Here is a 53,007-nt window from a genome sequence, read left to right on the forward strand (position 1 = left end):
ACCTATTTGGCTCTTTTCACTCTTCTAGGGCTTCCTTTGCTCGATTTAACAATGAATGCCGAGCTAATCAGCTCCCTCGGAAATGCGCTGCTGCTGGAGAAGCTAATCCCCCTCTCCTCCTCTTTCAATGGGCTGTCGTCTTCAAAAGGACTTTGGGAAAAGGCTTTGCATGGATTCACACTGTTCCCTGAATAGAAGTTAGTTCAAGTATTGTACCAAAACAAGTGGGTATTATAAACAAATACTTGCCAGCAACCAGCCCACCTGTAAAAAGTGCCAACCCTACAGTAGCACATGGCAACAAAAACGGAGGCCCTCCAAATGTGATGCAACCTCAAAGAGATTAAAGGCCCATTGAGTTTGGGCCAGTTCATTTCTCCACCACCTTTTTTATCAGAAAGTGTCAAGGAAGCCCCTCATTGACATCTTATTTAAAAAATAATGATCAAAATCAAAACCTCCCCTTGACACTACATCCGTGACCCTAGGTTGAGAGCCAGTCAAAACAGTACCACTGTTGTTCCAGGTTAAACAATGTTTCAATTAAACAGATACAAGATAGAGATATCTGCGTCTGAAAGTTGTTGCAGTTGTCAAAACTATTAACAATAAAGTCAAATGCCAAAAGATACAAATAATTTAATCAAAACACTAAACACACTATTGTGTGCATAATTTGTTGTCAAAATGATATATAAACATATTCATTCCACAGTATTATGCATATTTCACAGTATATTCAAATTCAGCTGTGGAGAAATCAAGTATTCAATTAACAAGCTTGCATTACATTTATATTTAATAAAGGTTAAGATCTCAACTGAAAGAATTCTGTGAGCTTTGGATTTTAACAAATGCTCTCTCAGGGACGTGTGGAAAATGACTCTGAACCTGTTCATGAGTAAAACTTTCACTGAAGAGACTTGCGACATGTGACCTTCGACCTTGTGGCTAAACTTCTGTGTCTTCTGCGTTCAGACTGAAGAAAGGTCATTAATAGAAGGTTGGCCTTGCCACTTGCAATTTGCACTCGGGCATGAGGCGGAGGTGACTGAACGAGGTGACACTAGATGAAGAGTATAGAAGATTAAGATGCATGTTCAAGAAGGCCTGTGTTGTCTGCTGTTTCGGTGTTCTAAAGTCTCAGAATATGTTGATAGCAGTCAAGACAAACTGATCTCTAAAGAATGACAAAAAATCATGTCCCAAAAAGAGTGAGCTTCACACTATACATCGCTTTGGGCTAACATTTCACTTCCCAGCCATCTTTACATCCTCTCAGAAATGGATGTTGGTTTGTATTAATTTGGTTTGTTTTTTGAAAGGCCCGAACCGGTACCCAGTTTCTGGCCCTTAACATTATGGAAAATATTTTAATCGAAAATGAAGCAGCCATTTTCTGAGAATATGTTTAAGGTTTATTCATAGATCCAATAATTTGTGTAGCTTTTATATTGTAGGCTATTTGTAGACACCAGTAGGCAATTGAGCAGAGGGCCAAATGTGAAAGCTTCACATTACTGAATATAGAAATCAACAGTTATGAACAGCAATAAAAATAATACAAATAATAATTTACGAGAATGTCAACATATTGGTTGTTAACATTTAGTGTGTGTGTGTGTGTGTGTGTGTGTGTGTGTGTGTGTGTGTGTGTGTGTGTGTGTGTGTGTGTGTGTTTGCAATGATGTGCCTCTCTTTTAGCCTCGCCAGATCACCATAGTAATTTATGCTGCAACTTTAATGTCAATGGCACCAAAAGTATACATGGGTAATCATCTGAGATGTCTCTCTAGCAGGGGCATCATGCAAGCCAGAATTGTGGAAGGGGACATGAGAAGCATGGGGTTGTGGGGTATGATGGATATTAAGTTTTGAATAAAGTTGGGGTTACGTCTGCTTATACAATTGTTAAGTTTGTTAAAACTGGCACCAAAATACATCACATGCTAAGAGAGATCAGACAGAGTGGCTATCTAGTCATGGAATATACATGCTTCTAGACAACAACTGTTGCGTCAGAGGCGGATATTTTCATCTGCATCTTGACCTAGATATTAAATAGAATTCAGTGTTCTGCTAAAAATGACCTTATCAGCTTAATATAATTAAATATATTATATATATTAAAGCTGCCATAATATTCAAACAGCTGTGGGTCACTGGCCAGCCAGTTTTTTTTTACTTTGAGGTATAATCTATTATGGGATAGTAGGAATACGCAGGGGTGTCGGACTGGGGGTAAAACCAGTACTGATTACTAGGGCCCCAAGGGGAGGGAGGTCTGGAATATATTTTGTTATATTTATTATGGGGGCCCATCAGGACTGCCTATGCTCAGGGCCCAGGATCTTGTGCTATGCCCCTGGGAATACATTCTTTAGGCATCTTATGATGATGTGTAGTATATACTACTGTATCAGTGCACTACAAGGGTATGTGTACAAATTACATAAATTGAGCCATAGCAAGTATATGGATGGGACTTCTGCCAGAACCCCACTAAACCCTGTCCATCCAACTGGAGACTGAGTCTGGGTTGACTGGGATGGTAGTGTAAAGTGACTTTCACCAAGGCGTTGAAACGTGCACAACTGGTGGGAGATTAAACAGCACGGGATCTCTATACACATGCATCACTTGTGCTTACTTGGGATGGCAAACCTGGAGAATCTCTCACCACCTTACAAAGTACCTCTTGCCTGCAGTTTATCCTAGTGGAACTGAAGGAAGTAACTCCAGGCTGGTAGCCCTGTGTCCAGTAAGCCAACCATCACCACTCCCCTTAATCTTACAGCACCCTTAAGGCACTGTCCTAAAGAATAGGACACTTACTGGGCTTTGCTTTGAAGGTTACCCCCTTCCAGCATGTGTGACTTCAAATAAGGGGGGTGCTAATTTACCATAACATTAGAGGTAATTGCTATGAGTTAGACAAAGAGGGTGGTTGGTTTGGACAACTTGTTTGTTCTTTCATTCTCACACTTTTGCAGCAGATACTGTAGTCAGATAATACTACTCTGGGAACTAGACCTAGGAGCACCAGTAACACTTCAATACTGGGTAAGCTTGGTTGTTTTACTGTAGCTGTCTCAGCAACATGACTTTGAATATCACACAACCTTGAAACTGGTTGATAAAACTTCAGTACCCTTGAATATAGCATCGCATGGGGGAACAAATTCCTATAGCCTATTGAGACCCAACCCATAGACTTGTGTCCTCTGTAGTGAACTTAGGTTGTAGATGCATACCCCTTTACTCCTTTGAGGTATTCTATCAATTCCCATGGTATTTTAAAGAGGACATCCTGGGCTTTCTAATGATATATCATGTGATTGGCTGGGTTTGGACCTCTCAGGTGATGAGTGAGTGAAACAGAGTTGAGGACTATGAACCTGTGCCTCAAGAAGATGGAGAAGAAGAGTAAGACTAAAAAAAGAATTATCACAGAAAGAAAAACATGAAAATGAAATGAACAATCCAGAAAAAATCAATAAAATAATCTATAAGAATAAATAGCCTTTCCCTTATATTTCGTTAAGTTTACCCTTAATTTAATACCACTACAAGCATAAATTGTTCATTTTTGGCTATTTTTGTGGTTACCTTTTCATACTAAAACGGTCCATTTGTCCACCGCAGTGGACATGCTATAAAATCAAAAAAAAAAAAAAAATGGTAAGATGTTTTTTAATCCTAAATAGATAGAAAATCACAACAAAAAAGAAATTGGAGGATTTTTTCCCTTGATTCTAGGATAGGCAAACTGCAGTAAATTGGTCTACATGCATGCTTCCACAGTCTGGCAATGCTGAATGTGTTGGGGAGTGTGCATATTCCTGAATATGATAACCTCGGATACATTGGGTCATTGGTCACTGGCTGCACTAATTCACAATGTTTTTAATAGGGAGCAACTATTTTAACAAAGGAAAAAGCATGGAACACAGAACTAAGTGACAGCAATATGGCATCTAATTTAAAGGTGCAGTCAGTGACTGCAAAGGAAGGCACGTTTGTGTTTATGTTTATATTTAAAATTATTGGCAGATGCTTTTGTCCAAAAAACAAGGACCAAACGAAACACATCAGAGAGGTAGCTCACCCCTCCCCTCAGTATTCCAAGAGAAACTCCACACAGGGTTTTGTTTTTGTTTGGGAGACCGATTTTTTTTTTTGACAGCGTACTCACGGAATGGGCAGCTAGCAGATCGTGAGGAGATGATTGCTGAATGTGACAAAAATGTTATGGGCTTGAAATCGCGTATGATCGCTGACTAGACCTTTAAGTCAAATGTTGTGAGTGCATAAAATCCAGAACCAGTAGGGGCAGCTTAGCCTGATTGGCACCAAAACAATTCACAATTGAGAACAGATCTCATTTCACTTTTGATTTCCAATGGAGGTACAGTTGGTATTAAAGGACTAAGAACAACATACTTTGGATGGTTATGAGTGTAAAGTTTCATTGGGGACCAACATTATGTTAATCTGAGTAGTTTTGGGCTAGCATACAGTTGCCTGAAAAGTTATGCATTCAATTCCTGGCTTCCATCATTGTGCCCTTGAGCAAGGCACTTAACTCCAAGTTGCTCCGGGGAAATGGCCCTTGTAAATTGGCATATGTAAGTTGCTTTGGATATACAGTAAACATCTGCTAAATTAATCAATTTAATGCAATGCTATATTGGAGTGAATCACTCTTTTAAGCCATTAACTAGGCTCAACAAATCATTACATATATGCTATGGAGAGGGTCTCTGCAGACTGGATGCAGAGCAAGCTACTGGCAGTGGACACAAAATAAGGACAGTTTGGTAACTGACCACACAGGCGCATTAAAGAAACGGCATCAGCACGGTCCCTCACTAAGTCACTAACCTTTTCGTTCACACCTAGCTCACCTGTGCGGCACCCAGAATTAGTAATAGGGTATCTGACGTGGGTGATTTGTAAAAACTAATTCTTACATTTTGTTCACATCTGCCTGCCCGTTTAGTGTCTGGAAAATATCAAGAGTATGCCAGTTCTAGAGTATTGCTACAAGGAATGTATTCATGACTATATGTGTGTTCTTATTGACCACTGGCCATCTAGAGCGAGTTTCCTGGGTGCCATTGGAGTGTAGCCTATCATTTCACTTCCAAGATAGCAAGCACACGTTGGCACAGCGTTGGCATGATGCCGAAAATCATTATAGAATTGACAATCATTCAACAACCCACAAAACCTCAGCCTAGGCCTACATATCGGGCGCATAGGCAGAGAGTTACCACCAGTAGATTATCTTTATCATTGAAATATGCCAATGTTATAACCAGTGTTGTGTGTAACGAGTTACAAACGTAACGTAATTCCTTTTTCATATCGGCGCAACGTTACTTTTCCCAGGGACAGATTTGACAGCGACGCTGCTTTCTCAGCTGCGCGCTTGCGCAATAGGCACGAGCTCCACACGGCAGCCTACGTGACAGAGGCTGGTAGCATGAAGTGCAATTATAGCTCCACACGGTACGTGACAGAGGCTGGTGGCAATGAAGAGCAATCATAGCAAGCGAGACGCAGCCAACGCTAACTTCTGAGGGATGGAGGTAGCCTAGTACTTCGAACTCATTGAAACTAAGGGGAGGAATGTGAGTGTTAGTTGTAGCCTAGCCTAGCCTAGAAATCTAGACGCACCCTAGCGGCAGCAAATGTGGGTCTGGCTCGTCAGGCTAAGCCTAGCCTACACTGTCCCCTGATTTTGTCTACTGCCGTTAACTCAATTGCCAGCCTATTGATACGATTTGCACTAGCTTTGCACCCAATTTCGGAGGAGCGCCTGTTTAATGAAAGAGTATAAGGCTATAAAATAAGCCCTCATATATTTTGTGTTCACCTAGGCTATATGCCCAAGATGTAGCGAGGCTATGTTATTTGATATTGTTTCATAGGACTTTAGTGGTGGTGTTGAAGCCTATAAGCCCAATGTTTTCTTGTCAAGTGCTCTGTTTGTGGCATTTTTTATAATAAAGAGCACAAAATAGATACCTGTTATGTCCTCCATAGTAGAACTTTATGTAGGCCTACACATTTAGGAACAGATATTGGGTTCTGCCCAAAGTCGAGCAACAAAAGTAACGTAAAAGTAACGAGTAACGTAATAAGTTACTTTCCATAGAGGATAACTAAGTAAAGTAACGGGTTACTTTTTTGAGAAGTATGTCAAAAACCATCCTTGCCCGGTAGCCCTTTTTAGTGGTCATGGTGACCCAATAGTTCATATTTTTTGTAGTGTGCTTTCATTTCTGTTAGAAATAATAATAGGCTAATAAAAAAAACGCAACTTATCTGATTTGTTGTTTATTTGTATTTTCAAAATTTCATTATCAAAAGGAGTTGAGAAATGTAGCCTCTTATTTCCTGTCATTCTTAGGCTCACTGAAAATGTAGCCTATATTTGATTCGGCTAGTGCTTGGATGTTCATCTAACCTTTTGCTATGGAAGTTTGATTTCAGTTCTAAAGCAACACCAAAGAGTTTTTGTACCTTAAAATAATGTTTCCAAAATCGTTTCAGTGGTTCATCAACTTGTAACAGGGTGAACGGCACTTCTGCATTCGCTTCGCAGCCCTCTATCGGCTATAACCGCACTATGTAAGTTTGCCAGATCAGGTAGCGGATCTGTAGTTTGATGGAATGAGACATAAGAAACTACAAATTTGACTTGCGTTTGATGTCGCAATACATCGTACTTCCATAATTCATGCAACATATTCTACCTTGTCTGTGGACATTGTTATTTGTAAAGCAGAGGGAAAGTTATTTGGTGTTGGTTTAACAGAATACTCATAGAGTTAATTTCTAATGGGTGAGTTACAGGTTTCTTTTTCTTGTGGTGTAGGGATAGCATTAGGCTACCTGTCAGCTGTTGGAATGGTCTGTGAGTAGGCTACATTCTGGCCGCTGTGCATGATAAATGAACATAGCTACATATGTCGCCTAGTGCTGACAACAACCCCTGAACAGGCTCGGAATCCCAGGATACACACCACACAGACAGATGTTTAAGAAAATGTACAAATCTTTATTACATACAGGTCAAAAGCATTCCACCCACACAGGTTTTGAGCAAGGGTTAATAGGTCAGCATTGGTCACACAGCACAGCTAGGATCTTGGAAACAAGTGAGTAGAACCACACCATAAGCTACCATAGGTTTCAGAACCCTAGTCACGACAAGAGATCAAGCAGAGTACCACAGCATATCTTGTTCACGGCACACAACCATTTGCACACGTGCACACTACGGATCCCCAGACCATTACCAGCAACTTCGCCTCCCACCCCCCCCCCCCCGAGCCAGAACCCATTCATGCAGGCAGAGACATAACACACAAACAACAAGTAAAAATGTCCGTTTGGTCAGGGCCCCTGCTGACCGAAACAAAAAGACAAAAAAAAACCCACAAAATCTCACCCAGCCACTGTGCACTAAATAGGCCGGGGAAAAATTAGTCCTTTATCCACTAGCAAGCCACCAGCACAGGACCTTTAGCTTGAAGCACAGCCAGAGGACTTTTATTTTGCCTTCACAGGGGATGGGGTTGGCGTGGGCACGCCGCCGCTTTCCTGGCGTGATGACTGTCACCGTCCTGAGAACCCGGAAGCACTGCGCCACTCGACTTGCTGCTGCTGACACTGTTAAGGAGTAAACAACCACGATGAGCGCTTTGTGGCAAACAATCACAATAACTTCATTCACACGGGCATTTACATGGGATCACCGTTCCTTTAGATCGGTTTGAGAGCGCAGAATAGTCTTAACGATCATACGATCTCCAGTCCTCTCTCGTAGCCTCTTCCCTCTGCTAGACGCGGCCGGCAAGCTTCATCGGTGACATGGATTGCAGGGTCGTGCAGGAACAGCGGCACCGTCTTAATGGCTGGATCAGTCATCCGTGCCTCGCTTGTCGCTCCCTCTCCCCCCAGACTGCTGAATCACATACTGGTGAGCCCTTTTATTTCCCAGTCCATTACGAGCTCCACCAATCTGCATTGCCGCCGTCCAATCTTCCGAGTGCCTACACCTGTATGTCATCCACCCCGTGGGCGGCAATCGTCCATACTGGCCACCGATCACATAAACAAAACAGCGGCAGACACAGACCAAAGACTGGCCATTACAGTACACCCCCCCTCCCTCTACAACACAATATGTCCAGTGTTCTTGTTTGCAGTCTGTATTGCCCCAATAAAACATTCATAATTATCACACGTGTCTGTCCCCCCTCTGTATAGTCCCCGATGGTCAGCAAACACACAGGTAAACAGATATGTAAACACATTCTATGCAACATTTGGGAGACACACAGGGCCCACACGACACATATTGCGATTGTGTGCATGTGTTTCTGCAACTAGGATCACTTTTGATGCCCTTAAATATGTGAAAATCAACCCCTATAAAATAATATTTTATCAGAATCAGAATCTGTAAAACATGTACACACAGAATTGCATAGGCTACTTGTTAAGATTTTTATGCGGAACATTTTCAATGTTTATCTTCAATGGGTTTCAACATTAGTTTCTACCAAATGGCATTACCACAACATGTCTTACCGCAACAATGCGTACATACGAATTTTATAATTTTATAAGGCTGCTGCGGTAAAGATGTGTTGCGGAAATGAAATCTTTGCTAATACTGCAGATAAATGGCACCTAACAAGGTTTGTTATGTTAGCTTTCAGTATCATCACATCATACACATGAATCCAACAGTAATATGAACTTATTTTTAAAAAGTATTTTAAAATACACAGTAACTAAGTATTACGGTAAGGACCCATATTAATACTTCAATAGAAGACATGATCTTTAACTGGCTGTTTCTGACATTGAGTATGGTTGGTAAGCACATCTTCACCATATGCTCACTTGCTAATTTCTGTTGCATACATTTGATATGGGATTTAGTTCATAATTGCGGTAAGGGCCCAGTATTTTGATTAAAAAAATAATATAAATGATGAGTAATGAAAACAATATTTGAATATGATCTTGAGTAATATGTCTGTGAAACACTTTCATTTGAAATAATGTCATTTTGCAATTGAATTAGATTGTTTTAGGTCTTTCAATTATGAGACCTCATGTACAAAATGCTTTAAAAATCTTATTAAATAACATTTTCTTTACATAATATTTTATGACAATATGTATAATAACACAGTGCATATATTTATCAAGCATCATATGACAAATTTGAAAAGAAATCCAAAACTTCAGTACAGGGACATAAAAGTGTCCATAATTGCAGAAACACCACAATAATCATGCAGCCAGTCGGTGGACTGACGTTGGCGTGAAGGTGTTTCATCAAGAATACAATTATAAAAAATAAAAAATAGCCTATCCTAGTCTTACAAACAAATGCAGGTGTAATGCATTGTTGCGTTATTGACAATCACCGCAGTCGGTGGACTAATGTTGGCGTGACAGTGTCGACGTAGTAAATCCGCTTGTTATAAGAGGCAACACAAAGTATCCCACATTGACCAACTATTCATTCAGACATTGCTTTAATATTTTGTTGCATATGTAGTGTAATAATTGTATTTTTGTTGATGTCTAAGTGACACGTTGGCCTTGTTGCAGAACATGACTATAAACCAACATACGATATACAATTGCTTGAGGGGCTGACGTTGGTGTAACATTGTTTCAACGTTGAAATTCCACCTCTGACACTGCCAACCAATACCAACGTGTGCTTGCTATCTAGGTTCTTTGTGCACAACTGTCAGTAGGAGACTGTAGCCTACCACTTTGATCCAAAAGAGAGATGCATTATAGGCCTACTTTCCACATGTTGATCGAAATGTTACTGGTTGAAGTGGCTGTTTTTTTTTTTTAAATGTGTCAACCAACCACTCCTTAGCTAAGTCTGTATCTTGGAGAATATTTGAAATCTAAAAAAAAAATCTCCTGACTACGCCTATACAAAAACTGTTTATCTAATACAATCTAAACTATTCTAAGTGTTATCAATCTTATATAGTAAAGGAGTCGACACTATGGGGAGACACGGACATAGCGAATAGGTTTAAAAGCTTAGCTCGCATGTCAGTTTAAAGGTACACATAAGTCGCACCAGTGAACGTCATCAGGACACGACACAGTAAACAGTACACAACAACTCAAGAGATAAAAGCACAGGCTGTGACTGCAACAATACCATTCAAGTGAACACGTAATGGCTGGCTTTGAATTATGTACAATGTGGTGGCCCTACACATGCCCCTACAGAATTCACAAAGACAGACAAGTTCATCCGGTGAGGTGGGCGCAGTGCTCGGCCAAACTTGCTCTGGCCATCAGGCACTGGGGCCGCAGGAACAGGAAGTTCAGGGTTTGTTGACTGTGGAAGCGTGGTAGATGGAGGACGGCTACGCCGTGGGGGCTGGGCAACCACCACCGGAGAGTCCAAGTCCAAGTGAGCGGGTTTAAGGCGGTCCACTGACACCCGGTCTCGTTTGCCCCCGATGTCGAGGTCAAAAAATGTGTCCCCCGTTTCCAGCACCCGGAACAGACCATCATAGGGTGGACGCAAGGGGCTGCGGTGAGCATCATGACGAATAAACACATATGCCGCATCCTGCAATCCTGGCAAAAGCTGTGAACGTGGCATGCCGTGCTGAGAGGTGGGCACTGTCGCAAAAACCTGGGCACCACGGAGGTGCGCCTGCCGCTGCTCACCAGCAGACCATGGGTGGGTAACATCAGGCAAGAAATCACCAGGCACCTGCAGAGGCTGCCCATAGAACAACTCGGCCGCAGATGAAGAGAGATCCTCTTTGGGAGCAGCACGCAGACCTAACATCACCCAAGGCAAACGATCCACCCAGCTGACGTCACGGAGGCTCGCTCGCAACGCAGCTTTCAGTGAGCGGTGAAAACGCTCACACAGTCCATTGGCTTGCGGGTGATAAGCTGTGGTGCGGTGCACTTGCGCTCCAAGGCTGTTGGCGGCGGCCATCCATAATTCTGATGTGAACTGCGAGCCGCGGTCCGATGTGATGTCAGAAGGGACACTAAAACGAGCGACCCACGTGCCCAGGAATGCCTGTGCGACATTTGCAGTGGAGATGGACTGAAGTGGAATGGCCTCAGGCCAACGAGTGGTGCGGTCAACCACAGTGAGCAGGTAAGTGAAACCGTGGGAGGGTGGCAAAGGTCCCACTAGGTCCACATGCATTTGGTCAAACGTTTCTCAGGGACGTAAAAAAGGTTCCAGAGGGGCTTTGGAGTGACGGTGCACCTTGGCCCGCTGACATTCAAGGCAGGCGGCGGCCCATCACGGACATCCTTTTTAAGGCCATGCCAAACAAATTTTGCTGTCTGTGACGCTTTCCTGCCGGGGTGAGAAAGGCCATGAACAGCATCAAATACCTGCTTGTGCCACCTGCTAGGGACCTGACCTGTGGAAACATCACAAAGCAGAGTGACAACCGCGCTGCTGAAAGGAGCATCCGCCAAACGCAGTCCACTAATGGCAGTCCTGTACGCCTGGACGTCAGCGTCATGGACCTGGTCCACCGCCATACGTGCATAATCCACTCCAAGATGTACCGCCCCCGCAAACAATAGAAAGACAGTCTGCCACATGATTGTCCTTTTCTGCCTCATATATCTGTTGTGAATATCCGTTGTGAACTCGGAAATAAAAGAAAGCTGACGCTGCTTTCGGGCAGACCATGGCTCCGAAACCTTGGCCATGGCAAAGGCTTGTGGTCCAGTGGAAGGCAGTAAATGATCGGCCTTCCAGGAGGAAACGGAAGTGTCGTAGGGCCAGGAAAAGACCTAGCAGCTCGCTGTCAAACGTGCTGTACTTCCTCTCCGTTGGGTGCAACGGCTGAAAAAGGCCAGCGGCTGCCAAGCACCATCAACCAGCTGCTCATGGACGGCCCCTACCGCATAGTCAGGAGGATGGGTGGGCTAGCATGGTGGCATTGGCCAAGGCCGTTTTGGTGTCCATGAACGCCTGAGTCCTTTCCCCTGTCCAGTCAATGGTGTGTTTAGCAGCCCTACCCTTAAGAGCCTCGTAGAGGGGACGCATGAGGTGAGCTGCACGTGGAACGAAGCGGTGATAGAAAGTCACCATGCCTAGTAATTCCTGTAGGGCCCTGACCGTGGCTGGTCGCAGGAACTGGCTAATGGCCTCCTCCTTAGCAGCTAGCGGAGCCGTCCCCTCGGTCGTGGCATGGTGGGCAAGGAAATCAATGGCAGACCGAAATGGCACTTCGCTGTGTTGATGATCAGTCCGTGATCGTCCAGATGCTGAAACAGAACCCAAAACCCAACCTTGGAAGTACTAGCCACAAGGATTTCATCCAAGTACACAAAAACGAACATCAAGTCACGCAGCCATGAGTCGCTGGAATGTCTGGGCGGCGTTCTTTAACCCAAATGGCATGCGGAGGAATTCAAACAAACCAAAGGGAGTGATGACAGCAGTCTTGGGAACATCATGCGGATGCAGCGGCACCTGGGGATAACTGCGGATGAGGTCCACCTTTGAAAAAATGACCTTACCAGCCAAGCGTGCAAAAAAGTCCTGAATATGGGGAACAGGGTAGCGGTTGGGTGTAGTGGCCTCATTCAAGCGACGGTAGTCACCGCATGGACGCCAGCCACCGCCAGGCTTCTGAACCATGTGCAGTGGTGAAGCCCAAGGGCTGTTAGAACCATGTGCAGTGGTGAAGCCCAAGGGCTGTTAGAACCATGTGCAGTGGTGAAGCCCAAGGGCTGTTAGAACCCTGTGCAGTGGTGAAGCCCAAGGGCTGTTAGAACCCTGTGCGATGGAGGTGCTCCAGCGTCTCGAACTCTGCCTTGGCAAGCTGTGCAGGATCCAAACGCCTAGCGCGTGCATAAACCAGAGGACCCACCATTGTGATGTGATGCTCCACACCATGTCTGACCACGCCGGATGAGAAAATAGGTTGGGTGAGGGCAGGGAATTCTGCCAAGAGGCGTGAAAACTCATTCGCTGCAAAGGTGCTGTACAGACGGGACGAACTGGAACTGCTGCACTCTCGCCACCACAAAGTTCCAGTTAAACTGCTGTCCACCGAAACACACCATGGCACTGCGCTCACCAAAGGTCTGGATGGAGCTACCGTTCGCGGCCTCCAAGATGGGACCTGTAGCAGGCAAAACGCTTACCTGCGCACCTTTGTCACAGAGGAAACGACGTCCGGAAACAGCATCGGTGACGAACAGCAAACCGCCTGTATGGCCGACGCTCATTGCTGTAAATGAGCGCCGGCCCTCCCGTTTCCCGATGCCTTGAAACGGCAGGTTGGGCGGCACTTCGTAGCCTTAGGTCCGAAACGAGCATGGTAGAAACACAGGCCTTGCTTCCCCTGCTGCGCTGCAGCGATGAGAGCTCCCTCTGGTGGCGATGATTCAGCAGTGCAGTGGTGCACCGCTGCCCTGCAGTGCTGCATGACAGAAAAAAACGTGTCTGCCTCTTTAGCCAGGTCGCAGGAGTCATATTGAAAACTCTCAGGATTACCGTCCAAAGAATCGTCGGGTCACCAGTGTAAAGGAGTCAAAAAGCCGTGAACACATAATGGCTGGCTGTGAATTATGTACAACGTAGAGCCCCTACAATATCAAGATATCAAGATAAAATATCAAGATAAAATCTAGTTAATATTGTTTTCAGTATAAAGAGACATACCTAGTGCTTTCACGTACAATCATTTGACTTAATTTAACAAGAGTTTGACTTCCTTTAAGACATTTCATCCTGAAAACAAGCAAATTTGTCTGCCAGTGTGTTAAGTAAATTTGTCTTGATAAGACTCCTTAAAATAAGTCAAAGTCTTCCTAAATTAAGTCAAAATGTTCTTTCGAGAGAGTGCTAGGTAAGTCTCCTCATAGGCTACTAAAAACAATCCCAAATAGATTGTTTGATCTTAAAGATTAATAACACTTGGTTAGATTTTATTTTTTACAGTGTACACCTGGCAACCAATTTTTTTTCAGAATTTTATGAGACCTAATATATAGCCTAGGGGAGACCGGGGACAGTTGCACCAGAGGATGGTTGCAACAAGTCATTTTTCTCCAATCAAGCTAGAGTGATAGTGCGTAGATAAGTTATTCAATTACGTGGAATGACTCACTCATGCATAGGAGAGTAGCCTGTGTGTGCCTATCCAAGTATGCTGTACACCCAACCACACGCAAGATGTCGCTGTTCAAGTTAAAGGTCTCGAGATGATGGCTGCTCTTTTAGGGGCTGAGCTCAGCTCCAGTTGTTTGGGTGCTGTAGCAGACTTGTCATTGCTGTGTTTACACTGGACAGTCAAGTGCAGTGCGAGCACTGTTCTCCTAAGCCCCAGTTGGCGAGACAGCCTATAACTGGCAGGCAAGTCGCCCGCAACTCGCTATCAGGACAGTTGGAGAAAACGAGAACAGGAAAACAGGTCCTCACCCTGTTCTGAATTTAGCTTCTTACTGTGTGTGCAGACATGGCAGCAGCAACTATAGTTGAAGCTGATCCGACGGCGACCGACGGGGGCACAACGTTTTCTGAGGTCCACAATTCGACCTGGACAGACAGTCAATTGCGAAAGTACCCTTTTCAAACGAGACCTATCCCCCGATTATCTCATACAGACCCACGCGCCGAGATCCTAATAGATAATGAGGTACTACGATCAATGGAGATTTGCTACTGATACTAAGGTTTGATGTATGACTGCTGTTAGCATGCTAATTCACCGGCTAGTATTACTGGCGTTACTTATGGCTTGTCCGCTAATTTAGCTAACGTTAGCCATCTGACATTAGCGAGAACCACAGTTGATGATGACTTGACTCGTGATAAACAACGTTTTATATTAAGAAAAGTATAAGGACTGTAATAAATGTGATGTCCATGCATAGATTAGCTAAAGTTGTGTTACTTGGTAACGTTAATAACAATAACGTTATATGGTCAGATCCGGAAGAATTTCAATGCTTGACATAAGGCTATAACTAGGTAGATAAAATAGCAAAGCTAGTTAGATAAATAGCAAACACCTTCACTGCTATAGTTCTACACATCTTTACTTGACTTAAGAGCGAAGGGTCTGTGGAATATATTTTTGGGATACCGGTATCCATAATGTTTCGATTGCATACTTTGATAGACGGTCAGACATTTCTGTTATTTGAACACTAACGTTAACCGTTGACGAGGCCAACGTTAACAAAGTTAACCTAACTTGGGATTGTTATTTACTTTTTGTCATTAGCTGCTACGTTATTTGAGTAACGTGAATACTGTCAGTTTGCAAGAATACGTTACAAGAGTAGCGTTAATTAACGGGATATTTTACTGAACATCCATCACTTTAACGTTACATTGCCTGCAAGCTAATGTTAAGGTCAGTTACCATGATGCATAATGGTCCTGCCAACTAAGTATGCTTCTCTGCATGTTTCATAGAATAGCCGGTTCGGTAAATGTATGGTATTTATCCAAATTAACCTTCATGAAAACAAATGCATGTGGGTACGGTGACACATCATTCATTAGGCTACCAGTTGTGTTGGTAGCAGCTACCCTTGGTGCTGTGTCATCGCATCATACGCTATTTAGTTTAGTATTGGATTACCAACCACATGCACATGCAAGACTCTAGCTGGCAAGCGTTTCGGCATTCGATTGCAGGAAGTACGGGCTGTTTGCCTCAGTAAAGAGCAACGGTGGTTACGTTTTGAACGGGCATACCCTTAGCTGTACTTTTGGCACAGTGCAGTAGGCACCATGTACTGATGCTCAGAAACACAGAACCATCTAGGACCGAACCTGTACCGAACGATGTTTTTCGTGTCAGCATAGCAAACAACAAGTGTTCACCTGCGTAATAATGTGTCACACCGACATATATCTGGGCAATGTCAGATTCTCTGGCAATGTTCTCGTAAAGCTGATTGGAGTAGTGTTTGTATGAGCCATGCTCGTTTGTAGCGCATCTCAGAAGTGGTGGCGTAGAGAAATGCAAGGCATCTTGCCGCTAGATCGCCCACGTGTTGGTGGAGTGTACGTTCCTTTAGTCACGTAGCACTCACTGGTTACTTTTCTGGCGACGTTTGACAGTAGGCCAGAGCAAGTAGGCTCATTCGACTTCAGGCAGTGCTGTGCAGATCTAGTTGAACGTGATGCATGCTGGACTTTTGCATAATGCAAGCATAAAGTATAAGTAGTTAACCCTCTATTGCATGGTGTTTGATTGATCTGTGTTTCTAATTGGCAGTAACACACACATATATACAGGTATATTTCACTATTCATATGTGAAATGGGGGATTTTAGTTTTGTGTATACAAAAATAATTGTTTGGTCACATGATGAGGATATATTGTTAGTACTTCCTTTTTCTACAGAGAGGTACCTCTGTGACCACCTCCACCTGTCCGCTACCTGTGGGTGGTCAAAATTCAGAATTTAGGCATAGTTTCTTTGAAAAAAAAAAAAACACTATCTAGACTATGTAAACATGAACAATTTATCATTAAAACAAGTTTATATATAATGAGATTTTTGTAAATTGGCTAAATATAATTGCCATATGGCAACTGCAAATGTGAACCTTTTTATGTCCATTCGAATGAATGGTATCATAGGATTACAATAGGATCGCATTGCACTAGGATACTCTGGGAATATATACATCTTTTGACAATATTTTGTGGTGGTAGGTTTGCAGAATGCAACAGTTTTTAACAAATTAACACAGCGTGGTTATGATGCAGATTTAAGCACAATTTAGCCAGTCGACTTTTAAGCCAACAATCGCAGGATTGTTAATGTTTTCTTTAAACATGCAGGTAGGTTTGTTGAGAGACAGAGAGACAAGGAGAGGCTGTGCAAAGGTGCACATAGCTCTACAATGAATGAATTCCATCCAATTTAAATAGTACAACATGGAAAATCATTGTGTGGTGGTCAGTGTTGATATTGTGGTGGGCCGCCACAAATAAGTCAATGTATGGGAAACACTGTATTGTAAATGTTTACCAATTTGTAAATTATCTGTGGAATGAGGTTTAGATAGTATAGTGACTGGAGCGGTAAAGATGTATTTTGTGCTATTGTTCACTACACAGTCAACTAGACTAATGGTGTATTCACCATTTTTGTTTCGGATTTTGGGAAAGATAAAAGCACATTGTTGGCTGTTCCACCAAAAAAGTGTCAGGATTAGCAATAATCCAGCAATGAGGAGAAAAACATTGATATGTGTAGCGGATAGAGGCTGCAGTCACCCGTCCTGTCTCTTTGGCTACAGCTTTAGCACCTCAGAGGCCCAAAGTTCAAGGGCAAAAGGGGTGATCTTTCTCTCCTCTCACTATAAATGGTGTAAGAAGTGGGCTGACTTGCTGTGGAGCCATCCAATGTATGCCCAGTGTATGCCTGTAGTATGAACCACATCGGAGACCCCTATGACCCTTGTGTGTGGGACCCCAGATATGGATGAGGCATGGCTTTACAGGGCAGAAAAAGTCTGTCAGGAGGATATGTCTCTCTGTGTATGGCATGGATTTGCATGCTTTCTGAATGGGAGGGCTCTGTGACTGTGGTCTCAGTGCAGGTGAATATGTCCTCAGACTGCAATAGAACCCTATGAATCTGGGATATGAAAGTCATCTAAATGAAATAGTCATCTAAACAATGACATTATTTAATATAAACGTTGGTTTTCATCAAAACAATTACTTTATGTCCCTACAGGAAGGCTATTTATTTTCCAAGGCGGACTACACTATGACAATATTACTATGATATTATCACTTTATTGCCCAAAATACAGTTGAATTGTTTGTATTATGTTAGGTTTATAACTAGATGTATCGGAGCATAACTAATGCAAGCTTAATTTAGTTAATTTCTAAAAGATTTGTAATTAAATAAAAATATGTTTTTAAAGAAAAATTGGATTTTACAGCATCTTCCACAATTGCGCATTGTTGCCATATGGCAACAATTTACCAACTACCCTCCTTTTAAAAAAAATCCTTTATTTAAACCATTTTAAGTAAGAAAAATACTTTAAAACATTTTTTAAAGTATAGGTGATAATTCATGCAATAGAAGGTTAAGAGCAATTAGATTGCACCCTGCAAACTGTCAATGCTTCATCGCCATAATACAATACCTTCGACCAACAATAGGCCTATGTCATACAGAGAAAACTCCCAGCAATGCCACTGATAACAGTTCAACCATGACTTCACTTTTGATACCTTTTGATGATCGGCAAACATATTTGTTAGCACATCTCAACTTGCCAAACCCATCATGTGAAATCGCAAAATGCATTGTTTTACATTATCAAGTTTGCCAAACCCAGCTTGCCATGACCTAGCTAACCTAGCTAAAAGGTTAAAACCATTGATAACAGTTCAATAATGACTTTGCTTTTGATACTTTTGTCATTAAACTGGAAAGAGCAAGAAATAGCAATGTTATGGTAGTCTAAATCCCATGTACGCAGTTAACACTTGCCCTAAACTTATCTATGTTTATTCATTTTTGCTCAGAGACTTAATATTTGCAACACCTCCCCTTTGCTCACCTTACGTTAGTGCAACACAGTTGGTTTATATACAATTGTATATTCCATAAAAGGGGAAGGGAAGGTGTTACAATTCAAAGTTCCTGGATATGCCAGTCGAACAAAGACTTGGTGATATGGTGAAAAATATTTACTTTGTCAGAAAAGAATGAAGCTTGGTACACGTGTACAGTTTGGGGCCTTGAATATTTTCAGAAATATTAACATGGTTGCCACGGCAACCACAGGGCTCATTGACCATCAAAACATAGGGGTTTATATCACAATTTACATTTTCTGTGTTATCTTTTGTGGTCAAAGAGATATGATGCAAAATACATAATTTTGGTCATGGCAGAAAGTAAAATGTTCGCCATAAACCACGAGGCATTTCTGCGATGGCTCCATCTCTGAAAATATTCAGGGCACAAGTTTCATACTTTTATGAAGAAGTGAACATTTCACCACTTGAAATTTGGCACATATCACCAGGATTAATAGAATAAGTAGAAATAACCCTGGTCGTTTTTGTCTGTTTCTAATAAAGCTTAACCTCCTGTTCCACTGTTTTAGGAGCCTGTTGTCCTTACTGATACCAACTTGGTATTCCCTGCGCTGAAGTGGGATGTAAACTTTCTGCAGGACAACATTGGGAATGGAGATTTCTCAGTCTATATCGCTGAAAACTATAAATTCCTATATTATGATGAAAAGAAAATGGCTAATTTTGAGAATTTTGTACCAAAGTCCCAACGAGTTGACATGAAATTTTCTGAATTTGTTGACAAAATGCAACAAACTCAACAACATGAAGGAGAGGAAAGGTATGAGAAGTTAATCTTTTCTTTTTATATCATGATCTTCAAATGTATTTTGTACTGTATTGTCTCTCTCAGAGCATGATGTAGCCTATTTGTTTAGGTTATATAACATAACAGTAGCAATAACATAATTGGGCAGTAGAGACAATAAAGTAAGTCTTATATCTGTAGCCTAAGATATAGAATACAGTTAGATTTTGCATTTGCATTTCTGTGATGCTTTATGGAATGTAAAAGTGTCATTGTTTTATCATCATTTTATGCCAAGTTCTGTAAAAAATTGACAATGCTGTATTCCTTTTTGAAGGTGCAGAATATACATTTCTATAAATTGACCATGTTTTGTCATTTTGTCTGTAGGGTGTACTTGCAGCAGACCTTAAATGACACTGTTGGAAGAAATATTGTTGTAGATTTCTTGGGTTTCAATTGGAACTGGATCAATAAGCAGCAGGCCAAGCGGAATTGGGGACAGTTAACTTCAAACCTTTTGCTCATAGGCATGGAAGGTATATTTCTTGGCATTATCAACAGGTTTTATATTTGTAGCCTAAATTGCCACCAACTGTCAGAAGGTTAAGCTACACACTGCACACAAGGGCTGTGTCGAAATGTATTGCATCCTGATCACTCTTCTATATCATAAGCATTTTTCATATTGCAATATTGACAATATAGTTGTGTGAAAATGTTTTTCCATACAGAAAATAGCGCCCAGTGCATTTTTTGCTGAGCTTTGAGTGTGATTTCTTTTGTAGTATTAAGACATATGGCAGTATGATGTGATAACTTTGTATAACTATATGGACATAATTTAATAAGATTTTAGCATATCGTGTATATATCACCATTTTTCTTCAGGATATGGAGATTGGCTTTTTCTAGCTATATCGCCCAACCCTACTGCACACTGCCAGCATCTGAAACTTTGATCACCTTGGGATAAAACTAGACCTTTTGTTTATTGTTTTTGCCAGTATTGGCTCCTGTTTTGCATCCACATTGCTAGTCATAGTTATCAGCGGCTAATATTGTGTGCGCTATGGTTATGTATTTGAGTTGAATTTTAGATGTAAGAGTAACTGTCCTATCCTGAAAATGATTGATGTTATAAAGACACACTGCAGCTTTCCCCTCTGATGTGACTGAATGTAGATGTGAACTGCAAATAATTTATTGTCAAGTGGAAGGCAATACGGCACAGGTGTCTTTTGTCTGTGGGAGTATATGACTTGTGTGTACGTGACTGAATGGCTGTTAGACAATTTGGCATGCCCAGAGTAAGGTCAGTTTAACTGCTTGGGTAGATTCCAAGAACTGTTAGCTATCTATTGAAATGTAGGAAACCAAGGATTGAACCATGATAAGTATTAGTAAAAAGAACAACATTGCAGTCTTGGTCAGCACCATTGAGAATTGATTGTTAAAGTTTGCATACTGACTAACATTAATAACTATTTATCACTGTTTGTTTCCTCTATAGGCAATGTGACGCCAGCACATTATGATGAACAACAGAACTTTTTTGCACAAATTAGAGGTCATAAGAGGTGTATCCTGTTTCCGCCTGACCAGTTTGAAAGTCTTTATCCCTTTCCTGTTCATCATCCCTGTGACCGACAGAGCCAGGTAAGTCATGTAACAGTGGAATGCCATACTAATGACTTGAGATGGCTATGTTGCTAAAGCTGAAAGTGGCAGTCTAATGTTCTTTTCAGTTCATGTAAATCCCTTTTAAGTATAAAGCTAGTCACTGCTTTTTTGGTGTTTTGTTAGCCTATGTGTTCTTTCAATATCTTGGCCACATCTTTTGACGCTTTCTGATAGTTTTGGGATCTTCAAAAAGTTAAAGCCCTAAAGACTCTATCATTCTGTTAAATGTTATTTAATCTATTACTAATATTGGTATTTTTTTTTAACCCCCTTCAAATATGAATGTATGAGCGACATGTTGCATACATATTCTTACATATGGGAACCTAATAACTTGCATACTTGCATAACTTGACTTGCATATTTCTTGTTGATGTTTACTATTGACCGCACTATCATGCCCATCAAACAAATGTCACACATGCTCAATCCTATGTGAATGGCAATAATTAATGCCAGAAACATGGATTCAGCCTCTTAAAGGAGAATGGGCCTTATGCACGGACAGCTCTTAAGCCAGCTCATTTATTTCTGGTGGAGCGTCAGCTGTGTTGTAAGGGCTTCTTCATGCTGATTCACTAGGTGCAACACCCAACCGGGTCCGTGTAGACACTAATTACATTAACAATAGTGGTGGCTAAAACACACCTGGCTCCACCGGAAACAAATGAGCTGGCTAACGAGCCATAAGGTCCAGCATAAGGTCCATTCCAGTGATTTTACACATAGATCTCTGTTTCTCAAGGTCACTGAGTATTGCGTGTATGTAAAAAAACAAAAACACTCTGTTTTACCCAGCGACTTAGCTGGAATAATTAAGTAAATAAGGTATAATTAAGGTATACATAACTAAGTTATATATTATCTTAAATGATAGGAACATGCCTATAAAAGTAATAAGGTTAAGTATACCTTCTCTGTAACACGCTAAGAGACAACATTATTCGGAAACCTGACCTTGAATAGCATAGCTATCTGTCAATCTCATTGGGAGTTACTGATCTTTAGGTCACCAGTATAGCGGATGCATCAATATGGCAATGTCTCATTGTGTATTTTAAAAAGCAAATACAAGAACATAATCATACATGGATATACAATTACAGCATGCACTGCTAACTGGAATACCATCTCATTTAATGGAATGTTCTTTCCATTGTAGGTTGACTTTGAAAACCCTGACTATGAAAAATTCCCAAATTTCAAAAATGTAATTGGATATGAAGCTGTTGTGGGCCCTGGGGATGTGTTGTACATCCCAATGTACTGGTAAGATTTTCTTTTTTTAATTAAAGCTTCATGACATAGTTATTTACTTACAGGGGCATTCTGGCATATTTCTTGATCCCTATTGTTCATTATCCCTATTGACCAAAAAGACAACATCCCGTTCAGGTATTGTAGTTAAGTAACTGGTTAAGTGCCTCAAAGCATTCATATGGGGGCATCTGCTAACACCAAACGCCCCTACAATTTACTTTATTTATTTATTTATTATCTTTACTGGGGTAAACAGGCACACGTGTATATCAGTATAAGTCTGTCCATGTTGGCTGACACTTGACTGACATGTTGAGCTTTGCAGTGACAAAAAAGTTTACTTTGATGATCTATTATGAATGTGTAGCTGGCAATGGCAGACTAGCTGGGTCAATACTGAAAGATATATAACAATATGGCCCCAGGTTGAAAAATGTCCCTCTAAAATAAAGGCTTCAAACTCATCATCATGCTTCACTGACTTACAGTATAGAGAATGGAGTCCCTGACATTGTGATGCACACCCAGAAAGCCTGGTATTGCACTATGTAGTGAAGTTGTTGTTGCGGGTAGGAGCGTGACCCACCATTGCATGGTACTTAACTGTAGTTTGTACAGTTTGTACTGTATTTATTGAACTGTTTTGCGTTTCTGAATGTTGTTTATTTTGTTTCAACATGTCTGATGTCTTTATGTGAGCCAGAGCATATATATTTCATTGTATTCTTAATTCATAAGACAGTAAACTTGAACTTGAACCTGACTCTTCTCGTTGGGTTTAGACCAATTCGGTTTGTCTGTAGAAACCCTCACCACACTACCACTGAAGTGTAATTATATTTTGAGCATTGTTAGTGGTCTAAAATAGCGACGTGGCACCTTGCCCGGTTAGCATCATTGTAAGCTCATTCAGTGATAATGCGTCTAGCTCCAAACGGCACCAATTAACATAATTTTGCTCTCAATCAAAAGTTTGAAGTTGTTAGCTACCGTAAATAGACCCTAGGTTGTTTTTACTCCGGAGTTACACTTTAATGGGTAACCTAGACATTGAAAATTGATGAATAAGGGAATTCCTAAATTGTGTTACTTTAAAAGATTGCCTCACAAATGTCTGAAATCTGCAGTAGCTGATGTACATGGGTTAATGTACAAGGAGGGTTAAAGGGAGGGTTAATGCGGCTGAGTATCCATGCAACATAAATCATTAGACAACATCTTCTCAAGTCTTGAAACATACAGAATATTAGTTGAATTGAAGACAGGTAACATTTTTTGCTAGAAATATGTTATACATCTACAAAGTAGGCATGTATATTTTCTCAGTTGGTAATTGGAATGATCCTTGGGGACCATCTTGGAGCATCTCCTAAGCATGTGTTTTGTTCAAGCATCAACACTTGTAGGTCAACATTTGGTGTGTATACCATGCTGGTGGGATGTAAGACCAAGGGATGTTTTTGTCACTGATTGCTGATTGATTGACATTTTCCTGATTTGTCCTTATGCCTCTTCTTATTTAGGTGGCACCACATTGAGTCCCTTTTAAATGGAGGAGTTACAATTACAGTTAACTTCTGGTACAAGGTACTAATTCTTACATTATTACAACGGTGAATTGAGTGATATAGAATTATTTCCTGCATGTAATTTAGTATTGTACAGTATATCACACCTAATTACTCAGCAGAATATATCAGTAGAGATAGATAGATAGATAGATAGATAGATAGATAGATACTTTATTGATCCCCAAGGGGAAATTCAAGGTCTCAGTAGCATACAGACATCACACACAACATGCACTTACTGCAGAAAAAGTAATATACTTATAAAAAAACTCCACTGTACAGTAGAAGATAAACATGATACTAAAATACTAAATACTAAATATACTATATAAACTAAATCAAATATCAACATAGTGTGCTTAAGGATGATCAAGCATGACAGGGCAGGGACTGAGCCTGTAATTCAGTGTGCAGCTGAGGATGATCGCTTCCTTGTTGTCCCTGTCAAGGGTGACATGGTCGTGGACTCCTAACACTGACCCCTGATCTTGTAAAATGATGAATAAACTTGTGTCTAGTGTCTAAAGGTGTGTGTAAACTCTTTGGATCTTTTACAGGGCGCTCCTACTCCACGGAGGATAGAGTACCCTCTTAAGGCTCACCAGAAAGTGGCCATCATGAGGAACATTGAGAAGATGCTGGGAGAAGCTTTGGGAGACCCTCATGAGGTATAGACAAATAAAACATAACCTTGCTATTTCTGTTTCAGTCAGTGGCAGTGATACTTATTAGGAAGGACTGTCCCAGGCAATTGGCCATATTGGCCACTTATATAATTACAATATTTCTGAACAACCTCACTTTAGTGCACAGATGAAGGCAGATGAAGTGTTCTAAACACTTCACTTAATTTGTGCAGGTTGAGCTGTCATTACAAACAACAAGCAACTACAACCTATCCTCAGCTACCAAAATGCTTGGCTCTTAAGCCTATGGTACGGTCCTGCGTCTGCGTCCCGCGCACGCGGCACTGGTGAGCGCGTGACGAGAATTGCGTCATTTTTACAGCATGCGTCGCGTCTTTGAGTCGACCGAAATTTAAGACCGCGCGTCAAAGTGACGCGTAGACTGCGCATGTGTGAAACGGAACTGCTGTAAACACTCCCCTCCAGTAGGTGGACCACATAGAAGAACAACACTTAAACGTAGAAACAAACCTAGACAGAAGAAGACTTGTTTGGTTACCATAACGACGATGGAACAGAGCGCCTGTCCTCAGCTTGCCTGGCTTTGAGTTACGTGAAACACCACGACATGGAGTCAACTTTGACCGATGTAAAGCCACAATCCACAGATACATTCTTTAACATTATATTTAACGGTCACTTTACCATCTATGGTGTAGAACCCAAAGTATTTCAAGACACCACATTTTAGATGAGTTGGGGACGTAATTATCTGTCTTCTGGCCGTTCTGTGCGTTACCTTTGATTGTCGAAACAGGGTGGCTGCATGGGCTCATTGTGGCTACTGGCTATTATATTGGCTTGATTTGGTCATGAGCCCTGGATCATATAGCACTGAATGAGATGGCAAACAATAAAATAAAACTAATCATAGACTGTAGAAATGCGCTACACAGCACTAAAAACCGAATAGTTTAATTATAGTTCGACTACGGATATTTCACGTCACGTCATGTTCGAATAAAAAGTGACAGCCCTACTCCCTGCATAGAGAGCTGTCATGACTTCGGATTAAATGCATCTTTTAAAAATGAGCTTTTGCTGAAATCAAATCGCGAAACCCAGAGCCAATTAAAGGTATCTATCTACAACGCTCAGGCGAAACCCAGTAACACTTGCTGATCGAGATGCATTCTCGCCTGTTCCGTATATAATGCGTTATCATAGTGATTATAATAATAAAGGGAATGTAGCCTACCTCTCCCAGGTGCAATCATTATCACCTAGCCTACTCCTGAACAATGCTGAACTCAAATCTCGAAACTCGCCTGTCAACACCGGATGCATTATCATAATAATAATTGAAGGAATAACCTAGGCTACCTCTCGCTCTAAAGACACCCATTATCACAGTGAGACATTATACATGAACACAAATAGTTACTTCAAAACTTTTATTGACACGTCATATTTACAGGTTTTTGGTTCATACTTTTTGGTATGAGGCAGGTGTGAAGACTCAATACAAATTTAATTGAGGACATCTGTACGCACAACTCTTTCTTACCATGCTGTGTTTAGAAAAATGTCTTTACTTTGTATCGCACCAGTATTGCTGCCCTTGCAGCACCGAGTCACTTAGCTATAGGCTAAGTAGCCTAATAAGCAAGTAGGCTAAGCTAGTCTCTCAGCTATACCAACAGGTGTGCTGTGTGTGTTCTGGTGAATGATAAATGGAGCAATGCGATGGGCCAGCTTATCAAACTTATGTGACGCACGACCATACCAGAGCCTTTAGTCTTCAGATCCATACCAATCTTACATCAGTTCTAATTTGTCACATCTGACTTACCCACCAAGCCTCTGTTCCATTGTACATTTCCCCATTGGTAGTGCCCTCTGATACAAGTTCTCTTGGTGTGACATGGTCACAAGCAATCTCCGCTATAGAACCACATCCAGCTACCAAACAACACATGCCTATTCTCAGTGCTTAAAGGAATTATCCGGAGTAAAATGCACTTTAGATCGATTTCCGGATGATTGGGGGTACATACGTTGAGTTGACATCAAAATTATGTCATTCGGATGTGTTTTGAGAAAGTTCGATTGTACCGTTTTCAGTCACAACTCGTAGCCTGGAAGTGAGCGGGGCATTTCAATTGTACCGCTACAAAACGCTATTTTTGTACCTCTTCTACAGTTCCAAACAACATAACACTTACGTGGTAGTGAGTAGAGGGTCCCTAAAGCCAAACTGAAGTATCCCGAGGTCTTTATGTGGTCGAATAGAGAGTCCAGAATGAATTTCATCAAGCCAGTACCTTTACAGAAATGTTGCCATCTTTGCCGCCACCTTGAGGGGAAAGTCCGTAGGAGTCTTATTGCTGAGTGTGTTGTAACACGCTCTGGAAATTCACAATTTCGTCGCCGTTTAAAAAAAAAAAAAAAAACATAGTCCAGTATTTTTTTCGAAATTGAAATGAAGTTGTATGGACTGGACTATGTTTTTTTTTTTTTAAAACGGCGACGAAATTGTGAATTTCCAGAGCGTGTTACACAGCAATAAGACTCCTGCGGACTTTCCCCTCAAGGTGGCGGCAAAGATGGCAACATTCCCGGAAAGGTACTGGCTTGATGAAATTCATTCTGGACTCTCTATTCGACCACATAAAGACCTCGGGATACTTCGGTTTGGCTTTAGGGACCCTCTACTCACTACCACGTAAGTGTTATGTTGTTTGGAACTGTAGAAGAGGTACAAAAATAGCGTTTTGTAGCGGCGCAATTGAAATGCCCCGCTCACTTCCAGGCTACGAGTTGTGACTGAAAACGGTACAATCGAACTTTCTCAAAACACATCCGAATGACATAATTTTGATGTCAACTCAACGTATGTACCCCCAATCATCCGGAAATCGATCTAAAGTGCATTTTACTCCGGATAATTCCTTTAATATCAAGCATTCCAATGTGTGAAACAGTGTAATCTTTTTTGTTCATCTGTCTTGGGGGGGAAAGATGATCTTAGTCTAAAAGATGCAGTCAGCGGTTATGCAGTAAGTCACGTTTGTTTATGTTTATATTTAAAATGATTAGCAAAAGCTTAGCTTTTGTCCAAAACAATGTACATTATATTTTAACCAAGGACCAAACAAAACACACCAAAGAGTGGCTGTTCTTTTTGTTTTTTTGACAGTGTACTCACGGAATGGGCAGCTAGCAGATCATGAGGAGATGATTGCTGAATGTGACAAAAATGTTATGGTCTTGAAATCCCGTATGATCGCTTACTGCACCTTTAATCTAGTTTTAATTGTGGTATTGTTGCATTATCATGTTTTTTGTATTTTCCCTCTCTCCACCAGGTTGGGCCATTACTGAATATGATGATCAAAGGGCGATATGATCAAGGTCTTAGTTAGTTTACTCTCCACTTAACTGGATGCTGCTGGATATCTTTGGTTGCGTGGTCTGACTGCAGAACTGCCAACTGCTTCAGTACTTCAAGCAACCAATACTTGCTTATGGCCTTTTATTCTTTCTGGCTTAAAACTGGGAAATTGTTGACTTTTAGGAGAGGTTTTTTAACACAGAGCAGTCAACCTAGTTTTGGTTGAAATGGAAAGAATTTAAAGTACCAAAAGCTTATAAACTAGTGGATTTCATTAGAGCCCTGGCCTCTTGCTTCAGTATAACCTGGCACAGTCATTGGGTTCATTTTGTTTCAGAGAGTTTGTTCTACTTCTGAAATTTACTTTGATGACATTCATTCTTTGATTATAAATGAGTTTACAAGCTTGGCGACCATGGATATATAGTATTAATAACATGGTTTATAAGAATGGCCAAATATTGTGTTTTACAAACACTGAAGGAGTATGAGATCATTTGTTAGAAGTTGGTTGATTAAAATGTAATTGCTGAACATTTCTTGTTTGAACAGATTTGATGGTATTTTTATATAATTATTTTGTGTACACACTTGCTAAATTTTTATGTTGTGTTTATTGTGATACGTTTTTTTCCCCTGAACGTGGTACATCAACAGTCAGTGCACTCAACTTTGTTTTAACTATGAAATAGTTCAAAATGAAGCGCAAGTGTCTTAAATGTTGAAAATGAAGCGCAAGTGTCTTAAATGGCACAGATAAACACAAGGAGCTTCTTATTAGTTACTTATTAGTACTGAATATTCAGTCAATATTTTAGTTTATGGTTTCCCTGTTTTGCCCATATTGATAATGTGGTGTAGCATTTCTATAAAATGCATTGAACAATACCCAATTATGTGTGGTCATAATAATGTTTGTTCAAAGCCAGAATCAAATTCAGTGTATAATCAACCATTTCAATTTTGTCATGATCATAAACAAATGTCTAAGTTGGCTTTGTTGACTAAGTTTCACTTTGTTTCTGTTTTGTTGTGTTGTATAAAAGGGATGTCTGTGTCAACATTCAGGAAACGGCTGCACCTACAGGACATTGTATTGGTTATTTTTTTTCACGATAATTGACCAGAACTCATTGTATGTTTTTGTTGGTCAAATCCCACATCCCACTGGTTGATGTCCTTAGACCTGTTTTATGTACATAAACACATAATATATTTAATATTGTCTATTAGAGGGCTGACAATTAAATATGGTTAAAGTTTAAACCATCCTCATAGTAAACTTTACTGTGTGCCAAATACTTTTTTCAAGCATTTTTTTTTTATTTCTGAGAATAATCTTGACTTTTTTTTTGTACAAACTGCAAATGGTTCCCAAAAACAATACCACTTGAGAGTAATGGAAAAGTCAAATGCATTTCTCTCTTCATACAAATGCACATTTGCTGGTTAGACAGTCATCTGGAAGACTTGTCCTCAGTTATATGGAGCATATAAGCACTTTTTGAAATATCTGAGGGCTTCTGTGTAGTTCTTGTCAAACAAATAAAAAATCGGTATTTTCTTGCCCGAATCATGTTTCTGTCTCCTTAAAAGACTACCTTTGTTGTGTTGTGCAGATTTTTCCTGAATACACACATTACAGGATGCATTCAACTTGTGAAAGTACTTCAATAATGGCATTCAATATATGTCAGATTATCGCCGAATAAACTCCTGTGATTAGAAAACACATTAATTTATTAGAGGCAAAAAAGACCCGCAGTTGTGATTATTATGGATAAGGTATAAGTATATATAAGGTGTCTATAACTAGATTTGTTGGACCATGCGATTTAGATAACATGGTCATGGGCAGGAATTCAGAGAATAGACAGTGATGATTCTGGGCCACAAGTTAGGTTTGAAAATGCCTTAGATACTACTGTTAACAATTACCGGTAAGTGGCTAATGCCAATAGGTAAAGACAAGCTTCATGGCAAACAGTTGAAGGTTTGACCTTCAGTATAGTGCAGTTAGTAGAATACCAAACTAACTGAATATTTTACTAAAAAGGTACTGGGGTAAATATAGTAAGTGCAACTATGCGCTGTTTACATAGTGGCTATTGATAGATAGATACTTTATTGATCCCCAAGGGGAAATTCAAGAATTTATTGTGTAATTCCAGAGAGATCTTTGGAAATATTTAGCATATCAGTGGGGGGAAAGTACAGCACACAATAGAAAATACAATGTGTAATCCTTTACTTCATGGTAAACAACATTTTGATTTTATTCAACATGTTAAGTATGCACTATATACCAATTTAGAACAGTTTTATGTTACAGAGGCTAGAGCCAGCTTCACTTGTGCATGAGTATCATACTCACACATATGTGAAATGACAAAACACTAGAAAAAGGAAACAAACTGCTCACCCATCAAATTAATAATCAGTTTCAAAACACCACCTTCAGTCCCTCAGTAAATCTTGCCGTATTTAAAACAACAAAATAAAAGCTTTACAATGTCACACATACACAAAATATAACCAAACTTGAAACAAAAAAAACATAAAACAGTGTTGTGAACTGAGACAATATGAAATACTATGCATAATGAACTTTGAAAAAGTGTTGCCAGCTGTTTAAAATACATAATTTTCCAACAGTTCTACCCTAGGCCCTTGTGCAAAAGATGGACTTTTAAAGAGTATCCTTGAGAGTAGTTCATTGCAAACTTTTCAAATCTATATATCTGTATATAAAAATAAAGAGCGAGTCATTTGAAACTTTGAGGAGATGATCTGCTATCAAAACACTAAAACGTTAAAATAATTCATGTAATTTTGCTATTCAGCAACATGGTCCAATAATGATATGACACATCATTCAGTAGTTAATCCAATTGATGGAGAACCAGACTGCATGCAAAACAAGCATTAAGTCAATCTCTACTTTCCCTAGGATTTGTAAAAGTAAATGGTATCACAAAAAAGAAATATATACAAATAACACAATATCACATCAGACCTGCTGAAAGTAAAACAGGAGTATGCATATATTAGTTCAAGTTTTGTTAAACAGCTACGGTATACAGCCTTATTCATGGATAGGTGGTCTGAGTTGAATCATCTTTCAACACTTCATAGAAAGAACATAATGTTTTGAAAACAAGACAATGCAGCCCAAACCACCATTAAACACTAACTGCTTTAAACAAGACAATGCAGCCCAAACCACCATTAAACACTAACTGCTTTAAGATGTGTTTCTGCTGGGATACAGTACATTATTATAATGATAATAAAAAAATAAGACAATTTCTATTAACTAGATGCTTCAAAAACAATTGTAATATTTGAATAAATAGGATTTTAATGGCTGAGGTTTGCAAAAAAAGACACTCATTGCAAAATGGTTAATGTTTACATATTAAACTGGCAAAAGACAACAGGCCTAAATAAAGCACACAAATGGAACTGGTCTTCATTCACAGTGTTCTTTAATGGAATCTGTATTTGCGTGCTGGCTTCAGACTTACATAGGTTCTCTTCATGTCATCTGTTTCCTCTTTCTTGACCTGGTGGTATCGTTCTCCTTTTGTTGTCACAACTTGATTATCGTGGTAACGGACCAGCTTCTTTGGAGCCTTCACACATCAAAGCAAGAAATACATACAATATTACTCTAATTACAATAAATGTATTTGATATTGTTATTGATAATGTTATTATTACTATTACGCGTAATGCACACTTACTAAACTTTATTTGAAACTATTGTAGTGTTCATATACTGTATGTCGCTTTGGACAAAAGCAACTGACAGATACTATAACCATAACCATAGAATCAATACAGAATCTCAATATTCACAATATTTCATGACATACTAATCACATTCTTAACTTTACAATCAGAAATTGTGTGTGCTGAATTGCATATACAGTAAATGCTCACATCTTTTGGAGTGACTGGCCTGTGGGTTTTCTTATCTTCTTCACTGTCTACCAACATGTATCTGAAAAGTGGCACAAAACACTGTTAGTTATTATTAACAGATCTGGCCTTGATTGTCAGAGGGTCATATTTGTACTCACTTCTCTAAAATGCTTTCTTTCAATTTCTGATCTGCTTTTGATGATTGGGTCTTCCCCTGATTAGCCTGAAAAACAAAAATATAGTAATTTGGCATTCTATGCTGACTAACATCTTGCAATGGTGGAACCGCCTGTGGGAAAACCTACATTAACAAGAGGTATGGGACTGAGTTGCACATCTCCTTCAATGATGAGTCTCACTGCCTCCTCCATGTCTCCTTTAGCGATGGATAGGGCACTTCTAGCCTCAGTTACACTACACTTGGGGAACATCTCAAGTAGCAACTTCTCCTGGCTGTCCCACTCACAACTGTCATCTTGTGCAATCTAAAACAACCAGAGATGTAACATTAGTGAACTTGTAAGCAAATACTTAAAATTAAAAGGGACTCAAATTGCTCATACCACTTGACACTGTCCTAAATATTTTCAAAATAATGATATGTAGCTTATGTACAGTGAGAAGAAAAGCGTCGCCTACAAGAATGGTGTTGCTAATAAACTACCTTAGCTGTTGCTCCATCTGTTGAGTAAAAGTGCATGTCTCTCACTGGCGTCTCAGAGTTAGAGGAACTATGCGTAAGACTCCAGTTGCTCTCCACACGCTTTGGTTCAGTGGTTTCTGCAGAACCACAAATTTAAAAACAGAATTAAAATACTATCAAAGAACAATGTGTGTTGCCAAAACTAAAAATGTGTTCAGTTACCCAAACACAAGATCATTTTGCAAAAATCTTTCACCTGTGTCCCGAGCTGAGGCTAGTTTTGCAGCCAAGCTGAACATCATTTCACAGACTTTGACGCTAAGACAAAAGAGAGCAAAGAGTGTTTTCCCCTTCAATAAACAATAAACAAACATGAGATGAGACAACAAGAACAAAGGAACATAATCAATGGGCACCAACAAACTGACATTTGTAATAATACTTTTTTTTTAAATTGTTGACTGTGGCTTACCTGTCTATTTCCGCGAAACCAGGAATGTAAGCTTCCAACATTTCAACAAAAACTTCGACATCGAAGTTCTCTTCAGCGCTTCCCTGAGATCCCAAGTCTTCCAGGACACCAGTGATGTAGGATAAAAGCACTTCATCTAAAGTGCTGTATCAGAGTAACGATAGAATCACAGGTTATTAGCTGCCAAGAATAGAAACAGGCTTACTTTTACGTAGTTTACGTACCTTAAGTCTGCATCAGGAATGTATGACTGGATGAAGTCATAAAGGGCATCTTGGATGATTTTGTGAAGGTCCATCATTTGCCTAAAGTTATGAGACATTTTTAAGATGGTTTAAAATAAACCCTGTCATAATGTGCAACGGCTAGCATAACTCTTTCCCATTAGCACACTCACCAAAATATCATACACGCCTTGACATCGATTAATAAAAATGCAGTGTCAATTTGTATTTCATGCAAGGAATTGAAGAAGAGCAAGAAACAGCTAGGTGTAAACACATCCAGTTCGCTAGCAAAGTGCAGTTGTTTTGGTTAGCCAACTACGAATAGGTAACATTATCCAAAGAAGGCCAGTGCTCTGCTGCTGATTCCCAACAGTGGCCTAAGGTTAGTATCTTATTCCTAGCTTGAACACTTCGTATTCCGTGGATTATAACAAACATATGTTTGAATTTAGATGGTACCAAGTTAGCTGTAACGTTTGTCTTGTCTTGTTACTGGGTAGCAGCTAAGCTTTGACAATTAACGTAAACGTTAGCTGACGATAACTAGCTAACGTTACCATTACCAACATATCAACGTCCGTTGTTCATACAAGCACAACGCAAGCGTTTTGTATGACAACTTTTTCGCTTTACCTTCTACTCAACCGGTGAGAATAATAAAGGCAGTGAAACTCCGACTTCTTGCTCAAAGTACGGTCACTACCGCTAACGGTATCAGCGTCGTAAGTAAGTGCAGCTGCAAGCTAACCAGCACTATGAGATGCTAACAGCTAAATGGTAAACAGAACACTGCTACCAGACTACCCGCCGTCACTCAAGTTCAAAACCTCTGACATCATTTCCTCGTAAACATAGTTGCCAGCTACAGATACAATATTACATTTTTGGAACATAGACGGTAGGCCTACGGAGAAAAAGGTGAACTTCCCGATTGGATTAGGCTACTCTACTCTTTATTAAACAGAATCTGCTGGATATTTCTGCATTGAATGAACTATGCCTGGAGATAGGGGCCTTGTCAACTTTAGACCCAGCCACTTTCCATTTGAAGTAGGCCTAGGCCTATTAATCGCTTTGGAGGGACTTAGATATAAGGATAGTTTAGGATAGTCCACATATTCGCAATCGCAAATAACCAATCATACTGACCAATCTTTGGTCTTTCAGATCATTAAAGAGCCATCGTCATGCAGTAAAATGTTCTAGCTTACTACACTTGTTTGCCTAATTTCTGATAGCCTATAGGCCTATTTTATGATTTTGTTTTCAGAATCATGAAACTATGATATAGACTAGTAGTGAGACACAATTATAAAAGTGAAGGCAAGGTCTTCATTTTTATCCTTTTTTTTACTTGCTTGACTTGCTCCTTGCTCCTTTGCAATTCAATAGACTATGCCTTGCAGATTTGGGAGGTGTGAATAGAAACACTGAAATGGGCTAGTTTTAGCCAGAGTAGCCTGTCCTGAATCCTACCTGCTTCACCTCCTGAACAAATTGATGTGCACTAAATTATTAATGTGTCTCCAATTGTTTTGTTTTTTTCAGCTTTAGTTGCTCAAGTTCATCAGCTCAGCAAAGGAAATACAGCACATGCTACCGATAATGTGTCCTGAGGAAGAGATCCAATTTGGCTGCACTCGGTTTAAACCCGCATGGGTCACAAAAGTATGTGGAATTGCCTTACAGAACAAGTGATTGGAGGAAGTCTACACGTGTATACTGCAGTTAACTGAATATACTATGTCACAATGTGTGAACTATTAATTCACCCCAGCAATCATTCATTTTATGTGCATAATATGACATTATTTACAAAATAGAGGGTGAGACTTACAGCAAGAAATAAATGTGAGGTGTGTGTGTGTGTGTGTGTGTGTGTGTGTGTGTGTGTGTGTGTTTTTTCTAGGAATGTTAATAGGCAGAAATGTTACCTTTGAATACACATTCAGTCAAAGGTAAGATATGCAGCTTTTCTTCATTCTTGGTCAGTAAATTTTTTTATTTGATACATTAAAAAAATTGTTCTGCTATAATTCTGCTCTCTGAGTACAATGATGATGATTTCTGATGATTTCTGTTAGGAACCTGAAGGTACCATAATATAAAAAAAAAAAACTTTATGTTATGTGTCAAAAAGCTTGACCGCTACATCACTAGCCGCACTTGTTGTTTTCCTCTCTCTCTAAGGAATTTACTCAACTCAATCCAAATAAAAAAAATCTATTTGCCAAATGGCCTGAATAGTGCAGGTTTAAGTGTGCTAAGTTATCTGTGATGTCACGTTTGCTTCCTTGTCTCCTGATAGAGGAGAAGAGGGTATTGTAATCAGTTCTGTCCATCCAGATGTGTGTGTATCTGCTCAAACAACTTATATGGGTCTGATGTAAATCTCATTTTTATAACCTATGTTTTGGTCTTCCTATACATAATTAATCTAAATCAGGCTCCGAATGCACATGCTGGAATTTGGTTTCATTTGAGGAATGTTGTGTGACAAGGAGGATCTGCTCTTGTTGATATTTCATGATCAATCAAATAGATTTAATCATAAAACAGATAGATTGTATCTATTTCTAATGCCTTCTATTAACACCACCAGGATGTAACACAATTTAACACTATAGAATCAGGTAACGTATTTAACACTAGATGGCTGCATTGAGTCATTTATTCCCTGAGACTTTGGTCAGTTACAGACTTTATACAACGGTTGTAATGCAGGTAATGAGAGCTTGGGTCAAAATTAATTTGCATTTGCAAGTGGCTGTTTTTCTAATCAATACGTTAATTAAAAAAAACACATATAAGTACATCATTTTTACTTTTAATTATTTTCTGTTGCAGGACGGTATCATAGTATTTTCTCACACACTCTTGACAGAAAAGGGATTTTTTACATTAACACATACAGTAAATATGTCAAAACATTTGACCTTAGTTTAAGGCATAGATCAGACAAAGACTTATTGTTTTATTTGCCCTTTATTGCACATTTTATTGCCCCATTTGCCTGTGGCCAGGGTTCACCCTCAATGGCTTCCAGACTGAACCTGCATTTTACTAAGTATATCAGCAAACAGCACACAGACTTGATATTGTATTGACACTAAGCATGATTAGTTGACATTTTATAGTCATAATCTTTGATTTGGCCTTTTTAAACTATGAAAATGTCTTTTTTGTTTGTTTATTTGCTTTTCTCTGACACGTTCAAGGATTTTGTCATATGCATTCTCACATTTTTGCTCCGATCACTGAAAGATGCAATCTTTTAAGGGAAGTTATAGCATACCATGTTTATACCATTGTTTAGTTGCAGTGGAGTATATCTCGGGAAAAAATTTGCACTGTACTGAACAGGATTATACAAAAACCTATATGTGATGATATCATTCAAGGTTTGGTTCTTTTGTGATGTAAACAATGGTAAAATATTGTTTGAAATGATTAGCTACATACCTGCTGAGAAATAGTTCATATTCATTAGCACTTGAGAGCAATAGAAGTAGAAAAGCAGTCACATATTTAAGTTCATTCGTTTTTTCCTGATTTCCTGGTTTACTGTAAATGTACATTCTGTTGAGAAAATTAGTTTTTACGTTTAAAGTTCTGTATGGCTTACATTGCATTTGGCTGACGCATTTTTAACCAAAGCGACTAACAACATGGTAACAGTTAAAGCGATGGTTCGGAGTAATTTCACCCCAGGGTCCCCTGCACCATGACCCCGAGCCAAACACCGTATTAAACACAGAAGTGTGCAAGATTGTCACCTTTATTGTGCTATGTTCAAGCATTGTGCACAACAGTGCTGGGTCACCATGTGCAGTGTGTATTGTATAGGTTCCAAAAAGATTTTCATTTGATGTGGGAATAAGGGGGTTGACTAGTTCTGATGAATAATTTCCTCTCCCTCGTTAGACAAACTAAACTGAGTCAGTATAATTTACTGCCACATTAATTACCTTTTTCTCAACTTTAGACAATAATACCATGAGCTTTCTAATGGAACCTTTTCTAATTGTGTTATTACTGTTTGATTTGCAGTTCAGACACAGTGACTTCACATTCAATTTATATTTAAAGTTATTAAATTTTCCTTGTGATTGTGTATTATTGCATCAAAAATGTAATAGCGTGAGTTCATTTGATATCTTGGATTAAATCACTCGTGTGCCAAAAAATCAAATCAACATTTTTGTCTCTACTGGAAGAGAATGGAGTTTGTTCAGATCTGCTCGGTAATTGAATATGCAGAATACCAAACCCAAAGTTTTACTTTCCTTTTGAATTAGACAAAGTTACATTATTCTGTATATTATTAAGTTTGAGTTAGTGGCTCACCTTTATCTGTACTTTTTAAATGTGAAATTTAGAGATTACATGTACATGTATGTATGTCAACAATATAACAAGTGAAGTGTAGGCCTAGTGATGTGCAAACACACTTTTGTTTACATCGATATTCATCTATTGGTCCTATCTAGTAATTTTAGTTGTATTTTACCTTTATGCCTTGGCAAGCGAATCGTCTTGGTGTAGATTTTAAATACTGAACACCTAAATCACAATAGACTTGTGCAATGGGGTTGCACATCAGCACACTCCTGCCCTGTTTTCAGGCCAGCAAATCAAGCTTGTGAGTTTGGAGCTGTATCAAAGCAAACAGAGCTCGCTTATCCGGTCTCCTACAATGCCATGCTTGCCTGTCCGTCTGGCTTCTGGTCAGATCCTGTCTTGGGGAAATGGGCCCTTAGGCTCTCCACTCGTTCCCCTTCTGTGTAGCAGCCAGTGTGAGCATGGTTGGAATAACACAGTGCAATGCATTTACAGTAGAGGAAATTAGTCCGCTAATGATGCAGCTTGTGGGCCAGTGCATGTGTGACTTGTATAGCCATGCAAGATACGACTGAGAATCTGCTTTTTGTACACATAAGTAAGTAAATAAGTAAGTATTTTATATCATATAAGATAAAAGATAATGGTGAGAGCAATGCATTCTGAATGAAAATAAGTTACACTATTAAAAAAAAAGATGTTGTTGATGAGTTTCTTAGTTGGTTAGGCATTAAAAGTAAAACAATGAATTAGAATAACAATACTTGATTGTAACCTCATTATCTCAAGTTGAATCATGACAAAAAATGTTTAAATTGTCTTACTGAAAAACGTTTGTAAAATTAAGCACTGCATCTACTATTGCAAACTCTGGCTCTTGGATGTGTTGCTCTCTGCTGTAAGGCAGTCAATAGGTTAACCTGCATGTTGCATCCATCTTGTGGAAGCCACTTTACATGAACATTGATCTGGGGAAATGAAGAGAGCACATGGATAAAGGTGGAGACAAGAGCCCAGTGTTCTGAGTGATCATGCAACTTATCTGACATATGGCTCCCCAGTACATTCTGTCTTCCTGTCAATACTGTAGCCTCCTTCCACAGTCCAGATCAATAGGAGCTTATCTTTTTATGGTAATGCCAATGATATTCCTCTTGTTTTTTTCTCTGACACTTTTATACTTCCATAATGTCTTTATGTATATATAATCTTGTATGAAGAAATCATGGAAGCTCCCTTTCCCAGATTTATATGTGATGTTTCAGAGGTCTAACAGGAAGACTCACTGGGACATTTCATGGGTGATGTCCAGGGCTTCGGGGTGTCTCTGATGTGTGAGACTTCTCGACGGTGGGGAGACTCCCCTCGGTAAAAACAGCTGTTGTGGAAGGTCTGTCAGTTTCCCTTTGGTTAGTTCAGTCTGCCCCATAGACCAAGATTTGTCATTGTGGTTGATCATTTAGTCGGCCTAATGAATACCTCTAAAATATGACCGATGCAGATATCTTTAATAGCTGAACTGTTTTATACTTTTGCTTCAAGAGGCATATAAGTGGTTTCTGTTTGGAGAAAAATAGGAAAATAGGAAATGCATTAACTTTGGTGTATAATCAATATTCCTTTGAGTCCTTCTCTTTTAAACAACAAAACAAAACTAACAACAGTATAAGGGATTCCTGTAAGATCACATATTGTCATTGTCTCCATTACAGCAGTGATTAGAAGATATAAGAAGATATAAGTAAAGGAAGCTATCATGCTATAAATTCAGTAAAAATTCAGTATAAATTCAGATATAAAAGTCAGTAAATTAGATAAAAAACTTAGTTGATTTTAATTGTAAGTCACACAATAAATATTCATTATTACCTAAATCATGCCTCAGATTTGGAGTCTAAAACATGACTCTTCCCACTTACTACTCTTTAGGCAATAATGGCACAAAAAACTCAGCTGGGGTGAAAGACTCTAGACTTTGGTAGCTATGACAATAACCAAGAATGTTGCAGGAGAGCATGGGACATTTACTTTGATCTGTTTCGGTATCAAAACGTGTCCGTGTATCATCTCTCTGGCCACAAACATCATGTAGTCTACATTATACAATAATATGTCAGCAATGATAAACTATATAAACTTAATACCCATAAGTGTACACATCCCTAAATCAACCAGTCAGCTATCATCAGTATGCTTTGTGTGCCAGGCTTAGTATCGATAATTTTGGAGTAGGCTACAGCTAAGCTATATAAATAATCACCAATGACTACAACACAATAGCCTCTCTCAACGTCATGCAATTAGACCTACCAATTGCATCCTGGAAAAAAGGTTTGGCCTCTTTGAGAAACAGTAATACAGTACCTGATCAATGGAGAACATAGGGCATCAGCAGGATTGTTTAGTGTCTGTAACACTGCACTAATTACCAGCCCATACATTAGTAAACTGAAATATAGACTAAAACACGTCTCAGGCAATACAAGATAGGCCTCATTTTTTCAATTGATGCAGTTGATTATAATCACACAGGAGAAAAAAAAGAATGGAGGTAAACCGTCATTCTTACCAAAGGTTGTAGATATTTGAACCAATCAGTCAATCAGATGACACCCCACTGTGCCACTGAAGCAACATGAATTGCTGGAATATCGTATGGCTCTTTTTTTCCAGAGCAATAACTTTTTTACAGAGCAAGAACTGTGTTCTGGAGTTATCCTGAGTGCACACACAAAATGAACAACTGGAGGTCCCGGAGGAGCATTTAGTTGAATTTGACAAAAAATATGTACTGGATTAGAATTGTGACCTGCACCATTAATTGAAACATATGGAATGACTGTGCAGTGTATTTATCCTTTAGGAATATCTTGGCAAGATAGTCACGTAAATACCACTTTACCACACTACAACTATTTGTGAAAGTACTCATGTTTTTGTTGTTTTTGTTGTTGTTGTTGTTGTTGTTGTTGTTTTGAAGTACCTATTCTGATGAAGGCTTGTGTTCCCCCCATGATACCAGTATTAGGATTAGTGTTATGAAATGGAAATAGGCCACATTCCTATCAGCTTGACCCTGTCAAAGACCCTTGAATCATGGTGGTGTTTTGTACACTATAGGAAGGAATGACATACATATCAGTCCCTGTCAATGAATACAAACCTAGGAAGCAGAGAACAACATTCAGAAGACAAGTCCTCAACACATTTGTGCCCCCCCCCCCCCCCCCCCACAAAAGTACATACTGTGCGTCAGGATGGAATCCCACCCCACACTCCCTGTGTTTCTGCATTGGTCTCAGCTCTCCAGCGTGTGGCTTTTGTTCTGACTGTATTCCATTCCTCTAACTTTGTTCCATTGACTGACCTGCCACGAGTGTGGTATGAGGCATTGGGTTTCTGTGCCAAAGGTATGCTGGTATTACTGTCGGTGGAAAATAAAGCTTGCCGTTTCGCTTTGTTGCCACCAGATGCAATTTTGCTGCAAGAAAAAACGGGTAGTACTTCGGTGCACTGGTTTGAGTCGAGACTGAAAATGCCCACACATTTTGAACACACTCTGAAATTGCCTCTGTTGTACAATGTTATTTAATTACAGAACAGTGGACTAGTTTGAAAATTGTGACAATATTAAGTAAGGCCGGGCTTAAGATGACATCCTTTACTCTTTTGGACATATCCTTAGGATAGTCGTGAAGGATCATTGTGGCTGATTCATTAATACAGGTGACTGTTTACAAAAGCCTCTACCTTCCCAGTGGCTAAACACACACACACACACACACACACACACAGTGTGTGAATAATAAATTCTGAGGTTGTACCCCAGGTTAGGTTCAAAAGGATATGTGTATGTGTACTTGTGCGTATAAAAATTATGCTGTTATTTAATAAACCACATTCTAAAATGGGCCCACTTTTGACAGTGATTTATGTCATTTTCCTGTTGGTTAATTACTATTTTCTGTAATGTTCTACCAATGAACTGGCCCCTTCTCCATATCTGTGAGTCTCTTTATCTTCCTCTACCATTCGTGTGTACATTTACTGGATGCTGGGACCCCTGGATTCATCTTTTGGCCACCAGAGAAGCATAACTAATGGCAACATTACAGTGGCTTTCTGAATGAGGCGGCCGGATGTGAGTTAACCAAGCAAGAAATAATCTAGGATTTTATATTCTGCATGAATGAGCAAAGGATATGTTCAGAATAAATTTCTCTCCAAAAATAATTTGGAGCTAGCTTTCATACGGGCCATTTTTGGGGGAGTGTGTGTGTGCATGTGTGTTGGAGGGGGCGATGGTGTAAGGGGTGGTTGCTGGGACAGATATGTAGGACAGAGAAGTTGTGTATGTGTGGCATTTTAAGCAGATAATCACTGTTGATTTAATGCTCTGCCAGGGTCAAATGATCTATTTTGTTTCAGACCATAGGTCTAGACTGCCTTCAGTCAGATCCACGGGAGTTTTAGGGCTGGCTCTGTTTCTTTCTCTTGTGCCCAAAGAAGGATTTTTGTGGAATTGGTGACATTGCCACACAAGCTGTCTTCGGAATCCTCTCTCATTAAAGTGACATCTGAAGCTTTTCTTGGACACTAATAAACCTCCAAAGCATTAAGATCGTCCTAATGACTCTGTGTGGGAGGAAGTGGAGACACATGGGCAGCCAGCGCGGGGGTAAGCCTGCTGCCATTTGGCCCCACAAGCTTAGCGTCACACAAAAGAAAATGTCCCCTAGGTTACCCATCTTTCCCAGCTGAGTCGCCCCCCTCCCCTTACCATCCGTGTTTTTCCCCTCTATGAATGGAGCTATATGACATCTCAGCCAGAGTGGCCATTCATGGAGTTGAGGGAATGTGTGAATGACGCTCTTAATTAGAGGGTCCTTACTGAATCACCTGACACATCTCTAAAGTGGATTCACAGTTCTTGTCTTAAAGGATGAAGGGGGGGGGGGGCATCCCTTTGTCTGTGAGACAGCCACTCAAACATCATTAACGGAACTGTTTATATTTCAATAGCATTTTATTGTTGTTTTAAAACTATCATGTGAAGATAAGTGCAATGACTTTACAAACTGATTTGCAAAATGAGGGTTCCCTTTGTCCAGCTCTCTCCTCTCCTTTGCACTATTTTCCTCCCTCCCTGAATTTCCTAGTCAGCCTGTCATATGAGAAGTAGTGAGTGACAACAGTGATATTCAGAGGCAGTATTCATTTGAATATTTGAATAGTCATGCTTGAGAGGCTGACTACTATGGGAACATGTGAACACTGATGGCTGCTGTTTATTATATTCAGCTCTGTTTGGACATCTTAGACCTTTACCCATGTTTCCTATCATTTTTACAATTATTATACAATTTTTTTTTTTTTACAGGGCAATGAAAAGGTTTACAATTTCACTCAGCATCAAGGCCAAAACACAACTGTTTTAGATATACTTGTTGTGAGAGGCAGTCAGTAAACAAATGAAAGATGATAGGATCTCGTTATTGTCATATGTCCAAACACCCTGGCAGTCCAACCTGCTTCTCGCGTCTCCTTGCCTCCCTTTCCCAGCCCAAATAGCCCGATGTGTGTTTAGTACATGTCTTAGTCCACAGATTAATGACATTAACGAAGTTTCCATTAGCGTTGCGATGTGGGGAGACAGGGGCGTTCATGCGGAGAGCCACATGACTGAAGAGCTGATAAGAGAAAATGAAACACATCTCTGTGGGCCAGAAAGGGCCAGGAAATGCCACTCCAAATTAGCCGCCAGCCCAGTTTGTTGTTACTTCATTAGCCCAACAGCCTTGGGAAACAGAAAGGGGAAGGTTGCGACCTCTCTTGTGTCCAAATGGGAGGTCCAAAGGGGTGACTCTGCCCAAACTTTACCTTCTCTCTCTCTCTCTCTCTCTCTCTCTCTCTCTCTCTCTCTCTTTCTTTCTCTCTCTCACACACACACACACACACCACACACGCTCTCTCCCTCTCTCTGTGTGTGGCAAAGACAGGTGGCTTGGAGAAATGGGCCTGGCACTAAACCAGATATGACAAGGATTTCACTGGATAACAATTTATTTAGCAATCTAACATGAGCTTAGGGAGAACGATGGAATAGTCAACTGCAAACATGTGTTGCTCTTGTTGCTTTATTATATGCATTTCAATATTCCTTTTGGATATTATTTATTGTTGGAAAAAAGGAAAAGCAATATTTTTAAAAATAGTGTCCCTAGACCCAGAGTAACTAAATAATAAGTAGACAACAAAGAAACTGTGTAATACTATACTAGAATATTTTGTGAAGATTTCAATTATATCTTAAATAGTGTTCATTTGTTAACAAATAAAAAAAATGCTGCTGTTAAATCATTTTGAATGCAGAATACAATTTTGGAATATTTCCATGTGTCCTTACTCTTAGTTGGTGAGTTATTCTGTCTATAGTAAAGCAAGTTAACCACTTTTATAATGAACAGTGTCTAGTTTGTCTCCAGCCTGTTGTAAGTCCAGTGAGTCAGCATTTGTCTCGTGTGGAGTGGAGGGGTAGACACAGTGCACTGCATGATTTCAGCTGCTAACTGAGCATGTAATATTCACCTCAGGCTGAAAGACAATCAGTGGCATAGAGTTGGCAAATTACCGTGATGAGCAAAGCAACCAAGATCCAGCCTCTTCCCCAAGTTCACTGGGGACTGATGAGGCATGGTGGGAAGCAGTCTGCTGGTGGACACCCAACCCAAAGGCTCTGACCTCCAGCTACCCAACACGTACCCAGCAGGAGGCCTATGTTTCTCACCTTAAATTTGAAATAATAATTGTTCCAAGATTAGACTTTTAGAATCAAGTGTCAAAGTCAGAAATGAGCTGCCTGTGTTATTGGACTACAGTTACGAGAGTGAGCGTTCTTTCAAGTGTTCTGTTTGTTTGTCACTATAGAGGTGTAAAGTAGGAGAGTGAGATTCTTGCTGGGTACTTCTCCATCAAAGTGTGAGTGTTGCCATGACAGCACACCAGGAGATTGGGGGATACCTGGCAGGACTGTGTTCAGATCTCAATTATTACACTGAACGGATACAGAAGTCCGTCATCTTTTCATAAGTTTTATGTTTGTTAATTATATATGATTATTTTTATACTGTATTCTCAAATGTTCTTTATGGTGAAAACTACAGTAGTTGACAGCATTGTCTGTGTTTGATATCCTGTGTGCAATGAATTGCTGGGTATTACAACTAGGGGCAGAATAGTTGATGAGACGATCAATAAACAGCAGGTTAATATATTAGCATCTTCATATTTTTTCAGGAAACTCACTTAAATGCATTTTATTGTATGCATCTGGCTTCTATTGCCTACTCTGCACCTTCACACACACACACACACACACACACACACACACACACACACACACACACACACACACACACACACACACACACACATAAGCAGTACTTCTACAAAAATGTAGTAAAACAAAACAAATATATGTACCATTTCAAGACTGTTTACTATTTTCTTTCTGTCTCCATCCATAAAATTGTAGATTATTGATTTGTTCCAGGAGTGGCCATTACTGTGTTGTGATTCTCTGGTCCAGGTAATAAAGAGCAGCTCCCTGCAGGGATTGCCTCAGACAGCCTGGCTAGCAGAGAAAATGACCTGTTCTCACCATTTGTGCTCAAACATTATTTACCTTTGTTTGTAATTTAAAATGGAGGGGGAGCTTTTAGTGGGCAGAGTTGCCCTCTTTATTGCTGGTTTATTGCCCTCCCCACCATGGGCAGTCTGGGCACAGCAGAGGATCAAGGTCATCTGTTGCCAATGTTGGACTGATGAGCCAGGACTGATAGAAAGGAAGCCTTTTTATAGAATGCCCTGTTGTTAAACAGGTAGCCATGGGACCTAGTAAGGTCTGACCCCCCCCCCCCCCCCCCCCCTCACTCACACACACACACACACACACACACACACACACACACACACACACACACACACACACACACAGAGAGTGAGAGAGGGAGAGAGAGAGAGAGAGAGAGAGAGAGAGAGAGAGAGAGAGAGAGACAGTCTGATGTGTCGGTGTGACACCCCTCCTGGTCCTGCTACAGAGTGGGACGGCTGGAGGAGGAAGCGGTGTCATGCGTGATGTGAGTGCTGGCGACAGATGCCGTATGGCCGGCTGTATTCCCTGCTGGACGGAGGGCCCCGTGGGTCTGCAGGCGTCTGACAGTACACACGGGACCAGCACTGATACAACACGCTCAGCACTCCCCTCTGGGCTGCTCCCTGTCTGAAGGCTGGCTCATATTATACATGCTCATTAGTTCAGAGGGATAGACATTGTTTTCACTGGACACACATTTCAAAATAAAACGTTGTCTGATCTATTAGCCATCCTTTACACCAGCTATGTCCAATGCCACATGCTGAATGTGTCAATGTGCTCAGAAAGCCTTGGAATTCCTGGACTTCATTTATTTATGTTTTAAGTTTTGCATTTTGCGTTGACACAAAGGTATTTTTTGCTTGGCCTGATGGTGCCTGTAAACTGGGCGCCTTGCGAGAGCTGCATTGCCTACGTTTGGCCAGTTGAGGCCATGCTTTCCTCAGACTGGGCAGCAGACTCCGGTCTGATCAGCAGCACAGTCTTAATATTACAGCATTCATACCCATTATGATTTTGAATTACTAAAGAGATAAATGAATCACATTGAAAGTATTGTCTCCTACCATCATTTTTATCTATTAATAATGTCAGCAAACATGTCATTTATGAAGGTAAAAATGTAAACATAACCAACTTTGATTCAGACGCAGGGCCATTTCAGAAATGGAGAAGCAGGAGGGGCCCAGGGACCTCCATGCACTGAGTGGCTTGGAGACAATTTCCCTGCTGAAAGGTGGTCTACCTGCGCGGCCAGGGCCCAGAGCAGCTGCATGTCATTTTTGTCAAAGCTGGCCAGGGTCTATCAATTAAGCAAACACAGGGCAATCTGTGGCCGCTGAAAGAGATCCCCTCACCCGACTCTGTGGCAGAGAGACGGCCCTTTGTTCCCTGGCATGTCTCACATACTTTCAGAGGCTAGATAAGCCCGGACTCCGTGAAGCCTGGCTTTATATTTGGTCACTGTAATGCCCCTGTGAGGGCAGAAGCGTATTGAAGAAAGTGCAGCCAGTGAAAAGGTAATATTCACCCCTCCCTCATTATGGGGTCAGCAATAAAAGCTACAGGTTAGGTGGTCCCACAGACTAGCTTTGGAATATTTGTTGAATGATGCAGCACCCCTGGGCCTCCCTCTCCTCCTCTCTTGGCCGCTCTCCTCTCCCCACCCCTCCCGGCGCTGCTCCTCCTCACAGCAGTAGAGTAGTAAGCTGGGAAGCTAGAGGGTGGCTTGGCTGTTTCCTGAAATCGGATTAGTGGCTACTCTAGACTGAGATCTGCAGGGAAAGGGGCTTTCTTTTAGCCAAGCTCAAGACCACCCAACAGGTAAACAGGTACATTTACGTGAGACTGAAGAAGAGCGAGGGAGAAAGTGACACAGGCAGGGAGGGGGGGGGGGGGGGGGGGGGCAGTGAAACAGAGGGTACTCATACTTGTGTGTGTGTGTGTGTGTGTGTGCGTGTTTAGGCTTAGGTTTAGGTTGAAGTGTCTAAGTTATTCTATTATTATATATATCTATATTATACAATATGTAACCCAGTGTAATTCATTTTAATAACTTGCCTTTGAAGTGTCAGTTAAATATAATTTAGGAATAAATGCATGGTGATGTTTTGTTATTTTTAATAGGTTCATTTTATTTTAAAAGTAATGCACCCTGATATAGATGGAAATCATATATTTGTTTAACATTTGTCATATAAAATTAAGCTCATATGTTTTGAAAAGACATTTTCTAATTTTTTGGCACCATTCATGTTGTTATTTTAAACTCGGCCCAGCAGCAAATCCCCTTGTGCCAGTGTTATCTAAACCCCGCTATGGCACTGTGCAGGCAAAGCATCCTGCCGAAATCCCTGAGCGCTCCTGAAAATGAGTTTTTGGCAACTTCCTATAACACACGCTCCTCCTGCAAGACACCAAGGCTTTGTTAACATAGCTGGGCTGAGCCTGGAGCCTTCAACACACCTATTATGCTTGACTCAGTGGGGCAGAAAGCAGCAAGAGCCTCTACAGTGGTCATGCGGGCACACGGGCATTATACACAGTTCAGTATGAGATATTTTGTGAGTCATATAAACAGTGCAGGGAGGCTGAGAAGCTGCTTGGAGAAGTTTTGATAATTGGGAGTTATATAAGTGTTCAAATCCTCAGTGGAGGATTGGAGGTTTTTTTCCCCTTTCTTTTTTTCCTATTGTGTGTTTTGTAAAGCTGAGAAGGCCTCACAGTGGAGGTGACAAATCCTTTGACATAAATAGTTGTGTAAAGGTTCGAGGAGAAGAAATAGTCTTTAGGAAGAAGTGACGCTAATTGCCTCTTCCAATTATTTTCTTTTTTTTGTCAGTGTTTTAGAAATTAAATCATGGCCTCTTTAAACCTCAGAGTTAGTCTTGTTGTTGTGGCTAGTACACTTAATGGCTTGTTGTCATGAACTGACAATGAGTGTACTACCTCTCGGCTGTCTGTAAGATAAGGATTGGTATTAATCTGTGATGGGCAAACTGTTAAGTAGCCCGCTGACAAATTGTTTTGCGAACGTGTGTGTGTGTGTGTGTGGGTGGGTGGGGGGGGGGGGTAGAGATGGGAGGTGCACTTTCTCATGGACGCTCTCACAAAGCAGCTCTGATTTGCAAGAGTGTGTTGATATAACGCAGCACTTGGGAATGTTTGTGTTTGAGATGCAAGGATGTGTGTGGGTGTGTGGGGTCCTCCTTTGTGTTTAAATGCATGACCTGTTAGCAAGCTTCTTTCTTGCAGTACTTTATATGTTAATACGATTCAGATAAGAAAAGACCACAGATGTAATTCAGAGACCAACATGAGTATTTTCATTATGTGCATCTGGAGAAAGAGAGTGAGAGAAAAAGAAAATGAACAGGATAAAATCAAGTGTTTCAGCCTACTTTATAAATCATTGATCTTTTGGTCTTGATTCAAATAATGTGAGGCTTGTCAGGTAGAATATCCTTTGACTTATCATCATAATTTCCCCACATTGAATCACAGCAGCTTTATAGACAAAGAACAGTGTTTTTACACCACACATCCATCCCTCCTGAAGACAGAAACAAGTCTAATGCCCTGTTTTTGGATAACCAGAGAACGACTCTTTTCATCCCTGGCCCAGACCCCTGCACCAATTATAAAGAACAAGTACATGGATTTACTAAAGCAAGTGAGTCCTCCTCCTGCATTTTACAGTTCCTCTGTGTGTGTGTGTGTGTGTGTGTGTTTCTCTCTCCCTGACGGTCTGACTCCCAGTCGCCCCTGTGAGAGTGTGTGTGCTGTGTGTAAATCTGAGGCGAGCCGGGTTGCTCAGGCATGACCCTGCCCATGTCAGGCCCTGTGTGTTATGGGCGCTGAGCAAAGTGCCTCCAGCAGTGTTCTCTCTGCAGCACGCCTGGGCTCACAAACAGGGATTTAGCTGCCAGTTGACACTCCTCTTCCCGCTCTTTAATAATGCTCACGTTTGGGGCTCGCACTGGGCTCCTTGGCTCACATTTTGCACCTGCATGTTGTCTTGGCCATCGTTGGGGTCTAGTGTGCCCAGGCGTGTTTTTTTTTTTTTTTTTCAGTTTGAACAATGCAACCCACAGTGTGTTGGATTTCTGCGATGTGTTTGTAGTAGAATGCCAGTCATTGATATTTAGTTTGTTTGTTCCTGCGTTAGGCCATGCCCATTGTGACATCACTCTCATTTCTTTTCACGCTCCCAGTGCAGAGGGGAGGCAGAGCTGGGCCTTTGTGGCTGGGTGTCACCCAGTGGGTGACCATTTGGACTGTCATGGAAATGCACTCAGCCAGCAGGTGGGGGGGCCTGCCCCAGCAGCTACTGTTTAAACATTTTCATGGTGGATTTGAAATCAGATTATATATGGGTTTGCTCAATTGACTTAATGGATTTCAAGAGACTGGATCCTATTAATAAAGTGGCTGTGCCCCGGAGGCCCTGGTCTTACAGTGGCAGGCTAATCTGGCATGCAAATTAAATCCTGCCACAATATTCCCGCCTGTTTAATATGATCCGTTACATACTTTTTATTTGTATTAGGTCCAATAATGTTACTAATGTGGGCTTTAAGAATGCCCAGCCGCCCCATAGAATAGGCTGTGTAATTATGAGGAGAGATGAGATGACTAAAAGAAGAAGCTTTGACTCTCTCCAGAGAGCAAACGATCACACAGTAGGCAGTCATGTCATTTGTTATGTTCTTTCCCAGATATGCCATCATCTCTCCTCTATTCTTGGACTACTCGCTAAGGATTATGAAGCAGCAGCCACTTTGGACTTTAATCCAAAAGAGTGGCACTGTTTGGGCTGTAACTGAGCTTATCTTGTTTTTTTAACTTTCTTTTTCATTAATGAGAGGGACCACCGGTGTATTTCCTGGCATTCTGTTTCCACACATCTGTCAGAAGTGTAGGTATACTGGCACACGTGTTATATGCACTAAGCGGCTTTTGTCTTAATTATGGAGTGATTATGCAGCATGCAAAGCTTTGACTCTTATTCTCCAGTGTTGTCTTGAGCAAGGTTCACTTCACCCTGAGTCTGCGCATGGATGTTTTACACCGCAGACATATTTCATTCTAATCAGGAATTAAAGACGAAAATCCCCTGGAACAGTTGCATAAGTGTTGTGGTACCTTGTGGAAAATTTCTGAACTGCTCACAAATAGTCTACACCTCTCAGTTAATAACTCTGTCTCAAACGTATAAGACAAGTCTCTGATAAAGCAGCCCACTTAAAGGTTGTGTCATGCTGAAAAGGAAAGCCAGCCATCCAAAGGCCAAAAGCCCCCATTGTGGCAACATATCTCAGTTCATAAATCAGTCGTCAAGGCAGTAGTAGATTAAATCTCCAATTTAGGATTGTGGACTGACGGGGATAGGATAGTTATTGTTCTGTGATGGTCAGGGGCAGTCCCTTCTGAACATGAAAGTACTTTTTTCTCAAATGCTGCTCCTGATAAAGCCAACTCACACACATCAACAACAACAATACTGTTTCAACCTATAGATAACCTGAGATGGTGCAACACAGCGCTGCCGTTTGAACGAGGGAAATAGAATGAGATATGGAATATTTCCTGTTTATCTGATATCAACATCCGGTCGAATAAAATAAATAACCACCTTTCGAACAAACGTATGCTTGGGAGTGTGCACCTCATTTCAAGCACAATTAACTTGAAATGGAGTGCTGCAGGATCAATAGTCCCCAGTTGATCCAGAGAAGCTGTCACTCCATGGAAATAGCACACATATGGTAATACCCACAGCTTAACAACAACTTAGAGGATTTACTGTTGCCGTTTTCAGACCAACATGAATAGCAAACAGTGGGCCACCCCCCTGGGAACCACTTTGCTTTGTTCCAGCTTCAATTAATCTTTTTGGGGGAGGGTACCATTTAAGGTAAATGAAGGGGGGAGGTAATGAGGAAATATGAAGATGCAGCAATTGAAGAAAAGTATATTCAAGTATATACATATTTGTACATACATATATAAATGCTTGTCATAATCTTGTACATCACCTTAAATGATTTAACATTATCTACAGGAGATTTTTCTCTGAAATGGTGATTATGCAGTTTTGCTAGACATTAAGTGACTGTCAGGAAACATATATATTGGTAGCATCAAAATATTGGTAGCATTTTGGACTGTTTTTCTTCATTTTGACACTCATAGAGGTTTAGTCAAAGTTTTTTATTTGTTTTTTGGGGCTTTTCCCCCCAGTCATTTTTGGTTAATGATTCCCAGGCCCCCGGGGTACACACCATTTGGTGGGCATGTTGCCCCACAAGGCTGATGAGGAATAGAAGCTTATGGTCCAAGGGGCCACCCTGACTCCACCCCCAGAACTCTAGGCCCCCTGAAAGCCGGATAGACTGAAAGCAGTTTTTTTGCGTAACTTGTTAACCGTTAAAGTTAAAGGGAAACTTGGCAGGATTTCCCCCTCTGCTGGAGAAATTGTGCATTATGCTATTTCAAACTGTGGGAAAAGGTAACGATAAAGCACATGGATTTGTTTACAATCTAGCGAACGGTTAGCATAAGTTTGGCAGAACTATGTGGATGTTACAAGGTAAGAAACACGATTTAAAACGAGTTTCTTGTTTCTCACTTCTCTTTCCGGGACGGTAGTCTCAATGTTGCAAGGTTGGTTTTCTGCCTGGGGACGCTAGGTGCAGGAAAGTCACCATTTTCACCGGAACAGGTCATTTAACCATCCAAATGATTTCTAAACGGGTTTATTACGTTGAAATAGTTGCCAAGTTCCCCTTTAAAGGGACACCAGGCAAGCCTGATGCTTTTTCTCTACGAAACTCCCCCTCACTCGGTCTGAAGCTCTTTTCCTTTTCTTTGCGTCTTCCGTCAAGGGTTTTCGCTGCTTCTCCGCCGGCTCTGCCATTTTACACACGTTTGCAACAATCTCTAGCGTTTCGTTAGCCTGCCTCTGTGCTGTAAACTGATCCTGCTTCGGTCGGCGGGTACGATACACTGAACTTGCAAGTGGGATATTCTTCCTACAGGCAGTAGGGGCGGGCGAGAGAGCCTTCATTCGCCCTGTAATGAGTCATTTAACCATATACCGACTTACGAAGATGATTAATTGACATGAAAACGTTGCCTGGTGTCCCTTTAAAGACGTAAATGCAAAAATTAGGTACTTCATGTAGGATCACTAAGACAACCTCTGGATGCACGCCAAATTTAGTGAAATTCTTACCATAGTGGTGGTGGTGGTGGTGGGGGGGGTGTAATTTACATATATCTCAGAACTGCTTAAGCTACGATTTTGAAATTTGTTATGTTTACATTTGCTTACATGTCCTAAAGTTTCATTTGGCCCACTGAATAAAATGGTTGAGATGCATGCTAAAATTCATGAAATTCCCTTCATGATGTAAGGGTTCAAAGTTTACATGCTGAAATCTAACAAGCTGAGGGCCTGTGTCCATCAATCACGTGTTTTTGCTATTTTCTATACAAATTCTATGAAGTTCAGCGTTCATAGCGCTCAGCGCCCTCGGTGGAAATAAGCTCTCAGCGCTGATTGTTTTTTCTGCAGCGCTCAGAGCACTGAAAGTTGAAATCTGTTGGACTCGTCAGTGTCACTTCTCTCACGACGACCGTAACCTAGCAACAATAAACACTTTACCAAAGCACTCTAAAAATGAGGTTGAGGGCGTTATCAGTGCAAAAACGCGATGGGTGGACACAGGCCCTGAATCACCGCCGTTGTCTTTGCATGCACACTCAATTTTGTGCAATTCCATCTATAAGAGTTGCTGCTACACGTACA

The 53,007-nt window shown here is 40.6% G+C and overlaps 2 protein-coding genes across 5 annotated transcripts; one reads left to right on the top strand and one right to left on the bottom strand.

The window, feature by feature from the left end:
* The first annotated feature begins 7,365 nt into the window (after window positions 1-7,365).
* hif1an (hypoxia inducible factor 1 subunit alpha inhibitor) lies at window positions 7,366-29,503 on the top strand. Of its 3 annotated transcripts, none has more exons than XM_076285282.1 (8): window positions 7,366-7,993; window positions 19,179-19,429; window positions 19,787-19,935; window positions 20,910-21,055; window positions 22,242-22,348; window positions 23,863-23,926; window positions 24,468-24,578; window positions 27,905-29,503. In XM_076285282.1, the coding sequence occupies exons 1-8, from the start codon at window positions 7,925-7,927 to the stop codon at window positions 27,959-27,961; spliced, it is 954 nt and encodes a 317-aa protein (XP_076141397.1). In that variant the 5' UTR covers window positions 7,366-7,924; the 3' UTR covers window positions 27,962-29,503. The 3 variants fall into 3 exon arrangements, with proteins under 3 accessions (XP_076141397.1, XP_076141396.1, XP_076141398.1); XM_076285281.1 differs by lacking the exon at window positions 7,366-7,993 and adding an exon at window positions 14,291-14,708; XM_076285283.1 differs by lacking the exon at window positions 7,366-7,993 and adding an exon at window positions 14,680-14,745.
* A 660-nt stretch (window positions 29,504-30,163) lies between these two features.
* On the bottom strand, window positions 30,164-33,988 carry cuedc2 (CUE domain containing 2). 2 transcript variants are annotated; one of them, XM_076285286.1, is made up of 9 exons: window positions 33,833-33,988; window positions 33,197-33,277; window positions 32,973-33,116; window positions 32,757-32,818; window positions 32,522-32,637; window positions 32,163-32,342; window positions 32,016-32,080; window positions 31,876-31,936; window positions 30,164-31,565 (listed from the first exon to the last, which is right to left on the bottom strand). In XM_076285286.1, exons 2-9 carry the CDS (start codon window positions 33,271-33,273, stop codon window positions 31,419-31,421), a joined length of 852 nt encoding a protein of 283 aa, XP_076141401.1. In that variant the 5' UTR covers window positions 33,274-33,277; window positions 33,833-33,988; the 3' UTR covers window positions 30,164-31,418. The 2 variants fall into 2 exon arrangements, with proteins under 2 accessions (XP_076141401.1, XP_076141400.1); XM_076285285.1 differs by having other exon boundaries at window positions 33,370-33,988.
* Between the last annotated feature and the right edge of the window lie 19,019 nt (window positions 33,989-53,007).

Source organism: Alosa pseudoharengus, unplaced genomic scaffold (genome assembly GCF_046254945.1).
Source record: "Alosa pseudoharengus isolate Yale_2024_CS ecotype anadromous, Long Island Sound unplaced genomic scaffold, YU_APseudo_1.1 YU_APseudo_1.1_scf_15, whole genome shotgun sequence".
In the NCBI taxonomy this organism is placed as follows: Eukaryota; Metazoa; Chordata; class Actinopteri; order Clupeiformes; family Clupeidae; genus Alosa; species Alosa pseudoharengus.

Bases quoted from the DNA above. Each gene is read 5' to 3' on its own strand.
- hif1an (XM_076285281.1), top strand. From the start codon at position 14,529: ATGGCAGCAGCAACTATAGTTGAAGCTGATCCGACGGCGACCGACGGG. The intron at 19,936-20,909 runs GTATATTTCTTG...TTTCCTCTATAG, and splicing joins TTTGCTCATAGGCATGGAAG to GCAATGTGACGCCAGCACAT. The intron at 22,349-23,862 runs GTAAGATTTTCT...CTTCTTATTTAG, and splicing joins TTGTACATCCCAATGTACTG to GTGGCACCACATTGAGTCCC.
- cuedc2 (XM_076285285.1), bottom strand. The intron at 32,819-32,972 runs GTAAGCCACAGT...CTTTTGTCTTAG, and splicing joins GGTTTCGCGGAAATAGACAG to CGTCAAAGTCTGTGAAATGA. The intron at 32,343-32,521 runs GTAGTTTATTAG...TGGTTGTTTTAG, and splicing joins CAGATGGAGCAACAGCTAAG to ATTGCACAAGATGACAGTTG.